The 72,089-nt window shown below is 42.2% G+C and overlaps 1 pseudogene; it reads right to left on the reverse strand.

The window, feature by feature from the left end:
* Positions 1 to 30,342: 30,342 nt before the first annotated feature.
* LOC136167891 (immunoglobulin-binding protein 1 pseudogene) lies at positions 30,343 to 31,293 on the reverse strand (annotated as a pseudogene).
* Positions 31,294 to 72,089: the final 40,796 nt, after the last annotated feature.

Here is a 72,089-nt window from a genome sequence, read left to right on the forward strand (position 1 = left end):
CCCACCACAATATGGTAAAGTAACTATCCTCCAATTAAAATAAAGTAATTAATTTTAAAAGTGTCTCACTTTAAATATGATGCTGTAGAATTCAAAGGCAGGTTTGTAAAATCTATTATTTATTTAGCACACTCCACATATCAGACATTCTGCACAGCACAGGACTTTATTCAATTATCCAACCATCCCACCAGGCAGCTATTAAGACACTTTGCAAACAAGGTGTGTGTGTTCAACTGTGTCTGACTCTTCACAGCCCCACGGACTGTAGCCCACCAGGCTCCTCTCCATGGGATTTCCCAGGCAAGAATACTGAAGTGGGTTGCCATTCCCTTTTCCACAGGGTCTTCCTGACCCAGGGGGATCCACCTCGAGTCTCCTGAATTGCAGGAAAATTCTTTACCACTTGTGCCACCTGGAAAGCCTTAAAGACAAAGCAATGATTCATGTTGATGTTTGGCAGAAACCAACACAATTCTGTAAAGCAAGTATGCTTCAATTAAAAAAAAAAAAAAAAACAGAATTTAAAAGAAAAAAAAGTTAAGAAATTTCTTCCTCCACATCAAAAAAAAAAGAAACAAAAACATTTCTATATCTCCAAAATCTGCCCCATTGCATAACATTGGTTTGTCTCAGCAAGATAAGGCCTCCAGTTTTAATCCTTCTATTATCTGGCCATGTAGGGTCAGAAAAGTCATTAAACCTGAGGCTCTAGCTTATTCATTTATATGATCTCCAAGATCTTCTCTAAAACTTCAATTCAGGGCCATGGTTCTAGGTGATAGGAGAAACACAGCAATACCTCAGGCTTGGGATGGGAAGACCGTTAACCTCTGAAGAGCTGCAGATTACTAATAATCACCCACAGGCATTATGGAGTTTGTCACATGATGATTCAGTGAATGGAGGGAGTTTGTGTGCCCAGCAAATCCCTACCTGGTCTGCAATAAAATGTCCACCCCAGAGGCAAAGTGAAATCACCTGATTTATGAATTGCCAGAAATGGCATTTCTCTCATGTTTTTATAGAGTGCCCTGGTGCTATAATTAAATAACCCAGTGGGTAGCCTCTGTTCACTGCTAACTAAATGAATTCTGATGTGCTTCAATCAGGAAAAATGTGACTGTATGATATTTCTGACTTTTAGTGTTCTTCCTCCTCCCTTGATATTTCAAATCAACTACAGCTTCCCTCAGCTCAGCTTTGATGATCTAATTTGACACTAATTGCTGAGTTCTCTGTAAGAAACCAAACAACTGCTCTGGGTACAATTCTCCTTGCCTAGGAAATCAGCTTTCATATGCATCTCTCTCTTTGTGCCTCTGAAAACTGAGTAAGATGCTTACTCAGTTTGTAAGTAAGCTTACAAGTAAAGAATCTGCCTGCAATGCAGAAGACCTGGGCTTGATCCCTGGGTCAGGAAGGTACCCTGGAGAAGGGAATGGCAACCCACTCCAGTACTCTTGCCAAGAGAATTCCATGGACAGACCATGGGGTCGCAAAGAGTCAGACATGACTGAGCAGTTAACACATCACACTACTTACAGTTCTTACATAAGGGGTTTGAGACTGACCCAAGAAAAATACCTGATAGTAGGGATTACAATTAGTCATGGCAACAATTAGAATTTTTTTTAACTTTCTTCTTTAATTTCCAAATAATTTTCCAGGATGATCTAAGTGTATTGGGAAGAACATTGGGTTTCGAATCAAAGAGATCTGAAACCACGTTTGAGCTCCACAATTTATTAGGTTTTGACTTTGGACATGACACTGCTTTTCATTTCCTCATCTGTCAAGCGTCATCATTAATAGTCATTTCACAGAGCTGTTGTGAAGATGCAGTCAGCTTACTTGTGTTAAACCCCTGAATGATTCTGGTATGTTGTTCTGAATTAACCTAACAGCCACCATTTATTAAATTCCTGCTATATGCCAGGCTCTGGACCAAGACCTTCATGCAAATCAACTCTAGAGGTCACAACAGCCCAGGTGAGGCTTGTGTTATTAACTGTGTCCCACTGAAGGCGCAGGCAGGCAAGGCAATCGGCCCAAGGTCCTCTTGCCAGGTGAGCAACACCCCGGGGTGACCATGCATCTTCTTCTTTTCACAGGCATCAGAATAGACAGGAATCAAAAATACATAATTTGAGGGGCTTCCCTGGTGGTCCAGTGGTTAAGAATCCACCCTGCGAAGTGGGGGATGCGGGTTCAGTCCCTGGGCGGAGAACTAAAGATCCCACGTGCTGCTGGGCAACTGAGTCTGCGCCCTACAGCGACTGCGCCCACGAGCCAGACTAAGAGCTGCAAGGAAAAATCCCACATGATGCAACTAAAACTCGATGCAACCAAATAAATAAATATCTATTTTTGCAAATGTGCAATCTGAAATCTTCACTCCTCTGGAAAACAGAGGACTCAATTCAGAGAAATCTAATCAATGAAGAAAATGTTTCTAATGATATACTTGAGGGAAGGAAGGTGTAAAACTGCTCCTCACACACTCAGTATTGTGACCTTGGATGGGTCCAAGGTTACTTTGGTAGATAGCTTGATAGGGAGCTGGTTCAAGGGATGGAAAGATGCACAATCATACGACACGGGGATTCCAAAGGAAATTCAGCTGAAATCAGCTGAACAGCGGTTCCGCCGGAGTTCTGTGGCTGCCCACATATCCCTGAACCAATGCTTTCTACACAGGGCTTATCGTAGACCAAGTGGACTGTCCTTGCTTTTTGGGAAAGTACAACACACAAGACAATCTCTAAACACAGCTTAATCATCAGGAAGGAAGAATACTTAATAACATACTGATATTTGAAATGGAATGCTGTTACACTCCCCTGAGTTGAAAGAGGTGTGAAGCAGGCAGGCTCACAGACTGGCTTCAGAACCATCTGGAACATTAGTTTCAACACTAAAGGAACCTCACATCACAATTCCCTTTAGAAATTTGAGGTCAATACCATGCCTTACTTCCGTGACACTTTCAATCACTGTTTCAAAGATCATCCCTCCAGTCAACTATCCTGCCTTTAACCCTCTTTTTTTTTTTCTTTTTTTTTTTTGCCTTTAACCCTTAACACTAGACTAATTTTTGGATCAGGGAGAACCAAATGCCCACATCTCCTATTCACTCCCAAATCTTCCTGCTGTCTCTCTAGAACCTCATTTCCTGATTATCAAAGTCCAGTGCATTTTTCATCCTCCAAAAGAGAATCTGTCACCATGTCTTTGCTGAACTCAAGCCTGGTCCTCCCCTGGGTACTCTTCCCGTCTGCAGCCCTCACTAGGGCTGGCTTTTAGTCTCGTAAGCCTCACTTGGCACGAGGCTTGGAGGTGGGCCAGCACCCTCTACAGGCTAGTGTCTTCTAGTTATGCAAGGCTAAATGCCTTTTTCTTCATGATCATCAACCAACCCCCTCACATTCGTCCCCAAACATGAGCAGCAGCTGATTCACACTCTCCTCTCCACCCTAGTCTTACAGTCACTGGTGTGATTTCATAATCTATGTGCAAGCCCCATAAAATGCCTTTCCCCCCGGTTCCTAGGCTTTCTCAATCTCATAACCTTCGATTCTACTCTAATTCTGTCACCTGCATATATAACCACACCCAGAAACTTCTCCCACAGAATTGCTTCACTGATGAAAACTTAATCACCAATATCCCACAACCTGACCACACAACCTACTTAGACTTCCTGTTCTGTCAATTCTTTTAAACTTGTTTTTCAACTTCATAAAAAAAGAATACTAGTCTTTCAACCCATTTCCCCAGGAGCCCATTTTCCCTGAAAATCCCTTCTGCCCTCATTTCCCTTCCATTTCTAGCCTAATTAAGCTCTTCACATATTCTGTAATCAATAACTTTGATTTTCTCATTCCATTGTGCTTCCTCTAAAATCCTGAGCTTGAACCTATACTCGGGCATCCAGACAAAGAAGAGAAAAGTACAGTGCAGTGTACTTCTAGGACTCCATGTCTTCTTCCTCAGCTATGCCTCAATATTTTTCTATGTAGTTCTCTCTCATTGTCATTTCCCACAAAGCTTGCTTCAGCTCTTTACCACACTCGGTTACCTATGCTGTTACTCCCAGGAGACGCCCTTACCTCTGTCTTCACCAAAGACAAAGTGATCAGGTAGGAATTACCTCACCTTCCAATTCCTCTCCTCTCTCCATTCACCACTCACACAACCATCTTATCAGCATCTTCCCTTACCTCCTTTTTGCCCATTCCAGAGACAGTATCTCAAAGTCTTATCTCAAACCAATCCTATAGATCACATCCTCTTATCCTTTAACTGCTTTTCTACAATCCATGCATTAGAGAAGAAACTGAAAAAGGAACTATAAAATATTTTGAACTAAAGGAAAATTAAACAGAACATATCAACATTTGTGGAGTTCTACTAAAGTATTAGTTGGGGGAAATGTACAGCATTAATCTTGTGCATCATAAAAGAAGATCTTAAATCAATGACCTAACTTTAACCTTAAGAAACTAGATATGTTAAGTGAAAAATATGCCCAAAGTAAGCAGAAGAAAGGAAATAATAAAGATCAGAAATGAAATCAACGAAATAGAAAACAAAGAAAATCAATGAAATAAAAAATTGGCTCTTGAGAACGATGAAATTGATAAACCTCTACACAGACTGAAGGAGAAGAACACCACCAACAATACCAGCAACATCAACAACAAAAGAGGGAGACGATATCAATTACCAATCTCAGGAATAAGAGATATAACATCATTACAGATTCTGATTTTTTAGAGGACTTAATATGTTATCAAGAACTTTATAAAAATAATTTTGACAACTTAAATGAAACAAAAAAATTTATTGAAGATAATACCTACCAAAGCTCATTTAAAGAAATAGAGAAACTGTATAGCCATATATCTACTAAAGAAATTCAACTGGTTTTTCAAAATCTTCTCACAAAGAAAGCTCCAAGCCCAGATGGCTTCACTGGTGAAATATTCCAAACATGTAAGAAAGAAATAATATCAATTCATACAAACTCTTCCAGAAAATTGAAAAGAGAATACTACTTCCCAATTTGCTCTAGGAAGCCAGAATTACCATAATACCAAAGATGTTACAAGAAATGAAAACTACAGACTACAGAGCAATATTTTTCATGAACACAGTTAGAAAGATTTTGTTTCAAAAGCAAAAAACACTTTTTTGCTTTAGCTACCACATGTTTAATTTACTGCTGCCAGTTTCACTCTCTCAGATCAACTGGACTTATACCACACATTTTCTGCAAACAGATACAACATTTTATGATTTCTGTGGTTGTGACAATTTTACAAGTTACCCAACTCAACCTGGCTCTATATGATTTTTGCTAAGCACCAAACTTAAAAGAAAAGGGGAAACCAGAGAAATAGAATTAACTTCCCTAAATCCTCACACCTTAATTCTTATTCTCGTAAATGAAAATACAAAAAAGTCTATAAAAGTTTATCCTGTGTTATGAAATGATAAATATGGATTGTGTGTAGATTCTTTTGATTATGCTCCTGGCTTTAGCAAATGCCATAGATAGTATATGCAGAGCAAAATGTTGCTTTATTGATAGTTAGGGAGTCTGGGATGAGCATGTACACACTGCTATATTTAAAATAGATAACCAACAAATACCGACTGTATAGCACAGGGAACTCAGCTCAATCTTACGTGGCACTCTGGATGGGAGGAGAGTTTGGGAGAGAATGGACACATACACAAACATGGCTGAGCCCCTTCACTGCTCACCTGAAGCTATTACAACACTGTTTGTTAATCGTCTATACCCCAATACAAAACAAAGTTTTAAAAAATGCTCCTTTATTTAAAAAAAAGGCATGACCTTTCTTTAGAACATTTAAGTAATCTTTGAATTGATTCATGAGATTGTGCTATCAGTAAAAGCTGTCATTAATTTCAATGATTATTAAGTAATTTAAACTTCTTAGTTATTCCTATAACAACCATATGAGAAGTTTTTATTTTCATTTTTATAGAGTAAGAAACTGAAGTTTAAAGAAATCAAATGACTTTCCAATTTCACAGTTAGTAAGTGGTAGTGCTGAACCTGAACTGAAGTCTATGCAATTTCAGAGCTGAAATTCAAGTTTTTAATAACAGCACATATTTTGCCTTCCTCAAATACACACAAGTGAGTTTTTATACCCATACCATCTTACTCCTGCTAAGTGGAGGGGTTTAAAATAGTCTTTCTGCCACTGCAAGGCAATGAACTTAAGATACTTTTCCAATGTGCAAAAAATGAGCTAAATTCTAAAATCTCAAATCATAAAGTTCAAGTATTTTAACTCAATAAAAGATATATCTCTTTCAAAATTTGTAAACAATTTTTAATTATCTCTATTTCCATTCCCTTTAGTCACTTGTATAACTTATTTTCAGCATATCTGGAGCACATAAACATCTTTGAATAAGCAAAAACAATGATTATTCATTGGAAATTGAAAGAATTTCATATGACAGTAATCAAAAGTCAAAATAAAATGTCATTAAGCTTCACACCTAGAAGTATCATACATTTTATAAGTTCACTATTAACTCGTGATACGGCAATGTGTAAACAAACAATGTGATATGGCATACAATAAAATAAGACGGGCATTTTTCTGCTATTCTAGAAGCTGACAAATTGCACACAAATTGCCAAAATACCTAATTCCTTTGCAAATCAACCTTTATTGCCTCTGCTGCAGATTTTGTTTGGTTAACAATATTGAAAATTATGTAATTAAAAGTAACAATAAATGATATTTGGAGAAGGAAATGACAGCCCACTCCAGTATTTTTGCCTTGAAAAATCCCATGGACCGAGGAGACTGGCGGGCTACAGTCCATGAGGTGGCAAAAGAGTCGGACATCACTTAGCAACTAAATAACAACAATATTAAAATTGAAAATACCAGGGTAATATCATCAGTAAAATATGTATTGATTAAAAATGTAGTTGCTTTATAGGACAAGTATATTTCTTAACCATATTCATGTATGCACATCCAATTTTTCATATTTCAGGTGAAAAGCATCATCAGATAAGTCTAGGAAATAAACAAGAAGAGCAATTCAATTAGGGGCCTGAGAGAGGGTTAAACAGACCTCTATCAATGTACAATTCAGTCACAGAGTTTGTGGTTTTTCCTCAAGTGCTCTCTCTTTTGGCCCCACTAATGCTAAACACCACTGCTATTGGCAGCCCAGCATTTACTCTCTCAGGAAGAGAACTGTGATATAGTTGGCATGCCAACTTACCCTGTGGATTTTCTAAATTCCAACTGAGCCATGCTCTCTAGACTGGGCTTTGGAGATATGAACTGTTATCAAGTAGGAAGTAAGATAAAACACTGGGCTAAGTTCACTTTGGGCCACTGACTTATCTGAACCCCTATTCCCAGAACAGGCAGCACAAGGCAATCCCACTCTTCATGTTTCTCAGGATTCTTACTTGAGTTTGTCATTTTATCCCTCCTTGGCTACTAAGCAATAAGAAATCGGTAAAATTCCCTGCAATTTCTTCTACAGTATATACAGACATCTTCAGTTCCCAGACATCTGCTTTACTGAGGCAATTTGAGAAAAAAGGAAAGAAATGAGATGATAAATATGTCAGTATGATTGACAAGAAGCTTCATTTTGTAAAGGTCTAGGGTAGGTGGCTCAGACGGTAAAGCATCTGCCTACAATGCAGGAGACCTGTGTTCGATCCTTGGGTCGGGAAGATCCCTTGGAGAAGGAAATGGCAACCCACTCCAGTATTCTTGCCTGGAAAATTTCATGGATGGAGGAGCCTGGTAGGCTACAGTCCATGGGGTCGCAAAGAGTTGGACATAACTGAGCAACTTCACTTTCACTTAGGGTAGCTTCGGGACCTTCAGAAGAGAACTGCATGGAGAAAGCATTCAGCCTGTGGACCAACATCACTCCCAAGGATGTAGCCATCTTTAAAGAAACCTAAACCTGAATTAGGATTCTCCATGAGTCCTAAGTCTTTTCATGTTGCAACTAAACATGTCATTGTCCATGGTGGATGAACAGAATTTAGAAAGGGTTAACCAGATGCCAAAAGTTAGGGGGGGAAATTACATTGAGATTAACCCTTGCAGAAACATCAGAAACCTCTCTGGGCAGAATAGCAGTTTCTGGACAGGAAATTAGAAAACTTACATTTCAGTGTTGCCTGCCATGAGCAACAGAAGGAAGAGGAAAGGCGGTGGTAGGAAGAGGTCAGTAACATGTTTCTTTCAAGCTTTTATGAACAAAATTTCAAGAGTATTCTCCCTAGAGTTATTTAGAATCTGGGCTCAAATGTGCGCCCTTTTAGGCACATCTCTGGAACCATCATCTAAAGAATATGAGTGTATTCATTTTAGTTTCCTGTCCTATGTGAAGTCAACATAAAATGAAAAGGCTTTTTCCTGAATGAAATGGTAAGTAATAACAGTCACCATTTTTTGAGTGTTTACCACTTGCTAGGCACAGATCGAAGCACTCTATACACATTAACAACCAGATGCGGGAGTTACTGTGTTACCGCCAGTTCGAACACAGATGAGAGGCTGGGGCTCAGAGGGAGTAGCCGACTTGTCCTCACTAACAGTGGCTGATTCAAGGATCTCCTCTTAGAAACCTGTCCATGGCCTCGCCCCCTCCAGGCTCCCTTCCGTCCCTGAAGCTGCACCACACCTGGCACACTCCCCCTCCACAGTACCCATCACACACTAGACTATGATTATCTGTCGGTTCCTCTGTATCCCCAGCAAGACTGTGTCCCAGAGGGTGGCAACCCTGTCTTGGGCTTTTGTATTCACAGTATCTGTTATGCTGTTTGACACACATCATGAAATTGAAGTGAAAGTGAAGTCGCTCAGTCGTGTCCAACTCGTTGCGACCCCACGGACTCTAGCCTACCAGGCTCCTCCGTCCATGGGATTTTCCAGGCAATAGTACTCATAGGGACCCAAAAAATGCTTATGAATGAATGATTAAATGAATAGATGGAGCAAATCATTTTAAAAGTTAAACATCATTGGAAAAGGACCTAACTAATGAAGGAATACCGGAATAATGAAACAGAGCAGGACCCTATGGGGCTCCTGGGCATGGAAACCTTTCCAACAGTTGCTAATCACGGAAGGGAGGGGATATAGAGTCAAGGGAGGATCAGCCAAGGGGCAATAGTGTGGCCTTGGGCCAGGGCCTGGTCCCACCTCAAGGGATACACATAGCAATGTCTGTGAGATCTTTATAGAACTAAACCCCCCAACAAACGGAAGATACTAGCATTCTTCACTCCAGAGAAAACCATCTGAGGGCAGATTACAGGAACCACAGAAGCTCATCAGAGTACCTGAGGTCAGATTAAAGGAGTGTACGGCCTGCACCTCTTCCAACAACACAAGAGAAGACTCTACACATGGACATCATCAGATTAAAATCAGACTGATTATATTCTTTGCAGTCAAAAATGGAAAAGCTCTATACAGTCAGCAAAAACAAGACTGGGAGCTGACTGTGGCTCAGATCATGAACTCCTTATTGCCAAATTCAGACTTAAATTGAAGAAAGGAGGGAAATCCATTAGACCATTCAGGTATGACCAATCATATAGATCAAATCCCTTATGATTATACAGTGGAAGTGACAAATAGATTCAAGGGATTAGATCTGATAGAGTGCCTGAAGAACTATGGACAGAGGTTCGTGACATTGTAGAGGAGGCAGTGATCAAGACCATCCTCAAGAAAAAGAGGTGTAAAAAGGCCAAATGTTTGTCTGAGAAGGCCTTACAAATAGCTGAGAAAAGAAGAGAAGGGAAAGGCAAAGGAGAAAAAGAAAGATACACCCGTTTGAATGCAGAGTTCCAAAGAATAGCAAGGAGTGATAAGAAAGCCTTCCTCAGTGATCAGTGCAAAGAAATAGAGGAAAACAACAGAATGGGAAAAACTAGAGATCTCTTCAAGAAAATTAGAGATGCCAACGGAATATTTCATGCAAAGATGGGCACAATAAAGGACAGAAATGCTATAGACAGGAGCAGAAGATATTAAGAAAATGTAACAAAACTATACAAAATAGATCTTCATGACCCAGATAATCACGATGGTGTGATCACTCACCTAGAGCTAGACATCCTGGAATGTTAAGACAAGTGGGCCTTAGGAAGCATTACTACGAACAAGGCTAGTGGAGGTGATGGAATTCCAGTTGAACTATTTCAAATCCTAAAAAATGTTGTTGTGAAAGTGCTGCACTCAACTTGCCAGCAAATTTGGAAAACTCAGCAGTGGCCACAGGACTGAAAAAGGTCAATTTTCATTCCAATCCCACAGAATGTTCAAACTACCACATGACTGCACTCATTTCACACGCCAGTAAAGTAATGCTCAAAATTCTCCAAGCCAGGCTTCAACAGTATGTGAACTGTGCACTTCCAGATGTTCAAGCTGGTTTTAGAAAAGGCAGAGGAACCAGAGATCAAATTGCCAACATATGTTGGATGTTTGAAAAAGCAAGAGAATACCAGAAAAACATCTACTTCTGCTTTACTGATTATGTCAGAGCCTTTGACTATGTAAATCACAACAAACTGTGGGAAATTCTTCTAGAGATGGGAATACCAGACCACCTAACCTGCCTCCTGAGAAATCTGTATGCAGGTCAAGAAGCAACAGTTAGAACTGGACATGGAACAACAGGCTGGTTCCAAATTTGGAAAGGAGTACATCAAGGCTGTATATTGTCACCCTGCTTATTTAACTTATATGCAGAGTACATCATGCAAAATGCCAGACTGGATGAAGCCCAAGCTGGAATCAAGATTGCCGGGAAAAATATCAATAACCTCAGATACGCAGATGACACCACCGTAATGCAGAAAGTGAAGAAGAACTAAAGAGCCTCTTGATGAAAGTGAAAGATGAGAGTGAAAAAGTTGGCTTAAAACTCAACATTCAGAAAACTAAGATCATGGCATCCAGTCCCATCACTTCATGGCAAATAGATGGGGAAACAGTAGAAACAGTGTCAGATTTTATGTTTGGGGGCTCCAAAATCACTGCAGATGGTGATTGCAGCCATGAAATGAAAAGACGCTTACTCCTTGGAAGAAAATCTATGACCAACCTAGACAGCATAGTGAAAAGCAGAGACATTACTTTGCTGACAAAGGTCCGTCTAGTCAAAGCTATAGTTTTTCCAGTAGTCATGTATGGATGTGAGAGTTGGACTGTAAAGAAAACTGAGCGCTGAAGAATTGATCCTTTTGAACTGTGGTGTTGGATAAGATTCTTGAGAGTCCCTTGGAATGCAAGGAAATCCAACCAGTCAATCATAAAGGAAATCAGTCCTGAATATTCACTGGAAGGACTGATGCTGAAGCTGAAACTCCAATACTTTGGCCACCTGATGTGACTAACTGACTCCTTGGAAAAGACCCTGATGCTGGATAAGATTGAAGGCAGGAGGAAAAGGGGACGACAGAGGATGAGATGGTTGGGTGGTATCACTGACTGAATGGACATGAGTTTGGGTAAGCTCCAGGAGCTGCTGATCGACAGGGAGGCCTGGCGTGCTGCAGTCCATGGGGTCACAAAGAACTGGACATGACTGAGTGACTGAACTGACTAACTGGGCCTGCACACAATCTAATCCTTATCAGCAAGCATATCCTTGAACCATTACTATAAAACTCCACACAAAATCCTCCCGGGATGGGACATACAGTTTTCAGGGCACAAGTCCGCTGTGTCCCCCCTTAGACTGGCAAAGTGATATTCTGTTTTACTTCACCCAAAACTCTTTCTCCAAGATTTGATTCAACACCAGTGCACGGAGATTTCAGCATCAATAATGTGAGGAAACACATCCAAGAGTTATTCTAGCACTTTAGAGTTGATATTCTCATATTGCCCTCTCCTCATTCTCCTATCTGTTGGAATAGTCAGTAAGTAACATGCTCCTCAAACAGAATGGCATAGGCTGAAAGGCATGGTGCCAGATTTAGAGACCAGCTTGCGTTTGAGACCTGAGTTTACTGAGCTTAGTCAAATCAACCATCCATCTAAGTTGCCTTTTTTCATCTGTGAGATAGGATCCCCCCCACCCATATCCCTATCTCACAGTCCATGTAGTGGTTCAGAGAGATCATACTATATATGTGAATTAATTCAGTAGGTATAAAGAATAGCACAAAAGTTAATGACCATAATAGACAGACATTTTGATCCAGCTAACTTCTAGTCACACAGCGTGGGATGACAGATGGGAACTAGCTTCTAAAGAGCTAGGCACTATGAAAGCAGTTTACATAGTACACAGTCTCACTTAAGCCCCCACCAGCCCTGGGGAGTGTAGATGCCATCATGTCAACTTCACAAATGAGAAAAAAATGAGTGTTGGGCAGCTGAGTGAATTATCCAAAGCTATTTGTACAGGGCCAAGCTGAGAACTGGTGTCTTATCTCATTGATTTTGAAGCATATCTTTTCATCAACATTCTGCTGCCTTCATGGAGTATCAGTTGTAATTATACAAAATTACCTGGAAATTTGAACTTATAGTTAAAAGTTCTATTTGTCAGGATGCAGAAAACTTTGAATATTTGTTAAAACCTACTGGCACCTTTCAAACTGGAGTCTTTGAGACTGAAGCAGTCCTTTTATCTAGAGTTTAAGAGGGGTGAGAAATCAGCACTCTGCCCTGCACGAGCTCGAATGAACAGAGCGACAGACACAGGTCTGAGACGGACAGAGGTCAGGATACACTTAATGACACCGTGGGACCAAAGGATGTGTCTGGCTCCTTATCCGACCCTCCTTCTCCTCCCCAGCCACTGGCATCATTCAACATCCCCAAGCCATGGCAGAGCAGACAGCTCATCTTGTGGCAGAGAGCAGGTGACACCTCATCTTTAGTGGACAGACAGACAGACGAAATAAGAGACACAGGAGCTTAGCTGAGCTCTGTTGGTTCCTCCTCTGAAATCAGCTAAGTGCTGCTGTGATGAGGGGGAGTGGAGAGAGAGAATCTGGAGGAATCCCACCCACGATCTGCCTTCCTAGAACCTAAAGTGAATCTCCTGTCTCTCAATGGAAATACGATGAGTGGGGAATGGAATCACTTTTGGATTTGGGGGTTTTCTATTTTGAAAATCGGAGGGGGTCTCTCCTGGAAATTTAGGTCAATAAGGACTAATTTACTCTTTTAATTACAATTGGAAATATTGAAAAGACAGCTCTTAGGGCATAATACACTGAAGCTTCAAGATTCTATTCAATATGACAGTCCTAATCCTAGGAGCTGACTCCCGCCCTCAAACATCAAAGGCGAATTTTCTTGAAGGATAACTAAGGTTCAGACAAATCGTTTCAGACACACACAAATGTGTGTGTGTCTACACCCACAAATGAATAAGCTTTTTCTGAACATCCCTTGTGCTACTTCCCTTTAGCCAGTCAAGTCTGTAGTCAGAGTGTGACTGTATCTCACCGTGTTGTAGAATGTTGGCTAGGCAATGCATATGTAAACACCTACAATTTGCCAAGCAGTAGAAAACAGACAGAGGCTATCCAGGAGCCTCCATTCTTGTGAGGGAGAGATAGACTACAAGCGTGTAAACAAACAAGATATTTTATGATACCAATAAGCATTGTGAGGAAGAAAACTAGAATAGTATGATAGAGAGGGGCCTTACTTGTGATATGCACAATGAGAAGTTGGCAGCAGTATGAGGGTCTGGGCAAGAGCAGTCAGGAAGAAATAGCAGGCCTTGAAATGGGCGTGAGCTTAATGTCTTTTCAAGGGGTGGAGCGGGGGTGGTGGGGAAAGACCAAAATTCCCAAACAGGCAGGAATGAGAGAGAATACAGGATGACAAGGTCAGAGAGGGAGCCACGAGCTGGATTGTGTAGACCTGTAGACAGTGTGAAAGAGTTTCAATTTTATTCTTGGTCTAACGGGGAAGCTACTGAAGGGTCTGATCAGGAAATAGCTGGGTCTGATGTACACATGATCACTTGATGCTGTGAAATCACCAAATGCAGGCGGGCAGGGCAGACAAGATCTGCTGAGAGACACTGGCAGGCTGAGCCAGAGCTTGGAGCTTAGAGTCGATGAAAAGTTATGCAACCCAGGATACATTAATATTTAAGAGGTGGCACTGATGGGAGATTCTGACACTGATTTAATATGAGCGTGAGAAAAAGAAGGAAAGGACGGATGAATCCTCAGTGTGGGGGATTAACAGTAAACAGTAACAAACAAAGGGATTATTGACCATCATGGAGAAGACTTAAGAGATGTGGGCTGGGGGGCATGGGAGGGAATCACTCAGTTTGGGGCCACATGAAATTTGAGGTAACCGTCAAACACCTAAGAGGAGATGTCAGAAGAAAAATGAACATATGAGTCAGACTTCAGGAAAAAGTCTGGGCTGGAAGCAGATCTGTGAGAGTCCCTGGGATCTGGTACAAACCAGTTCAAGAGAGAAGAACGCAAAGATACAGCTCTGGGAAACTGCAATATTTACAGACTTGTGAAGAAGAGCCTGCAAATGGAAAGACCTCTTTGAGTTTGGTGATAAGGAGCCCTAGACAGGATTGTGTTCCAAGGACAATGCAGTCAACGGTGTCAAGCGCTTTAGTACCGAGGAGGGCAGATAACTGGGTATACAGATCTGCTAACCCTGATGGGAACTGTTGCAGTAGAGTTTGGGGACACAGGACATTGGGCTTCTAAAATCTTTTCCCATCTTCAGGTTCTGTGATTTTGATGACCTGCCCCTATATGTTTATAGTGACCTATAAACATCTCCTCCTTCATTTCTCCCTGAAGCTTTCTTTGGCTGCTCTTTTAGTTGTCCTCTTTTTCCCAACTAATTCAAAACAAACAGCAATTTTACCTGAAAGAAAGTTAAGTAAAATGAAATAGTACAATCCATGAAACTTATGCCTAGGTTTTCCAAAAATTCAGCAACAACTCTCCTAGGTGCCGTAGGAATGCTTGGTGGAACCAAGCGTTTGTGTTGGTTCCTCAGATTGCACTCCATGAGTTACTTCACTCCACAGAAGGCCTTGCAGGTCTGGTCTGACAACTTATCTTCAGCTCCAATTATAATCTGCCAGATCATTCCTGGTTTCGCATCACTCTTGGAGATGAATCAGCTTTTTAAGTGGAGGGGAAGGAGCATCACTTTATTAAGTAAGAGTTATTGTTAACATTCCATTTATGCAAAGTTTGCTGTGTGTCAGGGATTATTAGTATCATGCCTTGGGAAAAGGAAGCAGGTATGTATATGTGTGCGCCTGTGTGCACATAGACACATATAAACTCTCATACACCTGTAACTCTATATGGGTCAGTGTGAATCGGATGTAGTGGTTTTCAGTGAGAGAAGAGGGCCATTCTGTCCCCCAGGGGACATTTGGCAACAACTGGAGACATCTTTGGTTGTCATATTGGAGGATGCAACTGGCATCTAGTAAGTGGAGCCCGAGGATGTTGTTAAACATTCTATAATGCATAGGGCAGTCTCAACAACAGAGAACTGACTGACCGCAAGTGTCAGGACTGTTGAGACTAATATCACGCTGGAAGGGCAGAGAGCACTAATCTGAGTGGAATATTCCATAGACAGTGCGCATGGCACAGTAACTTTATTGACCTGGCCAGACACATCAGTATAACTGATCTATAATGTGATCACTGGTCTGCTACGAACTGTGGTCTGAGACACCGACAATGATATACTTCACTAATTTACACAGCTATCTGTGTTAGCTGATGTCTACAGAGAATCATTTTCTAAATTTAAAATGTCAATTTAATTTATCTCATTCTATCCTAGCTTGCCTCAAACCTCAGGAAATGGAGCCGACCAGCCCTGCTTTGGGCTCAGTTTGCGCTTCTCTAATTCAGATGATTTTCTGTTATTACCTGCATGCCCTGGGGCTGGGTTTTTTCTGGAACACTGAAACACCAGTGAAACACCACCACCTCCACTCCTCTCTGCAGGCCTCTAAGGAGTCTTCTGTCCTCCCCATGCCCGACAGAGGGACTAAACGTAACAGTGCCAGATGAGAGAACAAGTGACCAGAGGACACAAGTGATCAGCCTCACACACAGAAGGCCTAGCATGAGATGACCTTCTTTCCAGAACCTGTCAGTGACTGTATTTGGCAACATCCACAAACCTTTTTTTTTAATGCCTCTTGAGACTCAAATCCCAGTCAAAAATCAAACTGACCTAAAATTTAGTAGAGTCAATTCTCTAATCTTAAGGTCACCTGAATATCTAGCCTTCCTTCTACAGTATGACCAAGGCTTTTATCCTCTACTTGGTGGGGAAGGACTTATTTAAACAATATTTATATTATATTCTTAAAATAGACCTGAGCCTAGAGGAAAAATATAACTCAACCTCCATAACAAAACACTGCAGAGCTGCTGGGTGGAGGAGCTTACCACAATCAGAGAAACGTCTTGGGTTTCCATTTAATTCTTATTTGCTCAAATGCCAAAGTAATTTTTCTATGAGGAGAATGAAGTCATTCTTCACAGAAAGGGATCACTGTCTCAAAATTCATATGACCAGGAAGCATAAGGCTAATAAAATGAGAGGTTTCAGAAATGTGAACTAAAATAAAATGGGCTTAAGAGATGACAGATCCATACACGTGACTTAAGCACACAGATATATTGACAGTACTGTGGATTCTTTGCTTTTCTTCCAGGAAAAGGCATTTTCTCATACTTAAGTGTTACCCCATACCACACTGCCCCCAACGCTGCACAGAAAGGGGGTACTTCCAAACACACAGCATGGGAGCCCAGCAGTCTGGTTCTTCAGGACTGGCTCAGGACCACATGGCAGCATCCTGAAATGGATTAGGGCATACACACCAAGTCATCGCAGACACAGCAGAACGGATGATAACACGCAAGGGGAAGAAACACAGACCCCACAAAAACAATCTGCTGGCTTGTTTCCACCTTGGTTCTTTCTTGCCCAGCCTTCTTGCTCAGCTCACACCAGTGAGCAGTATAGCGTGGAGATAAAGAACATGGACCAGGTCAAACTCCGGCTTCTCCTTGGCCCAGCCACTGGACTGTAGGCAGTTCATTTGTCTGTCTGTTACTTGTGTTCTCCATCTTTAAAATGATGATGAATAATGATAATGGCCACCTAGGGCCACTGTGGTTGTTCAAAAAAAGGTAATACTAGTTTGGGCTTAGCAGAGAGCCTAACATTTGGTAAGCTGATGAATATGAATCATTATGGCCCACACTTTGGATTCTAAGATTCAAAAAAGCAAAATTTTAGAAGATCTCAAAGATGATCTAACTCAGATCCATTTTAGGAAATAGGAACTCAGAGAATTTTTGTGATGTATCCATGGTTACATAGCTAGTTAGCCATGGGAGGAAATTAAAATCCAAGTGCTCTGACCCCTAGACCAGTGCTTTTGGAGGGAGGGGAGAGGTGGATGGTGTACTCTTGTTTGAAGAAATACATTAATAAGTTCTCCTGCCAGAAAAATTATGAATACTTCCATGCAGTAGAAATATGTCTTTTAGTCTGTTGTCTGCATTCATTCAGCCAGATCACACTTTAGTTGCAGGCAAAACAGCTGGTCCAGCTCAGACTTGTCACACAGTCACCCTGAGCCTCTAAACAAGCCATTATCTGACAATAGCAGATTGGGACCATCTGTCACTGCAGGGCACATATGGCCCCATTAAATTGTAAGAATAAGGTTGTCACAAAAGGTCATTAACTATGTATCACTTCTCTGTGATGAGCTCTAAGCAGGTACAATGATCTTCCCACTTCACCTCAACGTCTCTAACTCTCTCCAGCATTTGGAGAAACTGAGGGCAAATAAATCAGGAGTCTTCCTGCCATGATCCCTGGTCAGTCCCAGAAAGGATTCCATTCATTTACGTTCCCTTTGGTGAGTCTGTTCTTTTTAAGACATGTTTCACATGCTTTTCATAGAGAATCCCAGAAGGAGTGAAGGTTTGTAAATTATGTCTAACACAACATAAAGATTGGGTTTGTATTAAATACACATGAGAAAAGTATAAAAACAAGGGTAAACTAGACCCATGACTTGCAGTGGATGAGCTTGGAACAACAGAAAACACAGTCAAGAAAGAGTCATACCCTTCTTATTTACAAGGACAGTTAGTAAGCACTAAAAACAAAAAAGCTCAGATAGATGGATAGCGCTTTTAAAATATGACAGCAGATCCTTTGACATTTCTTTGATTGCAAGGTAAGGTCTGGGCTTCCCTGGCGGCTCAGTCAGTAAAGAATCCACCTGCAATGCAGGAGATCCAGTTTTGATCCTGGGTCGATAAGATCTCCTGGAGAAGGAAAAGCAACTCACTCCAATATTCTTGCCTGGAAATCCCATGAATCTTGCCCCCGCAGCTTCTCTCCGCAAACACGTCCTCGGAGGCCTAACTGTTTCTCTGTGCGCTGTGCCTCATACCAAGAAGGATCTTCCCAAGCGGACCAGTCTGGTGAAAGTCTCTCCTCTTCCAGGAGCTGGCCCTAACCCTCCGCATCACAGATATCCTCGGGGCCCTTTTCCAAGTCCCTGTTGCTCCCTGCATCCACCTCCAATCACTTAACTCATGTCTAAGTGACGTGCTAAAGCCAGGGACTCAGGCTTGTTCCCTTTAGAATCTCCACTGTTAGCACAGTGCCCCATTTATCAAAAATATTCAACAAATGTTTGCTGAATGAATAACTCAATGTGTTTCCTTTCAGTTTTAGCTGCCAAGAAACTCAAAGCCAAACCCAGTTACCAAGTATAGCAATTAACTCACCCCAGGTGTCTGGTAACATCTGCTTCCTAACTCTTTGAGATGGGCTCTGTTCTCTTTTTAGACACAATTGTCCTATTTTACATTAGGTTTAATATGCATGCTGTTTCAAATGCTTTAAAAAGAAGGTGGGATATACATTTTTAAGAAATCAATAGATACTTGAGTTTCTCAAAAGACACCTGTGTTACACCCATAGCATAGGAGTAAGGGGGCAAACAAATCACTGAAAAATATGCCACACTTCTCAAACCTAATGACTGACACTTCTTCCTATTTTCTTGAATGTATGAAAATAGAGAACTATAAGGAAATATCCACTCAGGTGAATGTTTATTCATTCAGCAAATAGTTATTGAGCATCTATTTTGTATAAGACACCTTGGGTGACGTGGGCAACAAAGACATGATTCAGATCCCAAAAACCAGCGAGCTTCCTGTGTTGTGGGTTAGATGAGACTGGTGTATAAACGCATGCCAGTGCTGAGGTGCTTCAGTTGTGTCCAGCTCTTTGTGACCCCACGGACTGTAGCCCACCAGGCTCCTCTGTCCATGGGATTCTCCAGGCAAGAATACTGGAGTGGGTTGGCATCCCTTCTCCAGGGGATCTTCCCGACGCAGGGATTGAACTCGCATCTCTTAGGTCTCCTGCACTGGCAGGCAGGTTCTTTTACCACTAGCTACCTGGGAAGCCCTGGTATATAAATACAATGCTGCAAAGTGAAAAGTGTTACTGTCTCCTCTAAGGAAGAGAATATTTCTACCTGTAGGATCAGAAACAGTTTTGTGGGAGGCTCTACCAGCTCTGACCTGGGCTTAAGGATGATCAGGATTTAGACACAGGGAGAGAGTTAGACAGAGGCAAGCAATCCAGGATGAAAAAATAACATGAGAATGTACCACAAACCATGATTTGGCTGAATAATAGCATCAAACACTCTTGTGCTCTTACTGCGCACCACGTATTGTATTACAAGGCTTATTTTTTTTTAATCTTCAAATAAATCCATGGGTTAAGCAAATAAAGAAACTGAGGTTTAAAAATTAAGTGACTTAATTAAGGTCACACAGTCAGCAAGTAGCAGAACTGAAATTCAATCAGGGCAGACTCGAGGGTTTTATGCTTATAAACTCCCAGACACTAACTCAAGGAGTAAAGATTTATACCTGGGAGTAGCGGGGGATGACTAGAAAGAGAGGCTGGGGGCAGAGAGCAAAGGTCTCCCAAACCACAATAAGTAACATGATCTTGATTCTGTTAGCAGTACAGAGAAACAGATGGCATTTTAAGAGGAAAAAGGGATACATTTTACAGGATTTATGTAGTTATTGTATGAATTAATAAATGAAACAATGAATGAATTTTTTAGGTTAAATTAGTCAAGCAGAAGTATACATAATAGATTGAAGGAGGGAGACACTAAAATAATGAAACAAATAATTTTTAAAAAGAGGTATCAGAGACTTGAATAGACAGAGATCATGGGAGAGAAAAGAAAGAACAAACAGGCAGACGATCAGACACGGAATAACGCCTGGTACCTGAGAAACTGGAAGGACAATCATGTCATTCAGAGAAAGAGCCAGTGAAGTAATACGGCAGGTGTGTGGGCAGGACATTCAGGGGCTGGTAGGGACCCACAGCCCAGGGGAGCTGTCTGCAGGATGAAGACTCAGAAGGAGGTCAGAGAAAAGGATGGAATTGGAAGTCATCCACGTAGAAGAAACCATCGGAACCTTGACACAAAGAAAACTGCTCAGACCAAGTATATGAAAGTGAAAGGATCTTAGATGTATCATCATAAAACACAGTGTTAAATGATCAGAAGGCACATGAAAAAATGCTCAACACCGCTAATTATTAGAGAAATGTAACTCAAAGCTATAATGAGGTATCACCTCACACCAGTCAGAATGGTCATCATCAAAGTCTACAAATAATAAATGCTGGAGAGGGTGTGGAGAAAAGGGAACCCAACTACCCTGTTGGTGGGGATGTAAATTGGTACAACCACTATGGAGAACAATATGGAGATTCCTTAAGAAACTAAAAACAGAGCTACCATACGATCTTGCAATCCCACTCTCAGACACATATCCAGAGAAAACTGTAATTTGAAGAGTGAACATACCCCCCAGTGTTCTCTCCAGCACTATTTACAATAGCCAAGACATGGAAGCAGCCTAAATGCTCATCAACAGATGCATGGATAAAGAAGTGAATACATATTTATATATATATATATACACACACACACACACACACATACACACACACACTCAGCCATAACCAAAGAATGAAATAATGCCATTTGCCACAACATGGATGGGTCTAGAGATTATCATACTAAGTGAAGTAAGCCAGACAAAGACAGACAAATACCATGTGATGCAATTTATATGTAGAATCTAAAAAGTAAATGATACAAATGAACTTATATACAGAACAGAGATACACTCATAAACACAGGGAAAAGCTAATGGTTACCATAGGGGAAAAAGGCGGGTGGGGATAAATCAGGAGTTTGAAATGAGCATATACACATTAGTATGTACGAAATAGGTAACCAACAAGGACCTGCTGCGCAGCGCCGAGAATTGTACTCAATGTTTTATGGTAACCTATAAGAAGAGAGTCTGAAAGAGAAAAGATATATGACTGCATACCCAAATCACTTTGCTATACACCTGAAACTAACACAACCATGTAAATCAACTATGCTTCAATTAAATAAATAAATGGAGAGAAAAAGAGTGTTGGAGGTAAGAAGAGGACTCAGGGGATTACAGGTGATGTTAATTAAGTCATTGAGAAAGGCAGTTTAGGATGGAGCAAAAGTGAGGGGAAGGGCAGGTAGACAGGCTTTGAGGAAGACAACCAGCAAAAGGCCATCTGATCTATCAAGTGAGAAGTGACCGTCAGGACGAGTGACAGTGGATGAAAAGGAACGATTTAACAAAGCAAGAATCATAGAGGCTGACAAAGTGTGGTACAATTCAGGGGTTGCAAACCCAGATGGCAAAGGAGCCAAGCAGATAACACACAAAGGTAGAACAGCTGAGTATGAGATCTGCAGCCCTCTGGATCTATATTCTACTTCCCATACTGGACAGAAGCATTGGTACAGAGAGAGATTTCTGTACATAAGGAAACTAAGATCACAAGGCAGTGATAAACGGTAACTGACACTTCATCCAAGAGATGAAGAGGGAGTGGTGGGAGGGAATTACCGGGTCTGCAGAGACCCCACACCCTGTCCAAAGACGGAAAAAGAAATTCAATTCTAAGAGACTGCCGTCATGTGCAAATGTGGGCCCAGTGTTGCCAGTTCCCCAGGGTGTTAAGAGAAAAAGAAATACACATTTTTATGCAAATCTCCCAATTTTTAAATATTTGGGAAGGGAGGAACGTGGTATGGGCCAACAAAAAGGTTTGCAGGCAGAAGCCAGCTCACTAATAGTCTAAGACCGCTGAATCCACTAGGTTTTATTAACCCTGACAATGAAAGAATGAGAAAAGTACAATGGTAATATGACAGGTCAGCAGCAGGAAGAGTTTGCTTATTTGCTTGTTTGTTTCAGGATTCTGAAGAACTAAGCATTTTTATTGGCTGACAGGAAGATAGCCTAGCGATCGACAGCAAGAGATATGAAGCGGCATGTAAGGGAGTACAAGCTAAAACAAGAATTTTATTTTGTTGGATTTTAGTATAACTTTATTTTGATAAATCATCATCAGGGAAAGAAAGATCTTTGTTAAGTACAATTCAGAAATAATTGATTAACCAGAAGTAACAGCTGCATGATACACGTTGCTATCATCTTCTTTTGTAAAGAGGGAGTGTCTATAAGAGATGGACAGCCCTACAGGTAAAAGAGGCCCCATTAGCAGCCAGGATAATTTCATCATGCAAACAAGAGTTCCCGTGTCTGTGATATGGCAATGGGGCCTGTCACCATGGAAACAGGTTTCACTGAATGGCTAGCACTCTGCCTTGCAAAGAATGGAAACCCCCTTCTGGGGAGAGGAACCTGGGCTTGGCATTCAAAGTTCCTAAGTTTCTTATTATTTGGAAGCTGATTAATGCCTTCAGTGCATTACCAAAAAAAAAAAAAAAAAGCCAGCGTTTGGCCAGCTCTCCTGGCCAAAGTGCCAGCGTTTGTTGTCCAGCTCAGGGAAGGAGGGGGAAGCAGCAGAGCCACAGACAACTGGTAGATTTCAGAAACCACAACGTGGGACAGGATCCTTGAGCAGAGGGCTGGTACCGGGTTCTGAAAAGTCCATCAATATCTCCCCTTTCCAGATGAAACTAATGCAATTCAAACAGAGCGATGAGATTGTCAAATTATTAATAATTTTATGTATTTTTCATGCCAGTGCCACAGGAAGACTGGAGATCTGGGGAGACTTTTCTGTTTATTTTTCAAAAAAAAAAAGATGAAAGAAAACTGCTAGGAACAAGTGCTTCTTAAATACCTCTTCAAACCTTTGAAAAGAATAATTTAATACCTTTAGTATGATGGTAACTCTGATACTTTGATTTTGTTCTCCCTGGCTTCCAATCCCCTTCAGGAATGACCCCACCCTACAAACTCAAACTAATTCCCCATTTCCCAAAGTATGTCCTTACAGGCCAGCTGCCCCAGAATGGTGACATTCCACAAAACATCACCTGTTTATTTAGCAAATATTTAGAGTCCCTTTTATGTGCAGGCACGGTACCAGGCGGTGGGGATCTGCGGTGACCGGCGTGAGCCTGGCCCCTGGTCTCACAGTGCTTACCAGATGCAGTTCCACTTCTACCTCACTCATCTTCTCCTCTACAGGAATGCCCGCCTTCCTGCTCCCTGCCTGCAAACTCTCCCCATCACCCCGTTTTCTGAAAAATTTCTCTATATTACTGATTGATTCATCAACCTCTCCTTTGAACTGCATCAGTTCTTTTGAGCCTATAAAAGTAACACAGCATTTAATGATTCCCAGGTGACATTAGTGGTAAAGAACCCATCTGCCACTGCAGGAGACATAAGACACTCGGGTTCAGTCTCTGAGTTGGGAAGATCCCTTGGAGGTGAGCATGGCAGCCCACTCCAGTGCTCTTGCCTAGAGAATCCCACGGACAGAGGAGCCTGGTGGGCTACAGTCAGTGGGGATGCAGAGAGTCAGACACAGCTGAACAACTTAGCGCACAGCACTCACTCATACCCTGCACCCCTGCTCTTCTCTCATGAATGCCATCTTGCCTCCCTGGCTACGACACAAAGCTCTTGGAGAGAAGAACTACATTTTTTTCTATTTCTCCTCTGCCTTCCATGTAGTCTAACACAAAACTCAGTACATTTTGAGAATGTGTTGCAGATGACCGCATCTTTCCAAACCAAATTGAAGAGCAGCTCACTTACCCTTCGTATTAGTTTCCTATGGCCTCAGTAACAAATTACCACAAATTTGGTGATTAACTGGAATGTCTTCCTTCTCAGTCGCGAAGGCCAGAAGTCTGAAATCAAAATCACTGGGATAAATGCAAGGGGTCAGTCAACAGGGCCAAGCTCCCTCTGGAGACTCCAAGGCAGGATGTGTTCCTTGCCTCTTCCAGTTTCTGGGGGCTGCCAACAATCCTTGACTTATGGCCACATCATCCAATCTCAGTTGCTATGGTCACCTTACCTTCTCCTTTTCTGTGTCAAATCTCCCTCTGCCTCTCTCTTGTAAAGACACACATCACTGCATTTAAAGTCCACCCAGATAATCCAAAGTAACCTCCCCATCTCAAGACCCTTAACTTATTCACATCTAATAAGGCCCTTTTTCCACATAAGATAACAATTATAGGTTCCAAGGTTTGGAGCTCAATATATTTTGGGGCCATTATTCAGCCTACCACACCCTTAGATTAAGGCCCTTTGATTTAATAAAGTTGTAACAAAATCAATTAAAATCATGAAGAATATTCTCTCTCTCATCTAGGGCTTTCAACAAATAGACAAGAATCAGAAAACAATGAAAAATAGATATCACAGCCTACCTACTTACCGGTAGAAAAAATACTGTACAATAAAAATTGTCAGAAGTATTAACTACTGAAAAAGCAAGAGTTTGAAATAAGTCAAAAGTATTGATTATATCCCATAGGATCAAAAGCAGATTATTTCAAAGTAGAATTGCTGGAAAGATGACAAATTCAGGTTAATTTTTTTTTTTCCTGGGGAAGAGTTTTTGTAGTGGCATTCAGCCACAAAACCAATCTTTTCCCACCCAAAACTGCAGATGGAAATAAATATCCATTCTGTTTATTATTAAAGTGTTAAGACAAGTAAGGTCAGGTGGACCACAGGCTGAATGTTTTCAGGGTGGACTGGACCCCAACATCAGCAGAGTAATTCAACTCCTGGGGTTACTGACTGCGTGTTTGGGAAGCTAGGGAGGTGGAAGCTTCATCCTTCATAAGACAGAACCCTGAAGGAGACGGCAATAGTTTGAAGACAGTTTTAGAGAGACAAATGATTGTTCAGTGAGTATGGTGAAAAGCAGCAAATTTCTGTTACAGTTTTTAGGGTCTGTGTTGTCCTGGACTGAGTTGTATTGTAATAACTAGACATTATGCAAACACAGCAGTGGTGTTTAAGGCCCTTGCTGCATGTATATGAAGAGACAAATAGTGAAAAGTGCCAGGTGACAGGAATCTCTGAAGTCCTGAATCAACTCTCTAGTGAGAAGCTGCGTGCGTGCTGGCACTTCAGGCCTGTCTGACTCTCGTGACCCATGGACCGCAGCCCTCCAGGCTGCTCTGCCCGTGGGGTTCTCCAGGCAAGGATAGTGAAGTGCGTTGCCATTTTCTTCTCCAGGGGATCTTCCCGACCCAAGGATTGAACTCACGTCTCTTTTACATCTCCTGCGTTGGCAGGAAGGTTCTTTACAACTTGTGCCACCTAGGAAGCCAATGAGAAGGTCATACTGGTCAAACCAATCTCACTGACCTGTTGAAATGCTAACTTAGTTGACTTGGTAAATGGTTATCATTCCCCCATAGCAGGATTTGGGTATTCTCAGATACTGCCTTTAAGATTCTAATGAAAATTCCACTCATGGTCTAGAACAAAAATACGAATCTCCAGGGACACCCAACCATCACACAGCTGACCTGCAGCTTACCCGCAGTGAACTTGTTTAGTGACAGGCAACTCAGGAGCGCTGAGAGGTCATTACAGTAAAGCCAGAGGAGGCAGTGAGCACCCTCAGTCACCAAGAGGATGGCCTGTCACGGTCTACACTCTTTGTTGACAAGGCAAGAAGTGTACAACACACTGTCAACTGAATTTCTTTTAAAGCAATCTTAAAAGCATTTCTGTGGAAATTCCTTATCTGGAAAATTTTCCTGGGAAAAACATCTCTCCCAAAGAAGCTAGATCAGATGCAGTTCTTCAGTCTCATCAGTGTGACTCAGAGCTATATCCTCCAACTCCTCAAGACACAGTGGGTTCCCACCCAGGACCTCCACTTAACTCTCATCTCTGCGTGGACTTTAAATCATTTTCACATCATAACATGTCAATCGTTATCTCCCCTCTTCCAGCTCAGTCTTGGAGTGAGAAGCATAAACATCCATCATGGAGGCAGCTTTGTTTGCCCAGACCCTGTACCCTGGAGAAGTTATGATCGGCAGGAAATGAAAACAACCGGCCTTGCTTTTGTTCACACTGATTTCAGTGACATTTTGAAAATGGATCACCTAAGCCAAACCAAATCCCAGGCCTTGTTCTGACCAAAATTCGAAATGAGGAACTTCACGCGGAACATTAAAAACTCAATTGTCTCCGGCCACAGCTGAATGAAAAGCTCAGATTAAAACTGGCAATGATTTGCTTCCTACAAATGTGCTTTGTTCTTGGCTAACTTGTCAGCTCATAAAAAACGCCTCTGTACAAGCAGCTGTCTCATTCAAGACGCTGAACCTTTTCATGGCCGTCAATAAGAATGTGTTACAGGGAGCCCAGCCTAGGACCCTTGCTCTGGGTCCGCAGTGTGGGCCTCCCCGCTTCCCTGGCATGCCTTTCTTCTAACTTGATGACTTGCATTTTTAATAAAGGCTTATAGAAAATGCCATGCTCTTCATGGAATCCCCTCATCATTCAGTTTCCCAGAAGCCTGACTGTGGAAAAAGCCAGCCCCAGAGGCAAAAACAGAGGAGGTCTCTGAAGTTTCCAATTCTTAATCCTAGCTCTTAGCCACCCTGGGCACGTTTATTTAATATTTTTATATCTTTAAATGGTTCCTTGGTAAGCTGAGTAACTTGTGGTGACCGCCCTGAACTAGTTTGCTAGAGACAAATCATATCAAAATTAGGGCAAACCATTTTGCAAATATAAACCAGCTGGTGAATAATCATTATGGCTTTTCCAATGAGCTAGTAAATAAACTGATGACACATCCAAGGCACCTTATTTTTTTCCTGGATTATCTAGAGAGGCACCTTCAGCCCAGCCTCAGCATGAGGACTCGTGGTGAGCCCTCACATGGACCATCATATGCAGCGTCCTACAGATTAGAGAGTGGGCGAACCATGGCTAACAGTAAGGAGCCCCTTCACCCTTCCTGAGTCCACCTTCGCTCATGCCGCTCCACGTACTTGGAATGATCTCTTCGCTCTTCTCACCCATTCCACTAATCTCTGAGAACGTTTCATACCCTCTCTTCCATTTAAAGCCCAAATTCTATTAGTGCAGATTAGCTCCGACCTAATGGAAAGACACAGAGAAGGCAATGGCACCCCACTCCAGTGTTCTTGCCTGGAGAATCCCATGGACGGAGGAGCCTGGTGGGCTGCCATCTTTGGGGTCGCAGAGTCGGACATGACTGAAGTGACTTAGCAGCAGCAGCAGCAATGGAAAGACAATTCCAGGTTCTCAGAATTCATAGACGCAAATCGGCGGTGTAACCTAGGATAAGTCACTTAACATCTTTAAGTTCTAGTCCTTAGCTATTAAACTGGAACTAGGAGAGGACTTCCCTGGTGGTACAGTGGATAGGAACCTGCCTGCCAATGCAAGGGACATGGGTGCCATCCCTGATACTGGAAGATTCCACATGCTGCGGGGCAACTAAGCCTGTACCCTGCAACTCCTGAGCCCATGGGCCTACAGCCTGCGCCCTGCAATGAGTAAGTCCACAAGCAGCAGTAAAGACCCCGTGCAACCGCAAAGAGAAAACTGACCTAGTAGGGACCTCCCTTGTGGCCCAATGGCTAAGACTCTGAGCTCCCAATGCAGGGGGCCCAGGTTCTAGCCCCGGTTAGGGAACTAGATCCCACATGCCGAAACAAAGGTCAAAGATCCCACATATAACAACTAAGACCTGGTCCAGCCAGATAAATGATTTGTTTAATGGGACTAGGAGCACCCTCCTCACAATTCCTTTAAAGTTCTGTGCCACCCAGGATTATTCTGGAGTGGGGTGAAAAGACTGACGAAGCACTGTAGTTGCTCTGAGGTAGAGGCTGCTGAGGGCGCCGGGCCAGAGTGAAATATATAGGAAATGTTTGGCTGAGGCAAAACAGTCAGGTCATTGTTTGAACTGCTTTCTGAGTATATATTATGTAGCAGGTATTATCGCATAGTTGTCACGGGCTGAATTGTGCTCCTGAAAATTCACACATTGAAGTCCTAACCCCTAGTACCTCAGAATGTACCTGGAGATGGGTCTTCAAAGAAGTACTTAAGATTAAATGAGATCATTTGGATGGGCCCAAATCTGATATAACTGGTATCCTTATGGGGAAAAAAAAAAAGGACATAAGGACACAGACGGGTACAGACAGAAGACAATGTGAAGATGGTCATCTATAAACCGAGAAGAGAGGCCTCAGAAGAAACCAACCCAACCGACACCTTGATCTTGGACTTCTAGCCTCCAGGACTCAAAGAAAACAAGTTTCTGTTGGTTAAGCTACCCTGACTATGGTACTCTGCTATAGCAGCCCAAGCAGACTAAGCTATTATCTTGAAGTCTTCAGAAATTACCCACCACCTAAAATGTGCACACAAGTGAAAACATGTTCACCAGTTAAAAATACAAACAAAACAGGTGAGTTGTCTAGTTCCTACATTCCTTCTTACCCCAGTCAGTCCTTTCTCCAGTCTTTCTCTTACCTAAGAACACACCTTTTGAAATCACGAATGATAGGACAATTATTTCCTGCTTGTATCAGTCAGGACAGGTGAGGCTCTGCTGCATTAACAATCTAAAATCTAGGGGGCTAAAAAAATAAAATAAAATAAAATAAAATCTAGGGGGCTTTAATAACTAAATTGCATTACTTCTTACACTAAATGAATCGAGGTTCCACTCTACATTTCCTTTCTAGTTTCGGACACTTAACCAGCTGCAGGGCTAACAGTGGCCATTAGAAGAAACCATGGTGAGTCTCTCTTGGGCTCTTTTTTTTTTTTTTCATTAAAATTTTTTAATTGAAGTATAGGTGACTTGCAATATTTGTTTCAGATGTACAACACAGTGATTCTATATTTGTACAGGTTATACATCATAAAAAGTTATTATAATATTATTGACTGTATTCTTTGTACCATAAGTTACATCCTTGTGACTTATTTATTTTATAACTGGTAAATATCTTTTAATCCCCTTCACCTATTGCACCCATCCTCCCATTCTTCTCCCTTCTGGCAACCACTAGTTTGTTCTCTGTATCTATGAGTCTGTTTCTGGGTTTGGGGGGCTCATTTTTTTTTATATTTTAGATTCCACATATAAGTGAAAACATACAGTATTCATCTTTCTCTGACTTATTTCACTTAGCATAATATCCTACAGATCCATCCATATTGTCACAAATTGCAAGATTTCATTCTTTTTTATGGCTAAGTGGTGTTGGGAAAACACGATAGCTATATGTAAAATAAAACTAGACCATTTTTTCACATCGTTTACAAAAATAAAGTCAAAATGAATTAAAGACTTAAATATAAGATCTAAAACCAAAAACATCTAGAAGAAAACATAGGTGGTATGTTCTTTGAAGTGAATCTTAGCAATGTTTTCTTTTTTGATCAGTCTCCTCAGGCAAGGACAACAAAAGCAAAAATAAACAAATGGGACCATATGAAACTAAAAAGCTTTTCCATAGCAAAGGGAACCATCAGCAAGACAAAAAACTACTGAATGGGAGAAGATATTGGCAAATGATATGTCTGATAAGGGGTTAATATCCAAAATATATTAAGAACTCAGACAACTCAATACAAACAATCTGATTACAAAATGGGCAGATCTAAATAGACATTTTCCAAAGAAGACACACAGATGACCAACAGGCACAAGAAAAAATGCTCAACATCACTAATCACGAGGGAAATGCGAATCAAAACCACCTCAAATGCAATGAAACAGCACCTTACGCCTGTCAGAATGCCACACTTTTTAGTGAATACTGTTTGCTGTTTTGGAATTCTCCTGTTTTCAGGTCTTTCAGATGGCCAACTCTTTCTGCTTACACAGATGCCCATTACTAGTTGATCTTGTAGTTATGATGATCCTCCCTTACCTGACGTTGTCTTGGCTATTCCCTGATCTGGTAATGCTCCAAACTTCTGATGCTGTTCATACCAGTCATTCACTGTCACAGATGCCAGACTTGGATAACCAGTTCCAAATACTTTGGCTTGGGCCATGTTCCGAGTGAGAACAAATGGTTTCATTGGAGGCCTGTCCTGACGAGATGACTGAGAAGTTGATGCCTCTTTTGTGGAGTTTTTTCCTCTCAAGATCTTTATCTCCTGGTCAATGCTCCAATCTCTTCTAAGCTGATACCAATCCACCTTCGAAGGTGAAGGAGGTAATATTCACGAACATGCTCATCATCTGCTTGACCACTTTCCACAGCAGATTTCAGTGCAGACAACCGATGCTCCACCTCCTTCTTCTGCTTGTATCTGTCTATTTGAGCCTGTCTCTGAGATGCCATAGCAACGATGCTAGGATAGGCCATGGAGGAATTAGCAGTGTTATTTTCAGCTGAGTTAGTCTTGGTTTGGGGCAGCTCAAACTCTGCCACATGATAGTGCTGGCACTGAGTTAAGTAGTTTTAAAAGTGTTCTCGAGCCCACTGCAAATGATCTAGAAGCTTGCTGGGATTGACTTGTTTCATGGCGAACGCTCCTTGAAATGCTGGCACCATCAGGTACTTCAGGTCGGTGGACGCGATCTCCTCCTAATCTTCATTTTGGCTGAACAAGTCGAGCTGCGACATTTCAGCAGCCTTCTTCAGGAGATCCAGTCCCTTGAACACCTTATCTTGGATTATTCAGGAGCCGGTGGGCTCAGTTGCGATTTCCAGTTCGTCCAAAAGCTGCTTGCTGGTTTCGAACAGCTCAGGGAGCCGCGGTAACAGTAACTCATCTTCGGCTGCTGCCATCTTAGGGAGGGAGGAACCCGGAAAGCCTCACTTCCGGGGTCAAAGGCAACCCTGGGAAAGCTGAGCTAGGCGAGAGATGAAGAAACCGGAAGGGGCGCTGCATTGGTTCAGTAGCTCCATTGCTACCTAAGCATCTGAGAACTTCCGTAGGCTGCTGTTAAGTCAGCCCAGCAACCGTTTCCATGGACTCATCTTGTCATGCTGCCTACTACTAGTAGACATCTGTGAATGATACACACACGGAAATAAAAAAGCAAACCCCAGGCGCTGCTTTTCGCGCGACTCCTCGTCGCCGACCCGGGCCCGGACTGTGCGATCGGCTCTGAGGAGCGGGTGTGACGAGGCTGAACTCGGAGCCAGGGCGGGCGCTAGAAGGCAGGAGCACTCCAGGAGCCGGCGAGGGGCCGGCTTGGAGCATTACAAGGGCCAGGGCGGCCAGGGGCTCCGAACTCTGCGCAGCTTGCCAGGCTCGCAGGTCTGCGCGCGTGAGAGCGAAGTGCTCTTGGGCTCTTCTATACTTCTACCTAAAAGTGATACCAGCCACTCACTCATGCTACGCTGCTCAAAGTCAGTCACCTGGCCATGGCTCTCTTCAAGGAGGGGGGCAATACAAACTTACGTGGCCGGAGAAACAGAATATCAACGAGCAGGGTCATGCTGCCACAGTGCCTTTGGGTAAGGATAACAAATTCTCACAACCGAAGCAGCAGAAGTAGTGAATTTAAAGGACATACCTTTGCTTGATTTTCTATACACGAAGCTAAAGAAGAAACAGACTTCAGAATCAAACCTATGTTTATTCATCTGCAAGTTTTCTTATAATATTTCTATGTAGATTAAATAAAATTGCATTTGTAAAGTACCCTCAATGGTGTCTTAAAATGTTCTAGATACTTTTCCCTGTATCCTCTGCATCCTTGATATCCAGAGTGACTTTTTATTTTTACCCAACTTCTAGTATGAATCCATGACACTCAACTGTTTCACCTGGCCCCAAACAAGGCTTGGCTTTGCCAAAAACACCAGGTACCTACCTTCCAGAGAGTCTTCCTACTTCTAAGACACTTAGCCTGCCGGGACAGGTACCCTTCTTAATTCTCCCATATACATTCTCTGTCTTTTCTCTTCTGTCGAGTCCTGTGCTGACCTTCAGCCTCCAAACCATCAGCTGGAAAATTAGCTCGAAGAAACATGATGCATGAGATGAGGATGACATTGATCCAGTGGTTTTCTCCAGAGTTCAGGACATTGGAAGTGTCTCTATGCCCAGAGAAGGAAAGCCTCAGGGAAAGCAAGTGTCTCTGACTGGTGACTCACTCCACCCTCCACTCTCTCCCTGCAGTTTTCCTGAACTGGAGGAGGATGAAGAGGAAGAGGAGCAGCAGCAGACCTCCCACCTGCTCACCCCTCCTCCCACTGCAAAGCCGATCAGAGACCAAGGGCAAACAGCTGGGTAATTTGAGCGACTGGCCCCTTTTAGATTGAGGCCACAGAGAGACACTGGCCGGGCTGAGCACTTAACCAGCTTCTCTCCTCTGGTTACACTGGTGCCCCATCTCCCCTTGGGCTTTTCACCCCCAGCACATGACCCCAGAGCACTAATGGAGGGAACTGGCTCCTACGATCACCTGCCGTGCCTGCCACACCCACCTCACCCCAGCGGAAGTCTGAAAGCACGCAGTGCATTTGCTGGATGTGATAGACTGCAGTGTGCATTTGCTCGGATTATAAAGCAAGGTCAAGAGCTCTCCTGTTTTATTAACATTTAGGGGAGTGTCCCGAGGCCACTGAGCAAAGCTGAACTAAAGCAAAAGCAAAAATCATTAAAGAATTTGTATTATCATTTTCAACTGGAAGCGGCTGCAACTGTCAAATCGTCACCACCATCTATTCTGTATTATACATTTGTATCACTCTTTACAGCTTAGAGTGCGTTTTTCATATATTTTCATTTGATCTCCCTAACGATGTAGCAGTCTTCCTCACGTGATTGATGGAAAACTGCAGTTTGGGGAAGTCAATGACATAACCGGCTTGAGGTATCACAGCTACTAAGGGACGAAGCTCAGACTCCACCACAAGGCTTCTGAGACACGATTCTAGTCTGTGACGCAAAGCGAGGCCAGAATACAGACACGAGGAACCGAGGAACACCTGCACTCTGCTAGACATGGTTTCCATATATGCAACCTGACATAAACGTCACCGCAAACCTGATCACAGCGTTTCCATTTATCCAAAAATGTCTGTGTGGTGTGCAGGAGACGGGAGAGGGTGGGTGGTAGTAAGAAATGGGTCCAGACAAAGACGATCAGATGAATGGTTATTATTCCCATTTAACACATAAGAAAAAAGGAGGGTGAAGGAGGAGGTGAGGATAGCTAAGAGGAGAATTTTAGGTAAAAACAGAAGTCAGATTGAATATTTCCACAGCATCACAGCAGATGGATGGACTGAAGGACGGATGGGGAATTCACTACCTACCAGGGGAGTTTTCTCCACCAAAAGGAACGATTCAGCTTCTCCAACGCTCAGATAAGCTCTTTTGAATCCTACCATCTGTGCTTTTAGGAAAAGGAGGTGCTAAAAAGATAAGAAAGACCTGAAGATGACGGATGCACAGACTCAAAAGCACCATAGGCACAGCTTCACACGTGAACAACTGGACCAAAGCATTCCAAGTCTGGCAGAATGGACCTCCTGCCAGCCAAGGGAGCAGCTTAATAACTCCTTTGGTCAGAGATTTTTTTCCAGATGCAAGAACTAAAGACAGGCCTGAGTCAGAAGAACAATGAGACAGGTAAAAACTTGTATTGAACAAAGACAGAGACCCATTCCTGGGATGGGCAAGCCACTGGTGATGGTTCAGTCACACAGAGATGGTCCTCTTCTCTCTGTGACTCACACGATTCTCTCCCGGGAAGACTGACCACCAGGACATGAGCAGCTAGCTCAGGTAATTGCAGGGTGCTGTCTGCCACCGGGGTCTTGTTTCCGGAGAGCTCACATCTGCCCCTAATCCAAGGAGGGCCTTCACGTGCCACAGCCAAACAGCCCTGTCTTTGACATCTCAGGCAAATGAAGGGGGAGATTTTGAGAAGCAAGTATAGGAAATTAAGATTCTGGTAGAGCTAGTCGAATTTTCTGAGAGGGGACCAGAAATATAACAGCTAACTTAGCACCATCACAGTACTAAGTCTTTGCCTGCCTCATCTCAATTAATCCTCATAGCAACCCCATGAGGTAAGTGCTATTACCATTCTCACCTTAAAAATGAGGAACACACACAAAGAGGTTAAGTAACTTGTCCAGGACCACACAGGTAATAATGGCAGAACCAGAATTCAAACCCAAGTGTATCTGGCACCTAATCTTTCACATATCCTATTCACTACTTTATAATGTCTGCCTTTAGGGGAGTAACTGGGAGAACATGGGCATGAAGATGCTTTTTATAAACATAGTATTAGGCTGGCCAAAAAGCTCATTTGGGTCTTCCCATAAGGCTTTATGGAAAACCCAAGGGAACTTTTTGGCCAACCCAATATTTTTATTTCATAATGTCAATTTGCCTAATTATCAGTAATCTTATATTCTAATGTCCCTGTTTCTCACAAAATCATAGAAGCTCTTCATCCATCAAATCTTCTTAAAATACTTCCATCTCATCAGAAGGAAAAAGGAGTTTCATTTTCAGAATCATTTGCTTGACATCTAGGTGCTAGCAAAGGCAAGTCAACCACTTCAACAAATACTGAAACTCTTCATCAAACTCACGTAGGGTGATGTGAATGTAAACATTTGCTTGAACCATGAGTGATTGAATAGCTGAATGACTGTATCTATGGGAAACAAACAATATGACAGTTTACAAGCAATTCACAGTTTTTAGTAACACAAAATGTCTCAAAACACTTCAGGAATCAAATTCAGCTCCTGGCCTAATTTCACCCAGTCTGGCACACTTGTCCACCAGCTAATGGAACTCCGGCTACACCAACACTTCATCCTGGACTAGAGCTGGGAAAACTTTTTCTAGGAAGGGTCGGATAGTAAATGCTTTTGGCTTTTTGGGTCAGATGACCTCTGTCACAACTACACAGTTTTGCCATTGTTTACAATGCAAAAAAAGCCATAGACAATATGGAAGCAAATGGACATGGCTGGGTTCCCATAAAGCTTTATCCATAACAGGTGGCAGGCTGGATTTGGTCCACAGACTGTAGTTTGCCCCGCTTCCAACTCCTGTCCCCGACAAAACAATCATGCCGTCCCTCATCCCAGTCTCTGTTCTGACGCCCCACCTGAGCATCATGAAGGCTTTTAAAAGTCACTGAAAATCTGTGAACAGTGGCAAATTATGAGAGCTGCAGACCACATCCAAAATTAACAACTAAAGAAAGCTGTCAAAGAGACAAATTTGACCAACACAGTGACCACAAATAGAAAACCCTACAGAAAACCTTCCTCCTTTCTTCTGTCCCTTCTTATCAAAATAGGGAAAAGAAGCATGTGTTTGATTATTTGGGGTTTTAATTTAAGCTTCCTGCATAAATCCTGTCTTTTAAAATCACAGTCATTTTATATTTTTCATTTAAAAAAAAAAAACAATTCTTAGGGAAGATGCTTTGTTTATATTCATTTTTAGTCATAGGTTGCTAGGCAAGAAAGCAGACCCTATTTATCACAGCATCACAGGCCATCACCCTAGAGCTAGGGTCTCTGATGAAGGACAGGGAAGAGACATGTGCCAGGCCCTTTCCCCCATGGCATCTTGCCTTCCCCTAGGACCTCTTTCATTGTGAGCCTTTTAGAAATGTAGAACAGAAAGAAAAGCAATCAGAAATGGACTACATCGTGGTATGACAATTTTAACTCTATAAATTCATTTTTTCCCCTCTCTCCCTCTTTGTCCATATTTCCAGAAGACAGAGAGAAGTTAGAAATTTCTTCTAGGAATCTGTAGTTGTAAGCAAGAGGGAAGTAGAAACTGTACGTTTAATGAGGTGACCTCCATGTCTTCACGGGCTACCTCCCCTATCCTCAGGACTCCTGTTTCTTAGACTTCCGGTTTAAGTCAGCTCATGCAGAGATGGCTGTTCTCAGGCTATTTCTATAGATTTCCTACTTGGTTTGCATTTATTTTGCCTGCTTGTCAGTTTCGGTAAACACTTTAATTAATTATATATCTTAAAGTGCTTGATGTGCCGTGTAGTGAAAGGGTACGATTTTTTAAATCGCTGAGGGGAAAAAAATCACTTCTAGGGCTCATCAGTGGAACATCTGGTGTTTCACATATTAAAGGGGGGCTAGGAAAGCAATTCTACAAATCAGGAATTCTACAACTTCACCTAGAAAGGGTTCCATCCAGCAACAAGATTTGTTGTGGAAGCCCCGAATGTGTAAGAATGAGTCTAAGTCAAGCATGGAGACCTCAGGATAGCAGGAGGAAGTGACTGATCCCCCAAGAGCAGCAGAGCCAAGGATGTCAATCAAATGTCAGCTCATCACATGAAGAAAAAGGGCGGGGCCGCTGAACTCTCTGGGTTATAGAAAGACGCAAACTAAGAAAGACAAAAAAAAAAAGCAAAACGTGTGCCAAGGTCACAGCCGACTTGATCAGTCCTGGTTTCCTGCACACAGACAGGTCTGGGGATCTGGTAGGCTTTGAGGTTTATGCTCTGAAGCAAAGAGAAGAGGCAAGGTGACCATTCCAGCTTTGTATAAAAGAAGTTTATGGAAGGAGAAGTGGGAGAACTACCCCAGCTGCTCAACTCAGCACCCTGCACATGGGTTTCTCACCTGGGGACTGCACAGCAGCTATGGAGGAAGTAACAACAGTGGCAAGTGGCACATAGAGGATAAAGATAACAAGAGCAACAGATACCATCTATTGAATACCTACTCTGGTGACAGGTCTTCCGCTGAGCATTTTTACACCTATTATATTTATTCCTCATCATTTATAAAATAAATAGTGTTACCCTTATTCTACAGTTGAAAAAACATAAGTCAAGAATAAAAAAAAAATCCTAACCCACGGTTCCATAGTTTTTAAAAATGAAGAGTCAGGATTCGCATCTAGGTCTTGGTGAATCTAAGGTTTAAGGGGAAACATCACTAGTTCTTGGGTTTGCCTTTGCTTTCAGAGAAAGAAGAAGTTGCCTGAATCCCGAGGAACCTATAACCAGTGATGACAGCTACCAGCAACATCACAACAATGATGCCCAGGGTGTCACCTGGAGGCTGCTGCACAATCTCACATCCAGGAAAGCCCCCACAGCTGGAGAAACAAAGAGTGTCATTTCTACCTCCAGATCTCTCACAAGTGCCGCCCAGTGACAGAATCTAACTGGGACCCATGGCAAGGGATTCTGGAGATGTCGTTCCCAGGTTCCTAGCCCCGTGATAGAAGGCAGTCGTAAGAGGGGTCAGGAATGATTCTGCACTGCCCAGAGGAAACTCTGGCACAGTCACAGGTGGGCCCTGCAATAATCTGGAATTCGGGAAAACACGTGGAGTAGTTATAACCCACCACAGATAACTCCGTGGTGCAGGTGGCAAGGGTATAAGTGGCCACAGTTTAATGGTGGGATGAAATCTACAGAGTAAATATTTGACCACTATTTTGTCCTCTGACTATATTCTCCAGCTCCTGGGATCTGGAGAGATGCTTTTTTGCAGATTTAAATCTTGAACAGCCTCCAGAGGAAATAGCATGCTGCAGAAGTCACTCCCCAATCCTTATTCTCACCAGGATCCATTTTTAGTTGACTGTGCTTTAACAGATTTAATGAATAACTCTGGACTCTGTTTTCCACCCTCAAGGAAAATTCTACTTGGTAGCTGCCCTCTTTCTCTGCTTATCTTGTTTCTTCAGGAAAGGCTTTAGTTTTAAAAGCTGAATTAGATGAAATGACTAAAGACAAATTTGAGGTAATTTTTAATTTAAATGATCAAACTTACACTCTCATCCCTATTTCCTGAGAGCAATTTCTTTCGATTCTTGCAGCTCTTTCTCACTCCATATCTCTAAATGTTTATACTGCTAGTTCTTGATTTTTCAATTTAGATATTATCTATTGACACCCTACTATTGAAAATGAGGAATTAGCTTTCATATAATTCAACACTCAGGTAAATGCATACACGCATGTGTGCACGCACACACAAACACACACAGGCATGCTTTTCCACTCATCTTCCCACTATAATTTTTTGGGTTAGATCAGTATTCAGTATTATATTATCATGATGATGTAATATTTATTCACAGCAGCATCATGTAATTTTCTGTATTTTTTTTCCTTGTAAACTTTTTGCTTTTTGTAGAATTAGTCATCATTTTATCCCCTTGCTTACTTTTAAGTAATCTCTAATTCATCCACAAACTCTCTACCAAAAGAAAAGAAAATCATCTCCTTTTCATCGACTGAACACATCTCTCCTTTTTATATTTTCTCAGAGACATCCTGGCCTAGGGTTTCCACTCTTCTGCTCCAATACAGAATGCCTCCTCCCTGGGCTTGCTGCCCACCACCGTCCTGAGATTGCCTGTCACCGCCAGCCAGGGTGACCTGGACCCTGTATCTTATTGCCTCTCCCCCTCTCCCCATGACACCAGGTGGTGGTAGCGGTGGAAGCACTGGTAGTGATGGTTACAGTTTCCCTCCATTGAGCCAAACGCTATATTTAGCTTCCCCTCCATATCATGACTCCCTCCTTCCCCTTCCAGATGATCCCACGTGTGTCCCCGGCATGTGAAAGTGGGAGGCTGGCGCATTCCAGAGCCAGAGAGTCTCCCAGCGGTCAGTCTGCCTGAGTGGGAAATAATGGAGAGATACCAAAATACAAATGCGTGGGAAGAGTTTCCAAGAAGAAGTTATCCAAACCATTTCTGGAAATAGATGATAACATTATTTCCCTAAACACAGGATGCCACAAAGAGAGCAAAGAGATTCTAATAAATGGTGCAATGTAAAAATGAGTTGCAAAACACCAGTGTTTGTCTCATTATTAAGCCAATTGTTTTGTGCTAAATGTTGTCATTGGGCGTCTATGACTGAACTCTGCAAGAGCCAGTGTCTAAAGGCTTTTTCCAAAATCATTTATCAGGCCAATGCTCCACAGACTACAGAATTTCGCCACCTTCCTCAAATTCAAATATTAGATAATAACTAAACTACCACAAAACTTTGGTCTTCTGAGGCTCCCGTGGAAGCCAAAAAACAAGATGCAAAAAAGCAATATTTTACCACACATTCCACAGAAAATACAAAATGTAACTGATTTACACCTTGAATATACATTTCTCCCCACTGCACATACAATACAGCAGAGCCCACCACTCAGTAAATATTAAATATATATTTGTTGTTGTTCAGTTACTAAGTCACGTCTGACTCTATGTGACCTCATGGACACAGCACAGCCGGCTTCCCTGTCCTTCACCATCTCCGGGAGTTTGCTCAAACTCGTGTCCACCGAGTCAGTGTGTGTCTATATATGCATACAGACACACACATAGTATTAGTATGAATTGTAATAGGCTGAGTATTTTAATTACTAAACACTCCAATAAATGGTATTGCTTGGGACTTCCCTGGTGGTCCAGCGGCTAAGACTCAACTTTCCCGTAGCAAGGGGCCCAGGTTTCATCCTTGGTCAGGAAATGAAACACTGCATGCCACAGCTAAAGATTCCACATGCCACAACTAAGACCCAGTCCAGCCAAATAAATCTATAATTTTTAAAATGGTATTTCTTCCCTAAGAGTAAAGTAGCGATAGATTCTATGATTATGACTCCTCTCCTGCTTTAAAAGAATCATATAAATCAATACAAACAACTTTTATGTTTGGAATACTCTGTAAAGTTGAAGATTCACTTACATGCAGTAAAATACATGTCTTAAGTATACAGCTTGGAGAACCCCTATGTTGCTATTAGGCCCTCATGGCACAGGGTACCATGTCTGACTCCAGAAGGTCACATGTTCGAATCAGGTCAGGGTCGTGGGTTTGACTTCCTGGTGGCTCAGATGGCAAAGTGTCCGCCTGCAATGCAGGAGATGCAGGTTCAATCCCTGGGTCGGGAAGTTCCTCTGGAGAAGGAAATGGCAACCCACTCCAGTATTCTTGCCTGGAGAATTCCAAGGACAGAGGAGCCTGGCAGGCTATAGTCCACAGGGTCTCAAAGAATCAGACACGACTGAGCAACTAACAAACATTATCCAGACCAAAATATAGAATATTTCCATCCCAAAAAGTTTCCTCTGCCTGTGTGCTGTTTGATACATTCCTAATAGAAAACATACTTTATTCTTTAGTAGAAAGTTATCAATTAGTAATGAGAATATTTGATTAAGTGAAACCTGAACACGGCAAGGGGAAAAGAAATGAATATTTATCAAGCAAATGCAGTTTGCCAGGTACTTTGACATATCATGCTAATCCTGTCAGGCAGGTGTAATTACCTCCGCTGAGGCAGAGCTGCCGCTTGGACTCTCAGAGCTTTAAGGACCTTTCCAGTATCTTACGTCCATAAGCAACTCAGAAGCCTTTTTTCCATCTAAGCACACTGCCAGATAATACAGTTCTACTACACTCTGCAACTATTAAAAAGTTGCCGGGGTGTGGTTTGTCGGTTGGCTAGTTTTTGCCAACTTTCATGCCCAATAATGAAACGTGTAAAGGATAACTGAAATCCAAAGAAAAGAAAAACGTTGAAAACACTTCTCTATTAGGTAGCCTTAAAAATAGTTTCAGGGACTCCCCTGGTAGCCCAGTGGTTAAGAATCTGCCTGCTGATGCCGGCGACACGGGTTTGATCTCTGCTCTGGGGAGATTCCACATGCCACAGCGCGCCTGAGCCCGTGGGCCTCACTAGTGGATCTGTGCCCCAGAGCCCTCAACAAGAAAGACCCGGCGAGGAAGAGCAAACCCCGCTTGCTGCAACCAGAGAGAACCCGAGCGCAACAGCAAAGACCCAGGGCAGCCAAAACTAAAATATACAAATAAGGAAAGTTTTTAAAAAATAGCTTCAGAATAGAAGAAAAAGATAGTGCCCATTCTAACCATACTTGAAAAGCACACAATATTGCTTTTCAATCTCCTTGAAATAGCCGCCTTTGTCATTGATTTTCAGGTCAGGTTCAGGGCCAGGAATAAAGGAGAGGTATTAACTAGATTCCCTAAACTCCCTGCAGTGCATGTGATCCCAGGGACCAGCTGACCAGTCCTGGGAGCCGTGGTCTGGGGTACCCTGCAGAGTGGTCCCCAGGGCCAGCTCCTGTGACTTCACGCCTGTGTGACCGACTGTCCCAGTTTCCCTGGACCACTGCAGTTTTAGCACTGACAGTCTAGGGTCCCAGGAAACCCCCCAGTCCCAGACAAACTGGATTGCTGGTCATCGTACTGCCCAGCACCACCGGTCAAAGTGCCTTAACGACATGGAATTCCAAGGATGACCGGGAAAGTGAGTAATATCAGAAGAGCAAATTGTTTCAATCTGTTCACCAAGAAGAGCAAAAAAGAACAGATATGCATTTGCTAATACACAGACAAGAAAGGACCAGAGGTGAACAGGGAAGCGTAGTCTCATTGCTTCCAGAGAAGGAACTCGGCGCTGGCTGATGGGGAAGGAATGGCTGTCCCCCACTGCCTGCCCTTTCAGAGTCATCTGAGTTAAATGGATGCAGATATATGACCACACCCATCCAGCATTGCTGGGCTGTGCTCCTCAGCTGGCTTTGCGGGGCTGCAGGGGTGGAAGGCAGGGGAATGATGGAGAAGAGCACAGAACCCCTCCGCCTGCTTAGACCAGCTTTGTACTTTAGCCATTGCGCTCCTCCGTAAGACTTCACTTAAATAATAGACTTTATGATTTTATTTGAAAGCCTAAAGATCATAGCATTGATGTATTGATCTTTTTACTTACAGTGTGTGGATACCAACAGTCCTTTACAGAAGAGGAACACTGAGGTCTGATGGCAAGGAGATGCCGAGTCAAAGGCATCAGGTTCAAATCCATGGTCCACACTCGTCTCTGTAACCAGAAGGACATTTCTTTATACCTTCTGATCTTTATGTCTTTATCTGTTTAAAAATGATGTGTGTATATATGCGTGTGTGTATAATATTAGCTCAAAGGACTGTTGTAAGGATTAAATATTGTGGTATTTTTAAAAGTAGCACTGAAGCAGTATGCAGCAAACATTCAATTACTGGCTAATCTGAAACTGAAGCAAAGTGCTATAAAGCATTAATGCAATAACACAGTTTAGACCTCAGGGATGTTTCAACAATGACCTCCCTCCCTCCACCCAAGCTCAGTGCTCAGTTACTGGACCACACAGAAGAGTATGTAGCTGAAGGTCAGATCTTCCAGATGCCAGAGTCTGCAGCCAACTCTAGGCTTAATCCATTCTAAGGAATGAGCTGTCCTCTAGGCACAGAAACCAGCCTAGAGGACCAGGAGGCAAAAGGTAAGAGCCTATGAAAGGAGGGAAGAAAGCAGAGGCGGGGGTGGTGGGCAGGGTTTCCCTGAATCGGCATGCTGGGTGCAGCGGGCTGGCTCCGTATAGGACAGGACACACTGGTGACAAGCACCCGCTCCAGGATCCTGAGCCAGATGAGGAGGAGGTGGTGCTGGGAGCTAACCCAGAGAAGAAGGGATGGAGGAAGGAAGATCGCCAGAAGGGGACCACGGAAGTGGAGAAAAAGGATACGGTTGGCGAGACCCAGTGCCAGAAACACTGCCAGAAAGTAAAAAGATTTCATTTAATAGTATTTCCAGTTAATCACATTTACCAAGGCTGACCACACACACACACACACACACACACACACACACACACAAAGTTGGTACACTTTCGATTCCCACGTCAATGAAAGTCATCTTTGGTGCTCATGAGCATCGCTTGTTTCTGATCCCTGCCTATCTGAATGAGGGGCTCCACCAACAACAGCCAGGGAGACCCACCGCGGTGGCCTTCACCTGGCGAGCCCTCGACAGCGCTTCTCAGCGGCCGTCTGAGCTGCTCCGTGCTTCCGGCCCCGTTCCCAGCCTCTGTCGTCTCTACCATACGATCCTGCAACCCCACTCAGAGAAAACCGTAATTCCAAAAGACACGTGCACCCCAGTGTTCATTGCAGCACTGTTTCCAGCAGCCGAGACATGGAAGCAACCTCTGTCCACTGACAGAGGAATGAATAAATACATACTATAATATATATAGCATATTAAATAATATATACTTTGGTTAGTATATATTATTGGCTAGTATATATATGTATATATCAATATATACATGTTGATATTTGACAGAAAACAACAAAATTCTGTAAAGCAATTATCCTTCAATTAAAATTTAAAAAACTATGCGGTATACATACACTTAATGGAATATTACTCAGCCATAAAAAACAATGAAATAATGCCATTTTCAGCAATATGGATGTACCAAGAGATTGTCATACTGAGTGAAGTCAGATAGAGAAAATGAAATATCCTATGATATTGCTTATCTAAAAAAATGATACTGCAGGATCTAAAAAAAATGATACAAATGAACTTACATATAAAACAAAAACAGATCCACAAACAAAGAAAATAAATTTATGGTTACAAAGAGGGAAGGGAGGTGTGGAATAAATTAGGAGTTTAGGCTTAACATAAACATGGTGGTGGTCTAGTCGTTAAGTTGAATCTGACTCCTGCAACCCCGTGGACTCTAGCCTGCCCGGCTCCTCTGTCCATGGGATTCTCCAGGCAAGAATATTGGAGTAGGTTGCCATTTCCTTCTCCAGGGGATCTTCCTGACTCAGGAAGTGAACCTGGGTCTCCTGCAATGCAGGCAGATTCTTTACCAACTAAGCTATGAGGGAAGCCCGCAGCTATGGGATTCAAACCCACACCTCCAAAGAGACTAGCACCTTAGACCGCTCTGCCACACTACCTGCATAACATAAACATACTGCTATACATAAAATAGATAACCAGTAAGGATCACTGATTAACACAGGAAACTATGCCCAATATGTTATAACTTATCAGGAAAGAGAATCTTTATAGATATAACTCAATCATTTTGCTGTACGCCTGGAACTAACACAACATTGTAAATCAACTATACTTCAATTAAAAAAAAAGAGCTCTACCTCCTCAAAAATTCTACCAACCAGTTGGCAGGGATTTATAGGCATTGTCATGTCAGCTACAATGAAACTTTAACCAAAGTCAGTAGAAGCTCTCTTAATCAACTTTTTCCTGCATTTAACCAGACTAACTGGATTTAACCAACACTCCCAGAGACCATGTAGTTCATTACCCAGGACTCTGGAAGAGTGAAACAGTGCTTTTAACAGTTCAGTTCAGTTCAGTCGCTCAGTGGTATCCAACTATTTTCAACCCCATGGACTGCAGCACACCAGGCCTCCCTGTCCATCACCAACTCCCAGAGCTTGCTCAAACTCCTGTCCCTCAAGACTGTGATTGCCATCCAACCATCTCATCCTCTGTCATCTCCTTCTCCTCCTGTCTTCAATCTTTCCCAGCATCAGGGTCTTTTCCAAGGAGTCAGTTCTTCACATCAGGTGGACAAAGTATTGGAGCTTCAGCTTCAGCATCAGTTCTTCCAATGAACATTCAGGACTGAATTCCTTTAGGATGGACTGGTTTGATCTCTTTGCAGTCCAAGGGACTCTCAAGAGTCTTCTCCAGCACCACAGTTCAAAAGCATCAATTTGTCGGTGCTCAACTTTCTTTATAGTCCAACTCTCATGTCCATACATGACTATTGGAAAAATCATAGCCTTGACTAGACGGACCTTTGTCGGCAAAGTAATGTCTCTGCTTTTTATATGCTGTCTAGGTTGGTCATAGCTTTTCTTCCAAGGACCAAGTGTCTTTTAATTTCATGGCTGCAGTCACCATCTGCAGTGATTTTGGAGCCTTAAAAAATAAAAGTCTCTCACTGTTTCCATTGTTTCCCCATCTAGTTGCCATGAAGTGATGGGACTGGATGCCATGATCTTAGTTTTCTGAATGTTGAGCGTTAAGTCAGCTTTTTCACTCTCCTCTTTCACTTTCACCAAGGGGCTCTTCAGTTCTTTGCTTTCTGCCACAAGGGTGGTGTCATCTGCATTTCTGAGGTTATTGATATTTCTCCCGGCAATCTTGATTCCAGCTTGTGCTTCATCCAGCCCAGAGTTTCTCATGATGTACTCTGCATATAAGTTAAATAAGCAGGGTAACAATATACAGCCTTGACGTACTCCTTTCCCAGTTTGGAACCAGTCTGCAGTTCCATGTCCGGTTCTGTTGCTCCTTGACCTGCATACAAATTTCTCAGGAGGCCGGTAAGGTGGTCTGGTATTTCCATCTCTTGAAGAATTTTCCACAGTTTGTTGTGATCCACACAGTCAAAGGTTTTGGTGTAGTCAATAAAGCACGATTTCCTGGTGGCTCAGTGGTAAAGAATCCACCTACCAATGCAGAAAATGTGGGTTTGATCCCTGGGTCAGGAAGAACCCCTGAACACTGGAAACCCACTCCAATCATCTTGCCTAGGAGATCCCATGGACAGTGAGGCCTGTTGGGCTGTTAGTCCATGGGGTTTTGAAGAACTGGACACGACTTAGCAACTAAACATCAACAGTTAAGCCAGGACAAACACACAAACTGGGAGACATGTTTACACCGAGCCAGCTCTGTTCTTTAACCCACTGACCAGTAGGCAACCACACACTGCTTCCCAGCAGCCCCTGCACTTGGGGGCCCATCAGCTGAGCTCCTAAGAATCACCTGTCAGCAGTCGCAGACACGTCTATGCCCACTGCATTTATCAGAATTATGTAATTAAATACTATGTAAACCAATAAAATAGAAGTGTAAAAAGAAAAGGTTTCTGTAAAAATTTAGTTGAACATCTCAAAAAACTCAAAAATGAGTTGCTTTAAAACCTGCTGCCTATTTAGGTATGGGTAAGGCAACTGTAAAATGTAGGAAGAAAAATACATGAAAACTCACGTCTAGACAGAGACAACAGTCAGTTTATTTTACAAGTGTTTTTAAGATCTTGCCCCACTTTAAAGAAATTGAAACTGGATGTGGTTAATGATGCATGACCAAAGTGGTTTACATAAGAATGAGAACATGGAACTCCAAACAATGAACTCATAGCAAGGAAAAGCTGGACCTTACAGTAAAACATAATCTGAACTTTTAAAATTTAAACTAAAATGCTTAAGACACTTAGATACCTATATCTATATATTTATCTCTCTTTAATCCTCAGCTGAAGCAGCTTTTTCAACTGACCAACCAATCTCTGGTCCCTACCTTGATTCTTGCCAAAATCACAGCAGGTCTTCTGTCTTCCCATGTAGACCAAGTCTTAACAGTAAGAGCTCTTTTGTCAATGTAAGGTGTTAGAAAGTATTTGAAGGGAAGGAACTTCCCTGGCGGCCCAGGGGCTAAGACTCGGCACTCCCAATGCAGGGGGCCCAGGTTCGAGCCCTGGTCGGGGCTCCCATAGACGCAACCAAGATCACACAAGCCATAACATGGATCAAAGATCCCTGATGCTGCAACTAAGACCGCGCACAGCCACACAAATAAATAAAACCAACTTTTTAAACTATTTCAAGGAAAACTCATTGATCACATTTTATTTACATGATGACTCTCAGGGAGGAAGATTTACCTCAAACTGGAAAAAGACCTAGGGGTAATGAAACTAAAAACGTCTGCTGCTCTACAAACAATGCTCCTGGGCAATGTAAATGTATATGAGAGTTTACACGACCATAACTTCCTATCGTAAACAAATTATGGCACAATAAGCAAATTTTATGGAAAATGAAAATGGAAACCTCATCTGTATGCCTCTTACCACAAATTACTGCCAAAACATACATACTTTAACAAGAAGAGGAAGTACTCAGCAGTGACAAATAAAGGAGAAAAATAAAACTTGGAGGTCAGTTTCCTTGAAAACAAATTCAAAGTTAGCGATTTAGCTAAAGTGTGTGAGGTTGAGGGTTGGGAGACATGAAGGAGGAAACCAGAAGTCAGTGCATAAAGAGGTAAAAGGAACGTGACGATAGTCGAACCCCTGTCCTCCTTACTCTGCTCCTTTTTTGAAAAATCACTAACTAGAGAAATAAGTCTATATCCGTTCACAATACTATTAGAAGGATGTAGAGAAAATAACAATAGAAATAACACCTACGTACGTTTAAGTCAGGCACTGTTCAAAGGGCCTTATACTTATCAACTCGTGTAAGAAAAAAGTGTGAGAGCTTTGAGATGAATAAGAGAATATTAAAGGAATGGAAATGGGATTCTATAAGGATATTGGTCCTCAGAAGACCAGATAAGGAGATAAGGATTTCATTATGACAAAAGAGACCTCAGTTGAACATAAGGGAAAAATCATTTGGTTATGAAGCTGAGCAAACATCAGAAAATTTTGGTGCAACTGAGTCTGCAACAGGCCACTTGCCCAGGGAAGGAGCCTAGATACAAGGGAGCTGGGAGAAGGCCAAAGGGACTGACAGACTGAATCCGGGTTGGCAGGAGCCCCAACCCTGAAGGAAAGCCATCACCCGGCTCCCACCCCAGGGGCCACAGAGAGAAGCCTGCCAGGTCATCGGAGCCGAGTCCTGAGTCAGGAGACGTGGCGGAACCCACTGAAAGAGCTTGCCAGAGGCAAGAAGGCAGGTCTGAAAAAGTCAATTTCAGCAGATTCTCCACTGCTCTGTCTCACATCTTTTTCAGCCACGTTGTGTTTATTGTAAAGTAGCTCCACTTGTGAATTGCTACCCGACTCTGAGACTCTGCCAGGAAAATGTATTGGGCTAAGCAAGCAAGAGGTTTCCCCAATAGTTTATTCACCTTCTCATGTCTCACAGCAGGGCTTAAACAAGGGGATCACACATGTCTACAAATTTTAGGATTCAATGAAAATTGTGAACGAGATGAAAGAAAAGCAGATGGGACAAAGGGAGGGGAGAAGAATTTTAAATTGCCATTAATGTATACCTATGTTTAAGGTTTAATATGAGGTTTAATTATTTAATATGAGGTTTAATTATTTCCATCTGAAATTGGAAATAAATGAGAAGTCTACATTTAACCTGTTACAATGGTTTAGAAACAGCAACCCATTAGCAGACTAGGTACATTAGGATCACCTGAGAAACCTTTTTAAAAATATATCCCTAGTTGTCACCCCCAAATCTATTAACTCAGAATCTGCTGCGATGAGACAGAATCTCTCCGTTTTTTCAAAGCTCCTCAGGTATTTCTGACCCGCAAGGAGACTTGTGAACTTCTGAGTTTGCAGACCTTCTTAGCGTTTAGGGCCTTGTACCAAAAACAAGTGAGGACTTCTTACTCAGCTACATGCTTGGGGTGCTAGACCATCAGTGTTGATCATTTCTGCTGGATTTGGGTACTTTCCAACAAGAAAAAAAAATTTTTTTTATAACTCAGAACCTGATGAGCAAAATGAGACAATGTTTAAGAAAATACAACCCCTATGAAGGAAGGAACTAAGTATATATATTTACTTATAGTTAAGTAGAAATATGTACAGTAAAATATAAATAATTGCAAGTATAAATATCCTCCTCCCTAGAACACTGGTGAAGCCTTTAGCCAGGGCCACCTGGAAGAAAAGTCCTGTTTTCACCCAAGTCTAGATCTGCAGCTTCTTCTGTCATGGTCTTTACATCCATGTAGGTCCTTTCCGGTTGTTCCTTGCTGTCTGCTAAAATGTTCATCAGAAAGAACTCTCAGCTTTTTCTGTCTGCAATTACCCAAAATTCACTGCCTAATATACATGCCACCTTCTACTTAAGACATCAACTATATTACTACTGCTCTATCTGTACTCTTAATTGTTTATCTACCAAAGAAACTTCTAAAGGTACAATTCTCCCATATAACTTCTTTTGAATGGAACTGTATTGTGCTCATGATTTCTGATCTTTCCAGTCTGAAAAGAAAAGGAAAAGAAAGAACAAACAAAAAAGAGGGAAAATAGAAGAAATACCAGCTCTGAACTGAGTATTTTAATTTTTCTTATTTCAATTTCATTACTCTAGCTCCTTTCCTTAATTCGATTTCATGTCACAAGGGACTATAAATTGTTCCTTTATTGTGCCTTTATCACAATGTACTATAAATGTGTTTAATTTTTTAGCTCTACTATGAATTTTAACCAGTCCAGGAGGGTAGAAAGCATCTGCATTACCATTGTTGAATCATCTGTATCTTGCTTAGTGCCTGGCCTCTGTAAATGCTTCACTAAAACTTATTGAATTGCGGAGTAAATGGTTGTTTCCTGCTGTAGCCACCATGTTTTTCTGACAAAAGTACTCTCTGCCACCGATCCCCCAGAGAACAGAGATGGTGTCCCACTCACTGTGTGTCTGAAGTACACACGTTTGAAGGATGACTGAATAACCTAAGGCAGAACTGACCAAGCTGTGTGAGTCACCATTTTGTTGTTCAATACCTTTAAAAGAGTTGCATAAGCTTGTACGTTATCTGAACCAAATCAGAGGATTCGGTAGGCATTCTCTGCACATGAATAGTCTGGTTTGTGAAATACTGAATATCTAAACATTCCCAAGTTTCTAAATTATATACAGACTAAATAATTTGCAATCAGGAGTTGTCCTTATTAGGGAGATTAGTGCTCAGAGAATCCCAATCCATACACTATTAAATTTGAGAAACAAATTATATGTTCATTTACCGAAACCACGGTTTCCTTACGGCATCATCTGAGATGAGTCAGGAGCAAAAGGTCATCAGGGTCAGAAATGTAATCGCTGGCTTCCTGCACAGCTGAAAGCTAGAAATGAGACCTAGTGTATGTTCAGCCTCTCAGTCGTGTCCGACTCTTTGCAACCCTGCGGACTGTGGCCCACCAGTCTCCTCTGTCCGTGGAATTTTCCAGGCAAGCATACTGGAGTGGGTTGCCATTTCCCACTCCAGATGATCTTCTCGACCCAGGGATTGAACCCCGGTTTCTTTCTCTCCTGCATTGGCAGGTGGATTCTTTATCACCGTGCCACCTGGGAAACTAAGAATCGAGATTTACCACCCAAATATTCCTTCCTTCACCTCACTTCCCTCAAGTGCACCCAACCAAGCAAAATTTGGTTATCTGGACAGACTATGAAAAGCAAGATTTTCTTGTTTCCACTTTCGAATATAAAATAGCCACCTACAGTAAATAAAGACTGAGTCACAGTTAGGTAAACATCCTATTGTTAGTGAATCAATAAACACAGATCAGGTATATACCTATAAAGACTACTGGAAGGAATCTGAAGTGCAGAAAAACAAATAAAAATTGGAGCTACTATCTATTGAGCATTTGCTGTTTGCGAAACACTCTGGCAACTACAATTAACCCTTGAAAAAAGTGTGGCGAAAAGTTTGTGTTTAGTTAGAAATTACCCTTATTCTATCCAAACTGTTTCAGGTTCCTGCCCTTGGGTAAATCATTTGTCAATTTTTTTGTTTTTGAGGCAGAGGCAGATTTCAACTGTGGTAGTCAGTTCCTCTAACGCCAACATTGTTCAAGGGTCAATCGTATATAGAATATCTTATTGAATCTCCATGATAACCCAGGAAGTGAAAGTGATAGTGTTAGTCGCTCCATCGTGTCCGACTCTTTGTGACACCATGGACTGTAGCCCATCAGGCTCCTTTGTCCATGGGGCTCTCCAGACAAGAATACTAGAATGGGTAGCCATTCCCTTCTCCGGGGGATATTCCTGACACAGGGATCAAATCCAGGTCTCCTGCATTGCAGGCATATTCTTTACCATCTGAGCCACAAGGGAACCCAGGAAGTAGGTTCTATTATTATCACAATTTTATAGATAAGGAAACTGACACCCATAGAAGTTAAATAACTTTCCCGAGATTGCACGTTATGTAAAAGATGGGGCCTAGATTCAATTCCAAATGCAGGAAAAGGTAAAAATCCAAGCCAATCATTTAACAGTTGAGCTAAGAAACAGAGAAATAAAGGACTTCCCTGATGGTCCTGTGGCTAAAACAATGCACTCGATCCCTGGACAGGGAACTAGATCCCACATGCCACAACTAACGACCCTGCATGCCACAACCATGATCAAAGATCCTACATGCTGCAACTAAGATTCAGCACAGCCACATAATTTTTTTAAAAAAAGGTATAAGCTCTCCCTACTGGAGAAATATTTATTAAGAAAGGAAGCATGGAAGGAAGGAAGCAACAATGAAAGGAAAGAAAAAGTGAACACCTTTGAAAGCTATTTTTGAATTAGGTTCTTTTGGAATTAATTGAGTATGGAAATCATGTACGACTTTCAGTTCCGTGAAGTTCAAACAGAACAGGAGACTATTCATGTGAAGAGGGATGGATGGGAATACAACCAATCCCAAAGAGGAAAGAAATGAGAGTACAGATTAATGATATTATCTGTCTCTCCCAAGGCCTATTCCAGAGAAATTGCCCAATTTTTCAGACTTTTGGTCAAGGGTTACTTTAAAACACTGGTCCTTGGAGGTTCAGAAGAGTAGATTTTTAATATCCTATGAGCACTTACTTCCCAGGTGGTGCTAGTGGTAAAGAACTCGCTTGCCAATGCAGGAGATATAAGAAACATGGGTTCAGTCCCTCAGTCAGGAAGATCCCCTGGAGGAGGGCGTGGCAACCTACACCAGTATTCTTGCCTGGAGAATTCCAAGGACAAAAAAGCCTGGCATGTTACAGTCTGTAGGGTCAAAAAGAGTCAGACATGGCTGAAGTGACTTAGCATATACAGAGCACACAGGAGCATCTTAAAATAGATGACTTGTTTACTAATCCTGTTACCTTTGGTGGGTAACAAAAATCACTCAGCAAAGGCAGATTTTTTCTTTATGTGTCTACTGCCCAGAAGCCACCAACTTATTATGACAGCCTTGATTTCCATTAACACTGCCCTGCTCAGGAAACAAGGCGCCTAATCGTGATCTCTTCTCTGGCTGTCCCCGGCAGGTAAAATTGTGTTCCGACAGTCCTCCCCCTGTACTGAAGGCAATTCTGTGTGTAGCTGGATGGAGGCAGCATCTGTCACTGTTCCATCAAGCTCACCTAAGCAGCGGCACAGTAACATACCTGCAACCTTTTCTTGGTTCCTCAAATGCTCCGAGGACCCAATTAGCCTTGACTTTCCCTCTGGGAATTGGGCACTGGGCACAGATTAGATACATCTTGGACAGCTTTCTTCATAGCAGGTAACTCCCAGCACACAATCTTCATGCACAGCCAAATCAGAACCCAGTCTCAGCTCCCAGGCGTCAACTCCAGTCCGCACGGAGCCTCCCATCACAGTTCTAACTAGTAGACTCAGCTTTGCACTGGGCGGGGGGTGGGTCGCTGTGTGTCCATGGCCTAAGTGAGAGAGTTAGGCACTCCGTCATATCCAACTCTTTGCAATCACATGGACTGTAGCCCCCAGGCTCCTTTTTCCATGGAATTCTCCAGGCAAGAATACTAGAGTGGGTAGCCATTCCCTTCCTCAGGGGATCTTCCCAACCCAGGAATTGAACCCAGGTCTCCTGCGTCGTAGGCAGATTCTTTACCATCTGAACCACCAGGGAAGCGCCGACAAAGGGGGACTAATGTGGGAACTTGGAGCCAGAAGGTCAAGGCCAGGAGAGTGACCTGAGCCAGCACAGAGAATTGGAGTAAATGGGTCAGTTTCTAGAGGAGCCTGGTGGGCTACAGTCCATGGGGTCGTAAAAGAGTCAGACTCGACTTAGCAACTAAGCAATTCTATGATGGTTAATTTCATGTGTCAACTGAACCACAGAGTGCCCAGATAGCTAGCCAAGCATGATTCTGAGTGTTTTGGGGTGAGAGTAACACTTAAATCAGAAGACTGAATAAAGCAGATTGCCTTCCCTAATGTGGATGGGCCTCATCCAACAATTGAAGGACTAAATAGAGCAAAAATACTGACCCTCCCCCACTTAAGAGGGGGAATTCACATAAGAGAATCCTCCACCTAAAGATTTGAACAGAAGTATTAGCTCTTCCTGGGTCTCAAGCTTGCCAGCCTTAGGACTGGAACGATTCCATGGGCTCTCCCAGTTCTCAGGCCTGTGGACTGGGATGGAACTAAGCCATCAATGTTCCTGAGTCTCCAGTCTGCTGACTCATTTTGCAGACCTTGGGATTTCCTCACTTCCATAATCACATGAGCCAGTTCCTTAGAATAAACCTCTTTACATAGATGCATAGACAGACAAACAGACACTGACATAGAGACATGGAGTATGGAAGAAATGCAATACCCATCACCCTAAGATGCAGGTATTCTACTGGTTCTGTTGGTCAGAAGAACCCTAACTAGCATGCTTCCTTTGCAGCTCTGCCTCTCACACCCATGACCATTCCTCTAGACCTTATACCTTGACCTGAAATTCAGCACCCCATTCTGACCACAGTTTCCTATCCTTTCGGCTCCCCAAGCCCTTTACACCCACCACTCCCTCTCTCTGACTCAGCAAGACCTCCCATCCTTGACCAGCTCGCTTCCGGCCCTAACTGCTGAGCCTCCGGGTCCATCCCGCAGCCTCTCTTGCACTAGCTTCCGCTTCCTTGCTCTAGTCAGCTACATTCACCTGGCAAAACCCACGCATTGACTCCACCCCTGCCTTGCCTACCTTTCCCACACTGAGAGCCAGGCTGCTCAACACTGTTGAAAAAAACCAGAAAACCACACCTACTGACACCCCTGCAAATGTTGGTTTCACCGAAAGAAGCCTGTCTTTGGTTTCCCCTCCTCTGTGCCTAGCCACTCATTCTCATTCTCTGATCTGAACTCTTCTCTCACCTGCTTTGCAAGGCCGCCTTCCAGTCTCTCTATATATACTTTTCCTGGACAATCTCATCCCCTGCCTCCTTAACCTCCACCTGTCCCCTCATTACTTACTGCCAGGTCGCTTTCTTTTTTCCACCTTTATGTACCCCTGTCCCTGGACCTCCGGAACCTCTCCTATGTCTGCAAACAAATACTCACATCAGCAACTGGAGAATGCCTACTCTTTCTTCAGTGCTTGGCTCACATTTTTTAAATGACTCAGGTCCAGCAATACCTTCTGCAGGAAGCCATCCCTGACACCTGACCCCCTCCCGGGTGTCCTGTCTCTGGTCACCTGTTAGCGAACATCTATTGCTGTGGCCCTTTTAGCCACCCTTCCCTGAGTAGTATCTTCAATTCACCCCCTTTCTTTCGGGAATGACTCCTCTCCTCCCACCCATTCTGTGTGAGTCTACAGTGTCTGCAATCACGGTTCGCTGCCCTCTAGCCACTTTACCTAGATCCAGAATATTATGAGAACCCACGGCCCTAGTGACAGTGGTTGGTCTAATGAGTACAGATGTAGCACAGGCTTAACCAGTAGGGATCTTTCCCTTGGATTGTTCTAAATGAGGCTAGAAGGGAAGGTTTCTCGTGTCTGGGGTCATGGAATTAGAAGGCTGTGACACGAGGGTTATTTATGATCACATTCTCCACTAAATTCTTACTAAGAAATTCTAATATATTCTTAGAATACACTGTGCTTCCCTCCACCTAAGCCTACTGTCTCACTGATGGGAGTTACCTATTTCGAGGATGGTCAACAAATGTTTGTTAAAAGATTCTCACTTTGGGTGTGGCTCACCTCTTAAGGGAATACGGAAATTGACTACAGACAAACCCCATCTCTGGCCATACTTGGTTTTATGACGCACCTTGCTTTGACAGCAGAGATGGGTTCACTTTGTTTATTTGAACTTTTGGAGGAAGAATGATCCTTCACACACGTCTTTTTTTTTTTAAATTTTTGGCTGCACCCACGACATGTGGGACGTTAGTTCTCTGCCCAGGGATCAAACCCCGTCCTCCTGCATTGGAAAGTGGAGTCTTAACCACTGGACCACCAAGGAAGTCCTCACATACATCTTGAGGGGAAAATCTGTCCATACCTTGAAACCTAGAGACAGAAAGCTAGGCTATACTTGGCCACAGCTCAAATCTTTCCTTTAAAGTGAAAAACCTTTTTGAACAAGAAATCTTAGAGTTAAAATAGTAGAAGCCATTGAGGAAAGTATAACAAGGGTTTGTTTGTTTGTTTGTTTATATAGAAGAGAAAAGAAAAAGCAATTTCGTAAAGTTGGAAAATAACTTATGTGAAATGAAAAAAATGCAGGCTACAATCCTTGTTCAGCCACTGAATCACCCAGAACACAGTGACCTGATTATGTAGCCTCTTTTCCTCCGCAGCCAGATCTATAAATTAGAAGTCATATTGTGTGTCCTGGTTGGTCTCACTAGAGCTTAATGAGGTTATTTCTAGGAAATGCTTTGACTTCAAAAAAGTCAGATGAAAATTCAAAGAACTTTTATTATAAAAGGTTTCAATTTGATTAAAAAACCTTTGATGTCTCCTTGTGAGTCATACATATTTTCCCCTGACTTCCTATGTATCTCTATTATCAGCATTAAATATTTATTGTAGGTCTATTGAAATAAAAACTTATTCTCCCAGCTCTAAGCCCAAGGTGATTTCTAATGACTATTTAGTTTTTATGATGCTGTTTTAAATTCACATTAATAATGGAAGAATCTAATGGTAAATTGAAGGTTATTAGAATTGGTCTCATTTCAAGGTAACTGAATGTTGAAAAGATCTTTTTTTTTCTTTTATCATAGCTTTCCTTAATTACATGAGAACTTTACATTAATTATTGTTTAGGCTTCCTAGAGCACATTTGTACAGGCAAATACAATGTTGTTGCATATGGTAGTCGTCGTGATTTACTGCCTTCTCAACACCCACTGCATGTCTAATATACAACTCACATTTCACATATCCCCCGGCGTGACTAACAGTCACTCCACACTGCTGCTCTTCCTGCAGTCTTCCTCAATTCAGTTACTGGCGGCTCTGTTTTTTTAATTGCTTGCATCAAAACCTTGGGATCATCCTTGGCTTCTTTCTTCTTCTCACACTTCACATGCAATCAAATCTTGTCAGTACCACTCTCAAAATATACCCCAAATCCGCCCCTAGCCTGGCCCACTTGCTCTCATCCTTCCCCGGAATCACTGCAGCAGCCTCCTAACTTCTCCTCCCGCACCTTTGCATCTTGGGTCTCTGTCCAGCACACTGACCAAGTTAGAAGAGGTTTTCCTTCATCACCCTTTCCCATCACCCTGCCCGACTACGCAGAGCAGAAGCCCAAACCAGTCATGTGCATGAGGACCTTTCTGAACTTTCTGGTCCTCCAATTACCAGACCTGCCCTGCTCCTTCTTCAGGACTTTGTCCTCTGAATTCTGTCTGCATCCTCCTCCCCCAGATATCTGCCTGGCACCTCCCTCACCGTCTTCCGGACTTAACCCAAACATTGCTTTCTGAGTGTGGCCTTTTCTGATAACTTTATCTAAAATTGCAACTCCCCACCTCCTATCCATGTTACTCTCCTACCCTCTTTTTTTTTATTTTTTTCTTTTGGCTACGCCACATGGCATGTGGGATCTTAGTTCCCAGGAGTGTTAGAAGCTCAGTCACGCCCGACTCTTCGTGACCCCATGGACTACAGCCCACCAGGCTCCTCCATCTATGGGATTTTCCAGGCAAGGATACTGGAGTGGGCTGCCATTTCCTTCTCCACGGGATCTTCCCTACCCAGGGATCAAACCCTGGTCGCCTGATCCCTAGTAGTTCCCTGGACCAGGGATCAAAACCATGCCTCCTGCATTGTTAGCCAGGAACTTTAACCACTGAACCACCAGGGAAGTCCTTCTCTTACCCTCTTCAACCCCATACACAACCTCTTGCTAGCATTTGTAATCTAGCATAATGTAATTCAGCATCTAACGACCTCTCTAGGATGTAAAACATAGCAGGCTCGAGGGGCAGATGTCTTTATCCCTTTTTATTCACTATCTTCAGTGCCTGACACAGAGTGGGGGCCCAATAAATACCAGTTGTCTTAAAAATATACAAGGAAACTTTTAGCCCTCTTTGCTATAACAACAGGAATGATTCCTCTGTTCTTCACTCCTGTCTTGTCAAGCATAGTATTCTTTTTCTAGTGGACATTTCAGACCTGAGAACAGAAGGGCAGTTGTGTGGGAATACAGATCGCACTCTGGCTTACATGCAGCCTCTCCTGATGACTCCGAGTCTCTGTTAAGCTAGAACAAACCACAGCAGCTTTATGGAGAAATAGGAACACCCATGCAGGCCATACATGCCAGTGAAAACTTCCCAGAAGAGATGGTTCCAGGACCAACTAAGATTCTGTATTGATTATCGACTAGAAGGGAACCCACCTCCAACTCACAAAAGATGAATCCAAAAGCCTTCCGATTATCTTGACGGGAATGCTCATCTCAGGGCCCTGGTGTTAAAAATGAAAACGAACTGTCCTTCCATCAGGCAGCGGCTACCATCTGACTTTAAACATGCTGGATTACCAGATCTTCTGATTTTCCAAAAAAGTCAGACTTCAGATTTCATGAGGAATCCCTCAAATGTAAAAAGCTGGTCCCTAAACTCAAATTAAAAACCACCACCACCATATGCTGGGAGCCAAACAAAACAGCGTCTAACCACACTCAACTGGATGTCAACCTCTGCCTTACAGGCTGGTGAAAACTAAACTCAACTCTGAAAAGAGAAAACTAGAAAATTCAAGCTTCTGCTTTCATTAATCTTCTATTAAATTCCTTTCCCACAGCAAACTCTCTTTGCAGTTTCATGCACAGGTCAGAAAACTCAGCCCTAATGACTTAACACACTCATCTTCAAACTCAAACACTTATATGAAATTCTTTCTTCTATCTTTTGACTTGCTGGGCAGAGCAAGTGGGGAATCCAGTCGCCGCCCCCCACCCAGGCGAGGTTCACCATCCCTTGGTAGGGTCCCGAGCATCTGCAGGGGGGAGTGGAGAATACCAAGAGTGGTAGCAAAATTCTCACCAAGAACAAGGCAGGAAAAGAGAATTCTGTAGCCACCAGAGTAGGAGGGAGTGGGGTGGGCTGTTTGTGTATAAGGACCACAGTCTGAGCTAAGAAGTGAGAGGTTAATTACCGAAATCACTCAGGAGACTGAGTCCCTCAAAAAAAAAAAAAAAAATAGCTGGGACTACATCTGATCCATCTTTGTATTCTTAGAATTGACCTACCATATGCCTGGCACGTAGTAGGACCTCTACTGGGTGTCGGACAAAGGCAGAGAAATCATTTTTTTAAATCATATGACAGAGAAGGGAAAGGTTCTGAGTCCAATCATAAATTAGAGGTCACAAAACAGCCCCAGGAAACTGTGAGATGAAATTTAACACTTGGAGGCAGCAACCTCACTTGCAATGTCAGAAGCATAGATTTTATTGTTCTTCTTTAAATCATAATGGAAGAGGAAACAATGACAAAATTTTAAAACTAGGGCTCATATTTTATCAATTTTAAGAAGCAAAAAAAAAAAAAAAAAAAAATCCAGTCCCAACTAGGAGCAGGAAGAACAGCTGAAAACCCACAGAAATGTGGAAAAACTGGTTTACAGCATTGTTTCCCCCCAGATACATTTTTTTTAATGCAATGATTTTAGCCAGGATCAGAGGACTGTTATTTGTTAGATAAAGAATATGTAATTAAAACCACCATTCTGAAAGAAAGGCTTTCTGGGTACTTTTCTTTTTTAACCTTCTGTGACTGGGCTGGTAATTTTTTCCTGTCTCACACCAACTCAAAACCTAGGGGATTTGTCCTTGATGCAGCCATGAATATAATTACAGTACAGTTCTCTAGTGTATAGTTCAATCACAGCAGACAACTATTGATTTCTCTTTAAATTGGAATACACCTAATTTTCTCTGGTCTAGGAATTGTTAAAATGCACTTAGAGACTAGGGATTCATGTTTCAACTGTGGCAAGGCTGGGGGTGGAGTTTGCTTTCCTTTGTGCTTTTCAATTTTCCTTTTTCCTTTTCCCTCCAAGAACTGCGATAAGCCCTTTCTGAGCTGGAAAACTTCACTGACTTATTCCGACAAATTCTCATTCAATTTCACACTGGGTCACACACAATCAGAAGACAGACGTCCCCGTGACCGCAGGGAGAGCAAGAAGGTTCAGGCTGCTGCACAGAAACCTCTCTGCTTTCACACAGACTGGGCTGAACCCGGCTTTTATTTCTTCAGAGATAACTTCTGGGTACAAAATCTTTACTTAATGATCACAAAAGATGTTTTTTTCACACGCTTTTCTTTCAGTAGCAATAGTAATAACACCAAGTGTTTGCTTCCTTCTTGTTTATACAAAAACACCCTCTGACTGCTAAGAGACCACATTTTAGTGGAAAAGGACAAAAGCAGGCAAATGAGAAGAGCTCGCTGTGGTCCTGGCTGTGTCACAGTCCTGGGAAAGTCACACACCTTCTCTGGCTGGGCTCAGGTTTTCTGTCTGCAGAAAGGGGACTAAGCGTCGGTGGTTATCAAACTGTGCACCCTGAAAGTTCGGGGTGTAAAGATTGGAAAATACATTAGTCCCTAGGACCCCCATTCCTACCACCACATTTTAGCCTCAAGTCAGTTCTTAAGCTTTATATAAGCTGATTTATATTTATATGATTTTATATATATATGATTATATATATGATCATGATCATATAATCTGATTTCCACATCAGATTTTCCTTAGAGAAAGGGTTTTATAGCTTTATAAGTTTGAAAAAAAGAAAATCTGTCTTTGCCTATTCTCTCCTTCCATAATTCTGTGACTTTTCTCTCTGATGATACACAGCCACAAGCTCCCACAATACATGTGTTCATGAGAGTGGACCACGGTGCAGAATGGGAACCTGGTTCATGCATGATGCTTTCATCAGTGTAATCACCTGCACTATCAAAAACCTCAATTTACTAAGCATCAGTCATGCACAATGCCACATGCATTACTTATTAGCACAAAGTTGGCATTTTCAAATCGAAAAGTTCCATTTTCAATTTGAGAGACAGTGATTTTGCAGATTTTGGAAAGGAGAAATCTTGATAATTAATTCTTTCAATGTGTTATAGCTATGAAGCATCAGAGGCACAAATGAAAATGGACAATGAATTTGATAACACTATTATAATACAAACCAATTAGCAATTAAACAATATCTGAAACCACGGTCTTCAGAGGCTATTTAAACCTTCCCTGTGAAACCAAACAGGAAATTATCATCACTTTATGAAAATAAGTAACCAGACTTTAGCATCCATTCTAAGGGGGAAGTGCCTCTTCACAGGAAGAATACCTACCACCCATTACCATAGGCTTGGGAAAGAACATTTATCCCTGAGAACATTTAGAATAGGAATTCCAAAGGTCAAGCAGCAACTGGGGTAAAAAGGGAAATAAAGCTCAGAGTGGAAAAACAGCACTGCCTATCCCTGGTAGAATTTTCAATTCACACTGGAAGAGAGCAAAGGAAGTTAACTGACGGAAACCCCGTATTCGAATGCACTCTGAGAAATATCCAGGAACGACTTGGCAGCAAAAATCACAAAGCAAGAACAATCTCTCTTAGACCAGACCACAAAGAAGTAAAAAGGACCATGTTATCCTAGACATACCAGTTGTTATTATCACCAGGTCTTCTTTGAGTAGGAGCCAGAGATCAAGATTGGAATCAGCACAAATCTTTTTTTATGCCATTATTCATCTACCTTGTTTACCAAACATTGTTACCAAGGCCAGAATGCAGTTTTTAAGAAGCTACAAAGGATGTGAATCTATCCTTCCCTTTCCTCTCATCTATTTCCCCCTTAATTTATCTATTTTGTGAGCTGGTATGGCTAACAAATTCAGAATTCAATTCTCCTCTGCGTTTTCAGATTCAGCACAATTCTTGATCTGTTCACATATCCCAAAACAAAAAGCCCAAAATGCCTCAAAACTAAGATAGAATGTGAAAAGATGCCTCCTGCCAAAAAGAAATAGCTCAAGTACTCAAGTTTAGATAATTTTGAACACTTTGATGCAATGATTTAGAACTCTACTAATCACATTCAACCACAAATAACACAATTCGATTTCTTCTCAAATGTCTAAGAAATTCCTAAGAAGTGATCCTAGAGTTATTTAAAACTTATCATCCTCATGAGAATGGAAAAAAAAAAAAAGATGTGCACCAGGTAACTTTAACTACCGGAGTGCGGTCGTTCTACCAGGAGTGTATGTGGCAAAAGAAAGGTGTCTGAAAAGAAGGGAGAACACGAGCTACAGTCTGGCTACAGGTGACCGTTCTGTGGCTCCTGGAACCACACAAAAAGCATCCCATGGGGCCCGTTTGTATCCAAAGTCACTCGGAAGAGTCGTTAGTACCGCTTGCCAACAATTTCTGGTTCACCATTTTACCCAGACACAGGATAGGATTGCCTTTTCTGGTTCCCTGATGGTGAGTAACTTGTAAATAGAGGAAAATAAGTCACTTCCAAAAAGGAGCATTTAACTGATAGTATAAGACCTTTAAAACTCCTCTTGTCCCTCTGACACAGTGGCCAGAAACATTAGTGATGGAGACTACTTCAACTATGCAGGCCCAGAGTGACTGATGAAGAAGCCCCACTGCAGATGTGGCAACGATGAACACAGCACAGGAGAGGAGCAAACCATGGTTGTTTTAGGATGCTGAGATCTGGGGATCGCTTTTACTGCAGCATCACTTTGACTGTCTTAACAATGATCCACAGAGTTGGAGCACCTTGGTTCGGCAGGAGCCTGCCTGGGAAAGGACTGCAAGAGACTCCGGGAACTGACACAGTCATCACTAGAAATCCTCCAAGGATTATATCAGATCTCACAGAGGGTTTGGGGGATCACTCTTCAATCCCACATCCCTATATAAAGCTCTTCTGTTTCTGTGGCTTTTTTCTTTCTTAGTTGAAGTATAGTTGATGTATAATAGTATGTAAGTTACAAGTGTACAATACAGTGATTCACACTTTTCAAAGATTATACTATAACCGAGCAGGACCCTGTGGGGCTTTCCCAGGACAGACACCTCGTCCAATCCTCTGCTGCAGCTCCTCTCTGAAACACCAGAGAACAGTATCTATGCACATCTCCTGAGTTTTTCAGGTGCTAAAGTGAAGTGGAAGTCACTCAGTCGTGTCCGACTCTTTGCAACCCCAGGGACTACACAGTCCATGGAATTCTCCAGGCCAGAATACTGGAGTGGGTAGCCTTTCCCTTCTCCAGGGGATCGTCCCCACCCAGGGATCAAACCCAGGTCTCCCACATTGCAGGTGGATTCTTTACCAGCTGAGCCACTAGGGAAGCCCAAGAATATTGGAGTGGGTAGCCTGTCCCTTCTCCAGCGTATTTTCCCGACCCAGGAATTGAACCAGGGTCTCCTGCATTGCAAGCAGATTCTTTACCAGCTGAGCCACCAGGGAAGTCCTTTCAGGTGCTAAAACCCACCATCAAATGGAAGAAATTAACTACTTGATGATCATGAGTACGCAACCTCCAGAACTTTCTGATGCCTAAGGATTGGCAGTGTTAACTGCCTGTTACCTCAGCATCAACCAAACAGAGAACTGCGCACTCACTAGCTTATCACACACCGAGGGAGGTGACTCCCTCACATGGCCTTTAAAAATACTCTGCTTCGATGAATGGATAAGGAAGCTGTGGTACATATACACCATGGAATATTACTCAGCCGTTAAAAAGAATTCATTTGAATCAGCTCTAATGAGATGGATGAAACTGGAGCCCATTATACAGAGTGAGGTGAGCCAGAAAGATAAGGAACATTACAGTATACTAACACATATATACGGAATTTAGAAAGATGGTAACGATGGCCCTATATGCAGGGCAGAAGAAGAGACGCAGAAGTACAGAACAGACTTTTGAACTCTGTGGGAGAAGGTGAGGGTGGGATGTTTCGAAAGAACAGCATGTATATTATCTGTGGTGAAACAGATCACCAGCCCAGGTGGGAGGCATGAGTCAAGTGCTCGGGCCTGTTGGGCTGGGAAGATCCAGAGGAATCGGGTGGAGAGGGAGGTGGGATGGGAGACCGGGATGGGGAATTCGTGTAACTCTATGGCTGATTCATATCAATGTATGACAAAACCCACTGAAAAAAAAAAAAAAAAATACTCTGCTTCGACCCTGTGGGGAGTTTGGGGTTTGGGGGGGGCGGGGTGGATAGTGTGTGTAGTGTTAGCTATTCAGTCATGTCCACTTCTGCGACCCCATGGACTGTAGCCCACCAGGCTCCCCTGTCCATGGAATTCTCCAGGCAAGAACACTGGAGTGGGTTGTCATTTTGATTCACCCATTCTCCTTGCACGGTCCTGCTATAAACCTTTCTCTGCTCCAAACTCCGACGTTTCTGTTTGTTTGGCCTCATTGTGTGTCTGGCACACGAACTTGTGTTCAGTAACAGTGCTCCATTTATAGTTATTATAAAATATTCGCTATATTCCCCACATTGTGCAATGTATCTGTGTAGTTTATTTTATCTTAATGCCTTATTCCTATTCTGCTCCTCCCTCTTTCCAAGGGCCCCACTAGTTTGTTGCCTACATCTGTGAGTCCTCTAAGGCAGAGACATTCAGGCGTCTCTAGGCCTTAAACCCACTGTTCTATTAATTAAACTGCCTTGTTGGGATGCATTTACTCCCTGTCTCCTTTCCCCCAAACACTCTGGACAATAGATTCAACTACCAGAATAAGAAACAAATCCTGCAAAGTGCCTAGAGACACTCTGCAGTAAAAGTTCTTTGTAGCTTTCGCAGAGTAGAGAGTCTGACAGCTTGCTTCCCTTTCCAGGACTCAAGGCTGACCTCACATGAGAGTATCTTAGCGTAGGATATTTTTCCTCAGAAAGCATTTATTTCAGGCTGTTTACAGTAGACTAGTCAAGAATTGTTTTGAAAAAAAAATTTCTTAAAGCTGATGCTCATATTTTGATAAGGAGGGGAATTCCCTTCATTTTCTGTTTATAGTCCCTGTCCATTTATCATAGCCCTGGGTTGTCATGATAACCACCTCAAAAGCAAGTCTCCTTGACAATTCACCATAACCTTGGAGGATGTGAGATTTTTACACACTTCCCTCTCCCCCCAAATCTAGGATTTCAAGTTATTTCAAAGAACTTTGAATGTGTATTTTAGAAGAAAAAAAAAAAAAAAAACCCCTTACAGCGAGCTGCTGCTGCTGCTAAGTAGCTTCGGTCGTGTCCGACTCTGTGCGACCCCATAGACGGCAGCCCACCAGGCTCCCCCATCCCTGGGATTCTCCAGGCAAGAACACTGGAGTGGGTTGCCATTTCCTTCTCCATCCAGCAAACTAGAAGCCATCAAAGTAGAAAGTTTCACAGAGAACATTAACAGAAAGCTGCAAAAAAAAAAAAAACAAAATGAGAAATGCTGAAATACTGTTTTCATTTCTTTTCCTTTTTTTAAGCTGACAGTGTAAACGGAAATAACTTAAGACAATCAAGTAAACCTCTTACCTCAAGCAACCATGAGCTTCAAAAACTGTTCTTTAAATACAGCCATTGGAATAGGGTTTTATATTTAGCTTTTGCTTCCCTCTGGGTCTCCTCTTCTGTTACTAATATGTTTTTTAAATGCCTAAAACCTTTCTTATTACCTAAGAATTCCCCTAGATTTCATGAATTAATGCAAATGGTAATCACAAGTGCAAATGAGTAACTGGTAACACAAGCACCCATCTGCGCATGCAATTAACTGCCTTGAGCAAGTAATTGCCTGTTTTTACAAGAGCCTACTTAGAAATTTCAACTTAAGCATATATTTCAGTGAGTAATTCTGCCTAACTTTTACTTGGGACAAATACTTTTAAACAGCAGCCAAACAATCAATCATTTTAGTCTTACAAAGGTCATAACCCAGGAAGTCACCCCCCATGTAATTGATTTGGTGAGTTTCGCAGTTCCAGATGCACAAGAGCAGAGCATTTCCCAACAGAGCAGGGCATGTGTTCAGGAGAGCCCAGCACAGCTAATCCTCATGGTGAGTGCTCTCGGCAACTTTAAATTTCCGAAACGTTTGGTAATTTACTAATTAATTCATTGAACAGATATTTGCTGAACACGGTACCATATACAAAGACCTCTGTTCTAAGCTTATGTCTATGCATATTAGAATGAAAACGCGGTATATTTTTCTCATAAGGAACTTACATTTAGGAAATAGAAGGCTTGAAGCTAATTATCCAAAACACAAGCAGGTTTGTAAATCAAAGGCTGTAAAGGTGTACCTGTTACTCTACCAAGCCACACCTGCCTGACGAAACAATTGCAACAAAAAGGATCTTTGGGTCCCAGCCTTCACCAAGCTGTGTCCTTGGCCTCCTACTCCATGAAATCAACCAGTTTGCCTCCCCTTTGCAAGGTGACCTGGTTTCCTGGATAGTCATAACATTTTTCTTCCCCAGCTACTGACTGTGTTCCCCGCCACCACGTGCTGCCAAAAGCCTTAATCCATAGCAGTTTTTGGTCCTGTGCCAAGCTGCTACTTCCTTGCTATTGCCAAAGGTTCTGTTGTTCCTCTCACCACTGCCCCTTTGCCTTTAAATATCACCTATATACTAGCACCTTCCAAATTGAGATTTTCAGCACTAACTTCTCCCCCAGAATCCCATGCTGATATATCTAACTGCCTTGTCAGCATTGCCACTTAGGAATCTAATAGTCATGTCATACTACATTTCCTAAAACCAACACAATCCTGTTCTTCAAACCATTTCCCTGTCTTAATGACGGGAAGTCCCAAACTTTACAGTCATCCTTTCCTCCGCTCTTTCTCTCCATCAGACATCCCACCCATCAGCTAATCTTTTTACTCTACCGTCAAAGGGATCCAAATTCCCCCCACTTCTCACACATCATTTCCTCCCTGGTCCAAGCTTCCATCACCTCTTTTGGATTATTCCAGTTGCCTCCCAGCTAGGTTTCCTGTATCCACCCCTCTAAAATTATCCTCTCACTCTGTCATTGGAATTGTCCCTTTATTTTTAAATAATTTTTTTTATTTATTTACTTACTTCTTCGTCTTATTATTATTATCTGTGCTGGGTCTTCACTGCTGTGTGCGGGCTTCTTTTAGTTGCGGAGGGCGGGGGATACTCTGCACTGTGGTGCACGGGCATCTCATCACAGAGGCTTATCTTGTTGTGGGGCATGAGCTGTAGGTGTTCAGGCTCAGTAGTTGTGCCAAACAGACTTAGCTGCTCCACTGTACGTGGGATTTTCTGGACCAGAGATCACACTGGCGTCCCCTGCATGGCAAGATGGAATTTCAACCACTGGACCACTAGAGAAGCCCCAGAATGACCCTTTTAAAAGTCATATTATGTCACTCTTCTGATCAAAACCCTCAAATAGCTTCACACCTCACAGTCAAAGCCGAATGCTTTTCAAGAATCTACAAGATCCTTCATAATCTGCCCCACAACTTCCTCTTTCTTTTACCATCTCCTCCACCACCACCCCCCAGTCATTATGATTCAGCAAACCCAGCTTCCTTATGACTCCTTGCCTACACCAAGTTCACACCTGTTCTCCCTTAGATGCCCTTCCCACGTGTCTTGCTCACTCCCACACTTCTTTCAGGTCTCCTTACAAAGAGATCTTCCCTAAGTTCCAAGGTAAAATAATCCCTGCCCACTGCCCACTACCGTGCTCCCTAGCCCCTTATCCTGCTTTATTTTTGTCTATAATCCTTCTTTTATATGATGCACACTGACTTTCTACCTCCATGTTAGAACTGCAGCCCTCTATGAGGACTGAAGTTTTGTTCTGCTAAGCTTTCTAGCATCCAGTACTGCCATGTCACTTCATGTGTGAATGAATGAATGAACAAATGAACATCCCTAGGGCAGAAGAGGCTCCTCTCCCCATCAAGAGTGTGACTCTCATAAGACTTTCACAAGGTGACTTTGCTGTCTCCGTTTTCCCTGTCTCCTGCAAAAAAGCAAATGGGACAATGTCTCCCAGATTGCCACAGCTTGGAAAGTTACTCGCAAAGACTGTAAGCCAGCATCCTAGGATGTAGTCTGGGTTCCTCAGACCTCTTCCCTCCAGTTGATGTCCTTGCCTCTAAAGGAAGCTTCCCAAGAAGTTGAGAGAGCTCATTCTTTGAGTCTTAACCTCAACATTCTGGTGCTCAAATTTCAGTCATCATTCTCTTCTTTTTCCCTCCCAGGCCAATCATCAGGTTTTCATGTGTTAAGATTCCTAATGAGCCCAAATCTCCTGCAAACCTCATTACACAAATGAGAAGACAGAATTTTTTAAAAAGTAAAGTCAACCTCTCACACTAACCTATCACCAAATTCAGGAAGCAACACCTCAGTGAGCACTGAGTTCAGAAGTTCAGATACTCAGTTTCTTCTCTAGAAAAATGAAGCACCATCTTCTTCATTAAGTAAGTGAAGATGCCAAAAAGGTGTGACTAAGTGCTTGGAAGAAATAAAAAGGAGTAAAATCTTCAGAATCCAACCACTTTTTTAAAAAGTGTGATTGAAAAGGAAACTCTCCCAGATGCTAAAAGGAATTTTTTTTTAATGCAGGAATGTGTGTATTAAGTAGACTATGCTTTGCCAAAATCAGGATACCACTCTTAAAGACTTAACTTGATTTATTCTATCATTTAAGGGAAAGTTTCAATCATTATCAAACTTCAGCAAATGCTGAATAAATTCAGTATATGCCTTTCAAAAATGCCTCTTACGTCTAAGTTAAAAGTTTACTGTTTAAAAGTATGATTCAAAAGCTTAATTGGACAAACATGTTACATATTTTTTCTAATTCTGTACTAATAAAATAGTCTGATACATTTTAAAGATAGATCTAGTAAATCACAGAGCACAATCTTGACATTCAACAAGATTTGAGGAAGAAGAGGATAAAGATAGGATAGAATGACCATCATCAAAAAATCAACAAACATTAAATGCTGGAGAGGATGTGAAGGAAAGGGGACCCTCTTGCACAGTTGGTAGGAATGTAAACGGACATAGCCACTATAGAGGACAGTTTAGAGATTCTTTTAAAAACTAGAACTAAAACTACCATATAACCCAACAATCTCACTACTGAGCGTATACCCTGAGACCATAATTCAAAGAGACACATGTACCCCAGTGTTCACTGCAGCAGTATTTACAGTAGCAAGGACATGGACGCAACCTAGATGTCCATCAACAAATGAACGGATAAAGAAGTTGTGGTACATATACGCAATGGAGTATTACTCAGACCTGGAAAGGAATGAATGTGAGTTAGTTGAACTGAGGTGGATGAGCCTAAAGCCTGTTATACAGAGTGAAGTGGGTCCGAAAAAGAAAAACAAATATTGTGTATTAACACATATATATGGAATCTGGAAAATGATACTGATGAACTTATTTGCAGGGCAGAAATAAAGACACAGACAAAGAGAACGTACTTGTGGTCACAGAGGGGGAAGGAGAGCGTGGGAGGAACTGAGACAGCAGCACTGACATATATACACTACCATGTGTAAACTAGACAGCTGGTGGGAAGCCGCTGTACACCGTAGGGGGCTCAACTCCACCCTGTGACAACCTAGAGGGATGGGACAGCAGGTGGATGGGAAGTCAGTTCAACAGGGAGGGGATATGTATGTAAATACATATATATTTATAGTTGATTTGCATTGTTGTATGGCAGAAAACCAACATAACATCATAAAACAATGATCCTCCAATTAAAAAAAAAAAAAAGATGGGATGAATTATTAAAACAGGCAATATTTTGTGTCATAAAAGTTTCTCTTCTAGAACTTAAATTCTAGCCCTATGCATGAAAACATGTGAATTTTTTTCCTAATCATAAAACGTTCTCAAAATGAAAAAATAAAGCTACCTAGGAAAAAAAGAAGTAAGAAACAATAGGAAGTTCTTTTGCAATAATAACCCTATGGTTTCTGCTTCTGTGCTAGAAAATCAGCTGCATAAAAGCATAATTTACACAGGGTGCTCTGAGCAGTCAAATCACAGATTTTTTTCCCTTGAGTTTTGGCTCTACAAAAAGGACATTAAATAAAGTTCCACATGTTCACATTTTCAATTTAATTACCTCTTTAAAATGCTAGAATTTTTCAGCCACGTGGGATTCAAGTACATTTTCAATCACATAGGACTCAGCATTTTAAGTCATTAAGTTCTCATTACACCTCCTGCAGTTCACACTCTACCCTTTCTGTATGTAATCTGATGTGTTTAACTAACTTGTCTAAGGTCATTTTAGTCATAAAAGAGCAAAAATGAGAACTGCAACAGCAGCTCTGCGTACTAGCTGCGTGACCTTGCAGCCTAAACCTCTGTAAGGTCCCTGTCAAAGGAGAAGGTTGGCCCAGAAGATCACAGATCTCTTCCAGCCCTTAAAGTCAGTGATTCCCTATTCTTGATTTTAGGCTTTAACATTTTATATCTCTACTGTGTTTCAATTTAAGACTCTCAAAATTCAGTATCATTAGTTTGCTCTCAATGTACCTTAAAGGTAAGCCTCTTAAGTTTTATATCAACAGAAATCCCCAGTCATTTGAGTACTTATTTCTTTTACAATTTCTTAGAGGAACCTTTTGACATCAGTGAAAATGGACACTCTCTCTCAATAACCATACTATAACTCTATAACATTCAGCCAATTATGGATTGAATGTTTGTGTCTCTGCCCCCAAAGACCATACCATTCATGTGGTGGTATTAGGAGGTAGGACCTTTAAGAGGTAAGTAGGTCATGATGGTGGAACCCTCATAAACGGGCTTAATGCCCTTAAAAAAGAAGACGTAAGAGCTTGCCCTTTCTCTTTCTCTCTCTCCTTCTCTTTCTCTCTCTCTCTCCTCCTCCCTCTCTCTATGTCTCTATCTCTGCCATCTGCAAACCAGGAAGTGAGTCCTCACCAGACACTAATTCTGCCCACCAGATCATAGTCTTCTCAGCCCCCAAACATCGAGAAGTGTCTGTTGTTCATGCCATCCAGTCTATGGTAATTTCTAACAGCAGCCCAAGTCCTGGAGAAGAGAATGGCTACCCATGCCACTATTCTTGCCTAGAAAATTCCATGGACAGAGGAGCCTGATGGCCTACAGTCCATGGGGTTGCAAAGAGTTGGACACGACTGAGCGACTAATACAATAAGCCAGCTAAGACACCTACTATTCTTCAAATCATGGCACCTTCTTTGACCTCTCAGTTTTCATTAAGCCAAACAGTTCTGACTCTTGCTGTCTTTTCTCCAGTTGTTTTCCTACACCTTTGTCATTTCCTTCACCTTTTAAATTGCTCATTTCTTAAAAGCCTCAAGTAGCATGGTAAGGCAGAAGCCTGATTTATGCTAAGTGGAAAATCCCCTTGTTTGTCCTGCATATTAGGAATCTCTTTTTCATCTGATGTAGGCAAATGTGGTTGTTTTGTTTTGCTTTGTTTTAATTAAATGCACTCAGCTATATTATTGCTTCTTAGCTTTACTTCAACATCAACACTTCTGGTTACTTTCTTATCATCAGTAGTTTTTGTTCTCTATTTTCATAGCTTCAATTTCCTCCAGAGGTAAAATAACTTATATCCAATGGTAGAACAAGGATCTGGCTGTTATTTCCCTGTTATGAACTGAATTATTTCCCCCCAAAATTCATATGTTGAAGCCTTAGCCCCTCCAGTACCACAGAATGCGACTATATAGAGAGAGCTTTTAAAGGGACAATTAAGGTTAAATGAGGGCATTAGGGAGCGTCCTACTCAATACAACTGGTGTCCTTATGAGAAGAGGAAACGTGGACATAGGCACACACAGGCAGAAAATCGACCTCTACCTGCCAAGGAGCGAGGTCTTGGAAGAAACCAACCCTGACAGCACCTTGAACTCAGACTTCTAGCTCCTAGGACTGCGAGAAAGCAAATTTTTGTTTGTTTGTTTGTTTAAGCCATTCAAGCTTTCAATACTTCGAAAGCCATTGAATACTTTGTTATAGCAGCCCTAGAAAACCAGTGCAGGCCCCTCTCCTGGTTATGACCTTGGAAGAGAGAGTGACCCTGGTAACTGGTAACTCTGCACACACAAACAAAACCAGTAGCTGACACGGTATTCACCGTCTTCTCCATCACGTCTAGTACACTGGTGCAGGACAGACTCAGGACTTCACAAGAAGAAGTTTCTTCATTAGCTTAAACTACATCTCCAAGGTTTATCTTTACTTTCTTTGAACTCAAAGAAACACTAACAGCCTAGTAAATCCTAGGTAGGCAGCTAAAGAGTAAAAGATTTGCCTGAAGAAAAATGGGGCCAAATTGACTCTGACCATCTTTCTCCTCATCTTGCCCCCAGTGGTCACTCTACTAAACAGAGAAGCCTACTATTTGAGCCTAGTATCAAGACCAGAATAATCCAAAGAAGAGAGGATTACTCATCAGAATTTCATGAAATCGCTTAATATTTTGACCTCTTCATTTTTCTTTTCATTCACTTCTTCTGGGAACATTTATTGAACAACTACTATATGTAAGGCTCTGCATAGGGGCCAGGGCTACACATGCTAATAAATCATCCATATGTCAAAAAGTCATACAGCATCCCCAGGAAGCTAGATTATAAAGATTTCTAAGAGAAGAGTGAAAATCACAGAAATCAGAATTTTAAGATTCCAAAGACAGATGCCCTACTATTCCAGGAAATCCAAGCAAACAT

Source organism: Muntiacus reevesi, chromosome 4, assembly GCF_963930625.1.
Source record: "Muntiacus reevesi chromosome 4, mMunRee1.1, whole genome shotgun sequence".
NCBI lineage: Eukaryota > Metazoa > Chordata > Mammalia > Artiodactyla > Cervidae > Muntiacus > Muntiacus reevesi.